The 69,931-nt window shown below is 55.6% G+C and overlaps 1 protein-coding gene across 3 annotated transcripts; it reads left to right on the top strand.

Annotated features, from left to right (window-relative positions):
* The first annotated feature begins 16,067 nt into the window (after window positions 1–16,067).
* On the top strand, window positions 16,068–53,275 carry ATOH8 (atonal bHLH transcription factor 8). Of its 3 annotated transcripts, none has more exons than XR_009447906.1 (4): window positions 16,068–17,352; window positions 26,472–26,663; window positions 42,597–43,103; window positions 49,172–53,275. XR_009447906.1 is itself a non-coding variant. In XM_059659272.1 (3 exons), the coding sequence occupies exons 1-3, from the start codon at window positions 16,603–16,605 to the stop codon at window positions 49,175–49,177; spliced, it is 948 nt and encodes a 315-aa protein (XP_059515255.1). In that variant the 5' UTR covers window positions 16,070–16,602; the 3' UTR covers window positions 49,178–53,275. The 3 variants fall into 3 exon arrangements, 1 of the variants encoding a protein (XP_059515255.1); XR_009447907.1 differs by lacking the exon at window positions 42,597–43,103 and adding an exon at window positions 30,438–30,521; XM_059659272.1 differs by lacking the exon at window positions 42,597–43,103 and having other exon boundaries at window positions 16,070–17,352.
* The last annotated feature ends 16,656 nt before the right edge of the window (window positions 53,276–69,931 follow it).

The following is a 69,931-nucleotide window of genomic DNA, read 5'->3' as shown; positions in this document are numbered from 1 at the left end:
CCTCCCTTGACTCACCCTACTCCCAACCCTGTGTCTAGCAGGACATAAGCCTCCATCCCCTTTCCATTTCCCAGCTTGCATGTGGGGGACCTTGGGGATCTGAAGAAGCTGGTTCCATCTCTGGTTCCAAAGTGGGTGGGGTGGGGCATGTGACAAAGCCCATCAGTACATTCCAGTGCCCTTAGGTCACAGTGATGGGATCCCTGTGGCCTGTGACTCAGCCTTGTCCCATCAGAGTAGATGTCAAGCCTTTTGCTAGAGATGCTGGGACAGGCATGATTTCACTCTTGCGGTGGAACAAGGTAAGTGTAACTCTGAGGAGGGGTGCCAGCCTTTTTGGGGCCTGTGAGGGGAAGCCGTTTGGGGATACAGCTGCTAGCAGGATACAAGGAAACTGGGTCCTTGGAGATATTATGGAGCTGCTAGACTAATGCCCACTTGAAGCCAGTCTCGTCTCCGGACTTTTCAGCCGCGTGAGCTAAGAATTTCCCTTTCAGCAATTTAAACCAGTTTCAGTCTGGTTTTCTGTTACAGGCGAAGGAAAGCACAACTGTGATGTTAAGCACACAGAGGAGACCCCGCATCGCTCACTCACACAGACGCTGCCAGGGGTCCAGCTGCTCCGCACTGCGCAGAGTATCCAGATGTTTCCATTAGGGTGTGCTTGTTTCAGCCAGATGTTGAGTATCTTGTAGATGGAAGGTTAACACGATTTAATGCTTAAAAGCAAACATCCTTCCCTCCTTCTCCCTTCACCCCGTCGGGTGCCTGCCCATTCATAGTCCCTTCCAGGTAGCCATGTCCCACCCAAATCCTCAGGCAGGTGCCATGTTTCATATCCTGGTGTCATGTAACCCCCCTTCACCAATCCCCACTTGTCCCCTTCCTCCACTTTTTGGGACAAAGATTGGTCCTAGAGAGCCAGTGAGGAGGCTGGGCAACAACCCATCTGTGGCCTGGCACAAAGAGATGATCTGGGGCAAGCAGAGCCTGTCTTGGTCTCTCTGAACTAAGACATCCTGAAGGAAGCAGTTACAGGCAGAGCCACGAAGCAGAGATGGGGCCATGGGAATATGTGAAGCAAGCGAAAGTCATGCAGGAGCAGAAATGAAGGGCAGGAGGCTACAAGGAAAGGCCTGTCTCAGCGTCCAGGGGGGGACTGAGCTCGCTGACAGTGAGAAGGGATGGAGCTGACTCACCGAGAGAACGGGCTTCCTGAGAGAGGGCGTGCACCCTGAGGAGATGGAGATCAATCAGTCAGGACAGGCCAGGTTCTGCTCTGGAAACAACCCCCTTAGTGGTTTAACCCAATAAGAGTTTACTCTTGGCCACACATGGTCTGTCCATCACCGGCCATCAAGGAAGACTGTACACCTGGTGTCATGAGCACTCAGGCCAATGGAGGTGCCACCTGGACACATGCGTCCACCATTGCGGAGACAGGGGAAGGAAACTCTGCCCGTTGCTCCTCAGCTACTAAGGCTTCTATCCAGAGGTGACACGTGTCCCTTCTGCTTGCAATTGATGGGCAAAAGCAAGTGTCATGGCCATGCCTAAGTTAAAGGTAGAAGAACCACGCAATGCTAGTGTGCACAGAAGGGGAGAAACGGGAATATTTGTGACCAGCCTTGCTGATGTCCACAGAGAGGGGAGCTAGTCCCTAGAGCTGCCTCAGATGCCACGGGTCCTGTTTGATACTCACACAGAATCTTCACTATTCTCATTGCCCCACCCATGCCTTGCAATAACCACCACGTTCTATTCACACATTTGCTTATTTCTTGCAACTTAAGACGTCCCTCCATGACTTCTTTAAAAACAATGTTTTTATTTATATTAGAAAGAGAGGAAGGGAGAGGAAGAAAGAGAGGAGAGAGAGAGAGAGAGAGAGAGAGAGAGAGAGAGAGACTCTGATGTGAGAGAAATATCAATTAATTGCCTCCCACAGACTGGGGATTGAACCTGCGAATGAAGAAGCTATGACATAGAGAGAGGTAAGCAACCTGGGGAGGCACCCTGACTGGGAATCGAACTGGCAACCTTTCAGTGCACAGGATGACATTCAACCAACACAACCAAATGAGCCACACCAGCCAGGGCCATCCATGACATCTTATTTCCTTTGAATGCTCCTTTCTCAGCTGGGAACTTCCTCCGTCAAAAGCGTAAAGCCAGCACAGATCATCTTTGGGTCTCTTTTTCATAACAGGTGGGTATCTACAGGCCCTCCTGCCTCGGGAACGTCAGAGAAGACTGCTGGAAACCCTATTTGCACACACCAAGACTAACCTGGCAGGTAAGAGAACAAATCCATAAAGTTTTGTGGTGCTTTCGTATTTTAGGGGTTTTTTTTGTTTTGTTAATTTTTGCTTTGTTTTTTGGTTTCTGTTTTTTTAGCCAAGCACTGTGCTAAGACCTTTGTCTGGACTCTGCCATTTAAAATACTTTCACCACCCAGGCTGGTGTGGCTCAGTGGTTGAGCATCAACTTATGAACCAGGAGGTTATGGTTTGATTCCCTGTCAGGGCACATGCCCGGGTTGTGGGCTCCATCCCCAAAAGGGGTCGTGCAGGAGGCAGCCGATTGATGATTCTCTGTCATCATTGATGCTTCTATCTCTCCCTCGTCCTTCCTCTCTGAAATCAATAAAAGTATATAAAAAATAAAATAAAATACTTTCACCCTGGTCGGGTGGCTCGGTTGATTGGAGCGCCATCCAGTACACCAGAAGGTGGAGGGTTCGATCCCCAGTCAGGGCAAGTACGGGAGGCAACAACCGATTGGCGTTTCTCTCTCATGTGGATGTTTTGCTCTCTCTCTCCCCCCTTTCCTCTCTTTCCAAAATCAATTTAAAACGACAACACATACCCCCAGGTGAAGATTTAAAACAATCAAAATACTTTCAACCTCACTTTGTGAATGAAGAAGCTATGGCACGACTGAGGTTAATCTTTGGGGAGGAGAGAGGACGGGTGGAGCAGACAGCTTACCTCTAAGGAGGAAACAGCCTGGGGTCCAGGAGAAACACACTTATTGGGGCAGGACATCATACCTTTCAGCTGCTCTTGGGCCCCAGACTCAAGTCCTTGTTGGCGAAGATTGAGAAACTGAAAGAAAGTAAGTTGTGTTTGATTGAGCACATATAGTGACCAAACTGTGGTCTCTCTGCACCTTTTCTCACTAAAAGGAACCAAGGCTTCTTGGAGAATTGGCTGTTTCCAGGTCCGGAGCACAAACGTACAAGAGGAGCCCAGAGCATCTGGTACCATAGGCAAGAAAGCTACCCGGCCCCACTGGGGTCACGTCAAAAGGACTCAGGTGCCAACTTGAAGGAGCTCATACCTGGTAGAAGGGGATCATTTGTGCATCAAAACCAAAACTAAACAAACAAATAAAAACCCTACAATGAGCCCAGCCGGCATGGCTCAGTGGTTGAGCGTCAATCTAGGAACCTGGAGGTCAGAGTTCGATTCCTGGTCAGGGCACATGCCTGGGCTATGGGCTCGATTCCCAGTGTGGGGTGTGCTGGAGGCAGCCCATCAATGATTCTCTGTCATCATTGATGTTTCTATCTCTCTCTCCCTCTCCCTTCCTCTCTGAAATCAATAAAAATATATGAAAAACAATTTCACAAACACTGCAATGAATTGAAACACATCAAATATCTTAAAAACACATAGGTTCAAATGACAATCTAAAAAACAGACATTTGGAAGGGTGCTTAGAGAAAACGAACTATTCAGAGAACTAAAAGATAAAGGGCAGAATGTTTTTTAAAAGCTAACTTTGGGGCCTCCCAATGATTCAGGGAGTTTGGGGGCTGGTTGGAAGGCTTCCCATGTACTCCCCCACTTCCCTTCTGGTTCTCTTCAGGCCTGAATTCCACCATTAGCGATTCATTCTTTGGGTTAAGATTGTCCTGAATCAAAGTGAAAGTAGCCTTGGGAGAGACTTGTTAACTACTTTTCTCACAGATTGTGATAGAGGAAAAATGGAAAGTCCTATGGCTCCGGGGGTCTGGATGGCTAGGGTTATAGCTAGAGAGGATGGGCGGGGAGGGGCGAAGAGCTTGTCAACATCCGGGGGGCGGGCGGGAGAACCCCCATGGGCTGGCCATCCAAAGTTCAGCTCCTCAGTAGCCCAAGCAGATGGAGTCTGATCCAGCAGGTGGAAAGAAGGACAGAAACATGCATTTTATTGCACAGCCCAGGTGCCTCAGACACATGTTGTTTCTGGGGGCCCCTGGATCTCCCCAATTTCCCTGTGTGACTTTCTGCCCCAGCTGTGCTGGACTGTCACAGCTGAGCCCTTCCAGCCTCTGCAAACTTCACCAGGCTCCTCGCCTTGGGACCTCTTTCCTACGCCAGGTCCCTTTAAGATGCCAGGCCCTTCCCTGCGAGGGGAAGCTGGCACCACGGAGTAGGGACCCTGTGTGAGCTCTGAGCCGCCTGCCCTCAGCCTCTCTCACGGCGTCCCCCACCCCGTCCTGACATGCCCAGCTTTTTGGGTGACGGCCCACTCACTCCTGGCTCCTGATGCTTGACTACAGTTCTTGGGTTCTGCTAAGCCTGGGACCCTCCACCTCAGCCAGGCCCTGAGGTGTCCTCTCTCCTCGCTGGGCCCTCCTCCCTGGGCAGGAGGTTCTCTGCAGCCCTGCTGAGCAGCGCTGTGCTCAGCCAGCTGTGTGGCTGCTCTGCCTGCACTCCAGAGTCTGCTCACGGCCCCCACGGTCCTCCTCCCCACCCTACCACCTCCCCTGGCCCCTGCTGACCCTTGGGCTTCTAACTGTCCCTCCCTCCCTGGGGTCTGGCCCCTGTGGAGAAGAGCACCCGCATCCCAAGCCTGAGCCCCTCCTTCCCCAGCCATGCTCCCCAGCCCACCTCCTCCCTGGGGACTGAGCGCCCAGTTCGGGGCTGACCTTCGGAGCCTGGTCCCTGCACGCCCAGCCCATGACTAATGGGCCCTGGCTGAGCTCCCCTGTTCTGAAACCTGGCCTTTGCCTGACCCCATGGGCAGGCCTGGGCACCAGCCTCGGCCCTCCCTGGCTGGCCTGTCCCCCCTGCCGCCTGAGCCTGGGTTATGGCATCTTTCCACCCAGCGACTCTTATTTTGAGAAGGCAAACACAGTGGTGCCCCCAGGCATCCGCACACGCTAACACGCACACACACACACATGCACGCCTACAACACACACACACTCACACACACACGCAGGGCGTGAAAATCCGGCTGGTCATGTTTATTTTCCTTTCCCCTTTAGAACAAACACCCGTCCTGTACCGCCGACCACCCTCTGCCCCGTCCTCCCAGCAGCTGTGAATGGGAACAGAGCGCGGCTTTTAGCAGGAGGCAGCAGCCTGAATGAATCCATCGGAGCCTCAAAGCCGGCTGAGCATGTGTTTGCTTCTTAGCAACTCAGTGCCTCTCCCCAGGCGAGTTTTCCCTGGGCCTCGGCGCAAATGCCTCCCCATCTCGCCCCCTCCTTTCCGATTTTATTTTAGCTCATTTTTGGTCCCAAGCATTTCGTTTTCTGTTTTCTACAAGGGAGCCTGAATCTGGGCCTCAGAAAAACAAGGCCGCGCTGCCAACTGGAAATGTTTGCTCTGGGGGCGAGTTCGGAGGCTGGCGTCAGGCGGGGCAAGATCCGTGCCAGTGGAATGTGATTTGGGGGGGAAGCTGCAGGTCACTCAATTGCTGGCAGCCTGCCCGGGAGCAACTGCATGCTTTCTGGGCTGTGTGTGCGCGCCCAGGCTTTCTTCCCCTCCTGCAAACAGAGCCCTGGGGACTGGAGACAGAAGCATTAGGAAGAAACTAGACAGGGGGCTGGAAAATCAGGGGGACCGGCGAGATTAAGTGGGCGGGGGTGCGGGAGGGTGCCAGGATCAGTGCAGCCACTTGATCCGCAGCCATTGTGTTCTCAGCCCGGGGGCGGGGGCTCTTGGGAGCAAGGAGAGATAGATGCAGACCAGCTCGGCCCCCAGAGAGCTGTTTGGAGAAACAAGGCTCCCAGTACAGGACCCAGGAGGGAAGACGTCCTGGAGGCGGTTCAGGGTCCGAGCCCTGAGGCATGAAGTGTTGGCGTTGAAAGGAGAACTATTTCAGATACTGTTAGTAGCGACCTTGTGCCAGCCCCATGTAAGCTCTTGACTTTGATGATCTCCTTTAATCCTCCCAACAACCCTACCAGGGCCAGGAATCTTCCTTTTTTTGTTTGTTTGTTAATCCTCACCCAAGGGTATTTTCTCCATTGCTTTCCAGAGAGAGTGGAAAGGAGGGAGAGAGGGGGAGAGAGACAGAGGAGAGAGACACCTTGATGTTAGAGAGACACATCAGTTGGTTGCCTCCAGCAAGAACCTGGACCTGGGCAGGGATTGAACCTGCAACCCAAGAATGTTCCCTTGACCGGGGCAGAAACCGTGACCCTTCAATGTGGGGGGGTTTGGGGGGGGAATGTGTGGGGGCAACGCTCTAACCACTGAGAACACTGGCCAGGGCTCTTTCTCTCTTTTCTGAAACTTTGAAAATGAGGAAACGGAGAAACTGAGGCCCAGAGGGATTAGGGAACTTGGCCAAGTCCCCAGCTTGTAAGTAGTAACCCTCAGTTAAATTCAGGCTGCCCGACTCCTCATCACTGAGGGTCCTTTTCCACGGAGCCAACTTCCCTGGTGAAGGGCCTGTTTTTGTTTTTATTTTTTAAAGTTTTTTTTTTTTTTTCTGTGCTTGGAAAGAGAACTGTTAAATTCAAGGTGGGGGATCTAAGATGGGAAGGTAGATTTCCCAGAGGGCAGCGTGGGAAGTGCTTGGAGATCCGAGAGGACCCTGCCCGCTTCATACCAGGCCAGGCCTCTCCTACAGCCTGGATCACCTGGCCGGGGCCCCCCGCCCCTCCGGCACTCCCCCACCGCCCCCTCCACGTGCCAAGTTCTTCCCGCCCAGGGGTTCACTCTGGGACTGCCCACTTGGAGGTCCTCAGAAGCTGTCCACGCTGCTCTGAGCCGTGGACGGGAGGTGAACCGGCCGGATGGATTTGCTCAGGGCAACCAGCACGACCTTAGATTCGGCGTCAGGAGACCCGGGCTGCCACTCCTTTCCAGTGATGCCAAGTGAGGGGTTACCCTGCTCAGGTCTGTTTCCTCCGCTCTAAAACCGGGAGGAGCCAGGATGGCCTTCGAGCTGTCACCGGCAGAAGGCAAGAACCTAAGGGGGCCGGCTTGACAGGCAGGTGTGGGGTGGGGGTGAGAGGAGCTCGTCTAAGCTGTCCAGCCCCCCGCGGAAGGATCCCTTGCTGGAAGAAGCAGGGTCCGGCACAGGCTCAGGAGCAGATGGGGGGAGGAGGGGGAGTCCTGGTGAGGCAGTGAGGCCCAAGCTTGCTGCATGGAGATCAGAGGGACAGTAATCTGTCTGCTTAGAACAGCTCCATTGGCCACTTGGGGATTTTATGGTCCTGAGGCTCAACAGTTGGCTAGTCTCACCCACTGATTCTGTTTTTACCTACTGATAACTACCACTAGTGACAGGTAGACACTGGCCTGGGGCCACCTGCCCCATCATCTGTGTTGGCTGAACTGACTCCTCAGTCCCATGAGACAACTGATTTGTAGCAATTATTTCCAGGAACCAGGCAATCTCCCGACTTCACCAAACCCACGAACTGTTTTGGCTTTTCAGAGACACACTGGATTTGACATCTTTGGTTCTCAGGAGACAGGCCACCGGCCACTTACCAGCAACGGCCAGATCCCTAAGAAGGCTGGGGAAAACCCTGCCAACAGCGGGATCTGGGACTCAGTCTACCCCCTCAATACAATGGGCAGATTGGACTAGACCAGCAGCAGCAAACACATGGCGTGAATACCGCCACCCTGACTCTTCCATCCAGGCGGACGCTGCTGATCGCTGATCAATTACCGCTCATCTCCGTGGGACCCCGGTGCAGCCTCGGAATCCTTTTCAGCCCGGGCTTCACGCAGCCCCTGCCAACCAATTCGATGTGGCCTGTGTCATCAAAAGCATCTGTCCTCTCGGCCATCCGTGATCTCCAAGCGCCCCTCCAGCTGTGCCGACTCAGAATGGCAACTGATGGGGTGTCTCGGGAGACAGACCACCAGATCGCCAGCTGTCCCCAAGGCTTCCCAGGTCCGCCGCGCTGCCCCTGAGCGGGGCCAGGGCTGAGCGGTGCCTTATTAATTTTCCTCACTGCTAATAAATGTGCATTGCGTCAGCTCCGTCCTGCCCCCTCCTGTTCTCCGGCGGCCGCCGTCAGCGGGGACTTTTTCAAGAGCCGTAAAAATAGTTTTTTTTTGAGGAGCCTGCACAGAGAGGCGGCCAAGCCTTTTCGTTCCCTTTCTTTTCTGAGGGAATGGGAGAGATGGGTAGGGAATACTTCACAGCGAAGGAATGTGCTCCTTGGGGAGCTGAAAGTTGTTTTCCTTAAAATAAAATAAAGAAGAAGTTATCACACGCTGGTTTCACATGGAGCCGCAGAGCGTCTGTGAGGCTGGGTAAGGGCTCCCGGGAGATCACCGGCTTCAGCCGGGTCTCGCTAGGCTGCTGGGTGACAGTCCTGAGGAACAAAGCCCTAATGAGCCCCTTGCTCCCCACCCGCCCCCTGGCAGGCCCGCTTCCCTGTCCAGTGGGCCTGATGGCTCCATGAGAGAGCTTGTCCTGCCTGCAGTGGAGGCGAACATGGAGGAGAGCTTTCTTTCTCAGAGGGGATGTGCCTTTCCCCACTGTGCTCTGGATTTTGAAGGGACAGGACAGATGCTAAGAGGCCAGGGATGGGAGGGCCCTGAGGTACATAGGCTACACTTCCTCCTCACTCTTCCCATTTTACAGATGAGGAAACTGAGGCTTGCAGGGGCTGGGGCTCAGGTAAGAAGGAGGGACCAGAGGGAAGGACACGTCACTGGTTCCGGGAAGAGGAGGCTTCTCTCGACTCCCAGACCAGCAAGTCCAAGCTGCAGGAACATTCGAGAGCGTTCGCCGAGCTCCTCGAGCCTGAGTGACATGTGCCCCTACCTTAACAGGCAACGCACTGTCCCAGGGCCCTAGGACATCATTGTGCTCTTATGCTTTCGGCTTTTAATTCTGACGTAACTGCAACCCAAAACAAATTAATACATTAATACACAAAACCACAATAATATAGATAATATCGTTTTGCTGAAACAGAACCCACAGGGCATGGAACAGGAGCAGAGAAGAACAGCAGAAGGCTCTGGGCTTCCGGTCAGAAGCCACTAGAAGGAAGGAATCTGGGGGCAGTTAGTGTCAGGGGGAGAAGGCAGGACCTGGCGCGGGAGCACCGGGTCTCCTCCCCCAGAGTATCAGCTCCCAGGGCAGCTTGTGCTCACTCACCGCTGCACCCCAGCCTCAGTGGGCGTTCTACACATGGGCCCTGAGCTGTCAGAGGGGGACCCAGTTGGGGATGGGAATCATCTGTCCTCAGTGCTTGAGCTCCTGACCGTAGACACCTGGTTTTCCTGTCTCAGTCCCATCGAAGGCTCAGCCTAAGATCTGTCAAATGAACGAGCGGCTATTGATTAGAACCTACTGTCTCCTCTCCATTGATCAGCCAGGGAGACCCAATGTCATAGATGAGAGAGTGAATTCAACACGACCACCAGTTCTCAGTGGTCAGAGCAGCTGTTCTTGTGACACAATTTAGCTGTCTCTGAATCTACTGGTTTCTTCTACCAAAGCAGCTGATTGAATAGCTGAGCAAGCCCTGGTCTACACCAAGCAGTGGGCCTTCCTTCACTTAGTAAGTGCTTATTGAGTGCCTACTGTGTACTAGGGACTGGGGGCTGGGGTAAAGCAGCGAGCAAGGCAGGCAAAAATCCCTGCCCTCATGGAGCTGACATTCTAGTGGGGAGACAAACAAATAAACACACTATGTGTGCATATATATATATATATATATATATATATATATATAGCCCGGTGCACGAAATTCATGCATGAGGCAGGGATACCTCAGCCTGGCCTGCACCCTCTCCAATCTGGGACAACCCTCTCACAATCCAGGACAACCCTCTCGCAATCTGGGATGACGGTCTCCTAACCACTCTCCTGCCTGCCTGCCTGATAGCCCCTAACTTCCCTCCCCTGCCAGCCTGATCACCCCTAACCGCCTCTGCCTCAGCCCCTGCCACTGTGGCTTTGTCCGGAAGGAGGACCGGACGACTGGAAGATGTCCAGTCTATCTGGTCTAATTAGCATATTACCCTTTTATTAGTATAGATATAGTTAGATGATGGTGGTTAGTGCTCGAAAAATTAAAACAGGGAAAAGGTAGAAAATACTGAAGAGGGAGGGCACAAATTTTATATGGGGTGTTCAGGGAGGGACAGCCTTACTGAGGAGGTAACACAGAAACACCAGACGTGGGTGAGGCAGTGAGCCATGAGGCTACCTGGTGTAGTGCATTCCAGGCAAAGGGAACTGCCAGTGCAAAGGCCCTGAGGAGGGAGGGATTGCTGGGTAGGTCTGAGGCGTGGAAAGGAGCGCAGTGTGGTGGGAGCAGAGTGATTGGAGGGGTGGGGGCGGGAAAGAGCAGAGGGGATGAGGTCAGAGAGGAATGGGGGACCAGAGGTCAACTTTGGTTCCCATTCCAATGTTCCTGTTTGCCTCTGCTGCATAACAAACTAGCCCACACTGCAGTGGCTGAACACGCAATGTAGTATTTGCTCCCATGATTCTGTGGGTTCACTGGGCTGCGCTGGGTGGTTCTTGCTCTGGTTCTCCCATGTGGTTGCAGCCAGATAGAGGCTGGAGCCGGAGGCATCTGAAGGCTCCACCCACAGGTCTGGCGCCACGGAGTTCTCCAGGTGGCCTCTCTTTCCAGCATAATAACCAGGGCTTCTCACGTGGTAACGAAGGGCTCCAAGTGGCGGGAACCAGCCAGGCCCCTAAGAGCACAGCAGCGCTTCCACTTCTGCCGGCTGCATTAGCCAAGCAGTTGCTAGTCAGCCCAGATCACGGGGGTGGAGGAACAGACGCCACCTCCCTGGGATGCCGGGAGAAAAGAAATGGATGGTATCTCCTAGCCGTGGTCGGCGAACTGCGGCTCGCGAGCCACATGCGGCTCTTTGGCCCCTGGAGTGTGGCTCTTCCTAAGCCTTAGGACTACTCTAATTAGATTAATAACAATGTACCTACCTAGATAGTTTAAGTTTAAAAAATTTGGCTCTCAAAAGAAATTTCAATCGTTGTACTGTTGATATTTGGCTCTGTTGACTAATGAGTTTGCCGACCACAGTGAGAAAAAGTAGCAAGTCCCTGGAAGGTGTGGAGCAGAGGAATGACATGACATGTCCTGTATTTTAACAGGATACCTGGCCAGCTGTGTGGAAACCTGGCACCTGTCTGCTCACCCCACAGGCTCCTCCCGTTGCTTACTGAGCACCGTCTTTCCCCCCTGACCCTCACCGCAGCAGCCACGCGCTCTGCAGGGAACCTGCTCCATTCACAGCAGAGCACATGCGCACTGCTGAGGAGGGGCACTGCAGGTCTCAGAGAAGGAGTGCTGAGGCCTCCCTCTCTCCCTTCCGTAGCGCCTCATCCGGCCTCTGTCCCGGCCCCAAAGACTCTCCGTTTTCCATAATTGGCAACTGGCACGGCCACACGGATAGCGGAAGGTAGAGTGAAGACCGGAGAGTAGGAGCTTCAGGCCTGGATGCCTCAGCACCACCTCTGGATCCAACATCCTGATGTTTAACGGTGCAGTGTGGGTACTCTCACTTGGGGGCCACCAGGCGGACGGTATTCTACTTTCTGCTCCCTCCCGTGGGTGGTCCTGCCCAGGGCTGCTGTGAGTACACCTCCAGGGGGCGCCAATCACATGCATTGGCAATCCTTCTGCCAATCTACTTCCTATTCTTTCTCCCTGCCTCGCATGGGTGACACACCCACTTTGGAACCATCTGAACATCAGAAATAGGGACTCCAGATTCAGGGATGTAGAGCTTCATCTCTCCTGGCCGAGGAGGCAGCGATCACCCATGCCACCCTGCAGAGCTGTCCTGTACTCACCCACAGAACGGCACCAGCCTGGATGCCAAGATCTGGGGTCCATACACCCGAGACTCTTGAATGTCCAGAGGTGGTGCCTCTGCCATCTGACCTTTTCCTGGAAGGAGCTGGAGGGGCACCCGGCTGGTCCAAGGGAGGCCAGCGGCTTCAGTGGAGAGGAGGGCAGCAGAGAGCTCACCCAGGCTGGCAGCACATGCAGGGAGAGCCAAACAGTCCAGGCCTATATGTGGCCCAGTTATCTCCCTCCTCTCCACAAGTAGCAGTGAAGCACATGGTTCAAAGCTTAGGTTTTGGAGCTATTTGGCTTGGGTTCAAATGCCACTTCCATTATTTCCTTTCTGTTGGCAAGGCTTTTCCTCTAGGCGCTCCATCTCCTACCTGCAGAATGGGTTTACCTCCTTGGGTTGTCATAAGGATTTGGTGAAATTATTCCCTGTGTGGCAGTCATTATTACTGCCTGGCTTTCTAGCATTTGCTCCCAGTGGCTTAAGCCCTAAGCCCCTGACTTCCCTTCCCTTTTTAGTTTTCTTACTGTTCCCTGGACCAGCCATTCAGGCGATGTGGAACCTCCCATCATGCTAGCCTTGAACTGTTGATTCAGTGGGGGATGTTTTTAACGTAGGGTGTATGTTTTCTTGGGGTGTCTGCATTGTCCCAAACAAAGCCGGGAGTGAGACCAGCTGGAACCGTGAGAGCCTTTTCATTCTGGCAACTCTATGACTTCGTGAAATCCATATTACTGTCCTTGCAGGCCACGAACCTGGCTCCACAGTCAGCCTGCAGATCCTTGCCGGAGACCACAATGTTGTGTGCAGGCCTGGCAGTGCCATACCACCAGGGGGTGCTGCCTGGCTGGGCTCTCTTCCCACTTCTCAAGGAGGCAGAATGGGAAGCCCTAGGTTTGAAGCTCAGACTAGGGGGCTGTGGACAGGGAGGCCCGACTTCGAAGGTCTGCCACCTGGCAAGCTGGGAATGGCAACAGGGGCTCTTCACATCACCCGGGCCCATGACAGGTTGCCTCCTGTCCCCTAAATGCCATTCCATCTTATGACTAAGAGGATAATGCCCAGATAACGAGCCGGGGCTCAGAGAGGCGAAGGGGCTGCTTGCTGAAGGCCACACAACTGGTAAGTGGCAAAGCAGATTCCTCCTAGGCTGCCTGATGCCAACCCTGGGGCTGCAACATCTGACCAGCAGGAGAGGCCGAAAGGTAAGGGGGAAGAGCGTGCCCTGGAGACTGGAGCCGGGTCTGCATCCCACTCTACCTCCACCCAGCACAGCTGACCATACCCGCCCCCCCCCCCCTGCTTCCCCTCCTGAGACCCCATGGATGGGATCTCAAGGAGCCCCTCCTCTTTTGGGTCAGTGGGTGAGGGGCTCGCGATAAGCATGAGAAGACCTCAATACTCAACCAAGACGTGTGATTTTCCTGGCACATAGCCTAGCCTCTTCAGGGGTGATTTTCAGTCTTGCCAGAGACTTCCACACACTCCCCCACCCCCCACCCAGCCATGGACACCCCAGCTTGCAATTGCACCCCAAGTCTTGGGCAGGTGCTGGGCTAGATGGAGCCTGGGCACCTGTGCTTGGGAGTGAGACCACCTGGAGCCACAAGAGTGCTGAAGGCCACCATTCATTCTACTTCGTGCCCCTTGCTACATGCAGCCTCATTTAAGCCTCATGCCTGCCCTGTGAGGCACACTATTATCATCTCCATTTTACAGAGCGGGAAACTGAGGCTCGGAGAGTACCTGAGCAGGTGGAGAGGAGGCTTGGCTTCCTCCCATCTCTGCCGCTGACTGGCTGGATGCACGAGGAGTGGGCAGGCTGGGGTCCTGGCCTCTGCTTGGGATCTGGAGAACATAAAGGGCATGCGGGCTGGTTGTCTTTCAGCAAAGGTATCCTGGGCACCGACCCCGGGGGCCGACAGGAAGGAAACAGCAGGCCTTTCAGGAGCTACAAGCCCAGGAGCTCAGACAGGTCCCCACCTGATAAGTGGCAGCAATACCTGTGAGTGAGCATGTGCAGAGGCCAGCAGGGGCGACAGGGGGCTCTGGTGATCAGCCAAGGCTTACAGGAGGCGGGGCTGGGGGTGGGTGGGGGGGTGAGGGGAGGGGGAAATGGAACTGTCACCAAACAGTGAGGAACAGTGTGCCCCGAAGAGGGGAGTGTGGGAGATCTTTGAGCAAAGGCCCTGAATGAGGGTCTCCGGCTGGGTAGGGAAGCAGCAGCAGAACGAGGGCTCCTCTCTGAGGCACACCCTTGGCCTTCAGGACGTAAAGTGCAGGAAGACACTGCGTGTCCAGGGAAGGAGGGGCCTCGAGGAGCAAATGCACTATGATGTTGGAACCCATCTCAGTGGAAAAAATGAGGTTTTGCATTTACTATCATCAGAAAGCTGCCTGCCCCCTCCGCATGTGTCCCCGTGGGGATGGACGTGTGAGTGTATGTTTGAAGCCTTGTGTCGGAGTCCTTTTACATTCATGATCTCTTTTCACTTGCCCAACTACTCTGAGAGGTTGGCTGCACAGAAATATTCTCCAGGACAGACGAGAAAACAGAACCCCAGTGGATGAAACGTCTTGCCCGGGGTCATGGGGCTCAATGGTTAAAAGCCAAGACCCACCTTGGGTTCCCAGTCCCAGCTCTATGCTCCTGGCCCCCGAACCCTCTGCCCAGACCCCATCCTACCTCCCAGGATTCTGTATGCCACAGGCAGGCTTGGGGCCCCCTGGAGCAGTGACCTTTGCCACTGCATTGGTAGGTATCATAGTTTGCAAAGTAGGGATGAAGATCCCCCTAAGGCATGCTCTGGTTCTCTCCTGGACTCTGGATGGTGTGTGAGCCCTGCATTTTCACAGGAAAACTGCCACCCAGTCTGGGGGTGGGAGGGCAGGGCTGAAACCACAAAGATGAAGATCCAAGTGGCTGCAGAGGCCAGAGCCCAAGGCCAGGTCAAGGGTCCACCTTCTCTCCCCAAACTGCTTTGAACCACCACCACTGTGTTCAGGAGGAGCCGCCACAGAAGGGTCCCTGGAGGAGGGAAGCCCTCCCTAGGGCAGCCTTGGGACGCGGGTCTTGGAGGGGAGCCTGCTGGTTTGACCTCGTCTTTCCAGGCTGTCCAGCGGAATGGCGTGGAGCCCTGAGGGCCTGGGGAGCTGTCTGGCCCAGTAACAGCGGGCACTGCTCCGAGCGGTGTGCACATCCGCGTTCAATGGCGCCTCACGAGCACCGGGAGGAAGGTCGCCTTGGAGGCACAGGGAGGCTCAGTAACCTGCCCAAGGCCACTCAGTTTGTGAGGAGCAGAGCCGGGTGTTGAACCCAGAAAACTTGCCTCTCAGAGCTAGTGTGCCTCTTACGAATAAGATTAACCAAAGCTACCATGTGACTACGATCTATCTCCTGAGTTCCTCGCAGCCAGGCAGTGACTTGGGCATGGACGTTCTCCACATTTCGTAGATGAGCAGATCCCGGCTTGGCGGGCCGCTGGGGGCGAGGTAGCTGCAGATTCTCACAGATGCTAGGTCTGGTTAAATCCGAAGCTTGCACCCCATTCAGCTTAGGAGGGCCTGCTTGACTTGCTGTGTGACTACAGGAAAGCACACTCCTTTTCAGAGCCTCAGTTTCCCTACCCCCTAAGCCTTCTTGCTCCGGTAAGTGGCAGGCAGAGGTCGCGCTGCTGTGGGAGTGCGGGTCTCAGGACACTCCAGAGCCCCCCCCCAACCCCCCTCCTCGCCCCCACCCACTCCTGGAGAAGCTGCTGTTCCGTTTTTTCCTCTACGGGTTAGAGTTAGGGTGGAGGGGTGGACGGTGAGGTGCTAGGTGCGCAAGTTCCGTGCTGCATCCCGAGAAGTCGAAGGGCAGGGTGGAGAAGGCCCAGCTCTGATTTGGGGAAGGGCCGAAGGGCCCCGAAACCACGTGCTCGGGCAGTTCTACCGAGCGCTGACCATCCTCTGGAACAGAGCAGCGCTCCCAAGTGGAGGAGGCAGTGGGCAGGGGGAGCCCGAGGAGGCCGATTCTGGGCAGAAGGGGTGGGGGTGGGGGGAGGCAGAGAGGACGCGGACAAAGGAGGCGGCCGGCAGCCCAGCTGTTTTGAAAAATGCTTCCTGTTTCTTTAAAGGCGCTCGCGGCTCGGGCGGCCGGGCTGGGAGGCGGTGGCGGCGGGAGCTGCCTGCTCTCCGGGCGGCGGCGCTGACTGATCTCGCGAACCGGGCTTCTGTGTAAACTGAGGCTAAACAAACACAGATGGGGCGCAGCGGGCGTGCTCCAGAAATGCTGGCACGGCGGCCGCGACTTCAGAGGACACTCTGAGCGCTCCGGGGACGGACTGCCCGGCAGCTTCGCGGAGCCGGCGGCGCAGCTGCCCCGCGCGCGGGGGAGAGAGGAGAGAGGAGAGAGGAGAGAGGGCGGGCGGGCGGGAGGGAGGGGGTGAGCGCAGGGGAGAGCGCGAGCCTCCGAGGCGCCGAGAGCGACGGCCACCGGGCAGAGCCGGGCGCCGCGTGCAGAGCGAGCGCGGCGGGCGCGCGTCCCGGGCAGCCCCACGCCTCCGCCTCGCGCGCGGCCCGCGCCATGAAGCACATCCCGGTTCTCGAGGACGGGCCGTGGAAGACCGTGTGCGTGAAGGAGCTGAACGGCCTCAAGAAGCTCAAGCGGAAAGGCAAGGAGCCGGCGCGGCGCGCGAATGGCTATAAAACTTTCCGACTGGACTTGGACGTGCCCGAGCTAGGCGCCGCGGCCACCAACGGGCTGCGGGACAGGACCCAGCGGCTGCAGCCGGTCCCGACCCCGGTGCCAGCCGCAGTGGCGCCGGCCGTCCCCTCAGGTGGAGGCCCGGACACTGCTGGGGAGCGCGGGGGCGCCCGGGCGCCAGAGGTCTTGGACGCGCGGAAACGCGGCTTCTCCCTGGGCGCTGTGGGTCCGGGACTCCCCACGCCGCCGCCGCCGCCTCCAGCACCCCAGGGCCAGGTACCTGGGGGTCCGGAGGTACAGCCTTTCCGGGAACCCGGCCTGCGTCCCCGCATCTTGCTGTGCGCACCGCCTGCCCGCCCAATGCCTTCCGCGCCCCCTGCGCCCCCGGAGACCTCCGTGCGCCCTGCGCCCCCCACGCGCCCCGGGGAAAGTTCCTACTCGTCAATTTCACACGTAATTTACAATAACCATCCGGATTCCTCCGCGTCGCCTAGGAAACGGCCCGGCGAAGCCACGGCCGCCTCCTCGGAGATCAAAGCCCTGCAGCAGACCCGGAGGCTCCTGGCGAACGCCCGGGAGCGGACGCGGGTGCACACCATCAGCGCAGCCTTCGAGGCGCTGCGGAAGCAGGTACCGGCTCCCAGCCGCACGTTCTCCCTGCGCCCGGGGAAGAGCTCGGCGCCCGAGCGGGTGGGCGAGTGCCCGGGGGACTTAGGGAGGGTTCGGGGTGTTTGTGAGGGGCAAGTCGTCCCCGCCCGGTGGGCCCCAGGACCCAGGCAGGTTTGGGTCCTCCTGGAGTAGTGACCTTTGCTACAGGCTTGGTACGTTTCTTAGTTTGCAGAGTGGGGGTGAAGGTCCCCCTGAGGCGTGCTCTGGCCGTCCGCGCCCCGCCCCTCCCCTCCCCGCGGGGTGACCCAGCCTGCGCGTCAGACTTCGGCACTCGTAGTTAACTTTTATGACCGCGAGTATCTGTCTCCCGAGTTCCTTGGGAGCGGTGGGGAGTGGAAAGGGGGGATGTGGGAATGTGTCTCGGCCGGGGAAGGGGAGAAGACCGCTTTGGGCTTTTGAGATGGTCAGGGAAGATTGCCCGAGTGGGTGCGTGAGTGCCCGGGAGGCCCAGAACGCCGAGAAGGGAGGTCCTGGGGTTGCGGGAACAGCAGGGTCCCGCAGCCCCTCCTCAGCCCCCATCTCCCAGGAGGGCTGCCCCTGCACTCAGGTTGCTTTCGGGCTCTGCACCCCTTGCCCTGGCGTCCTGAATGCCGCGGGCTACAAGCCTGCTCCCTCTCCCCAGGGGCGGCCTCAGGAGCGGCTGGTGAGAGCCTTCCCCGGGATCCCCTCCACCACTGCCCTCCATTCTCCGGTGAAGCAGGCAGTTCTGGGGTAGGTCAGGGGCTTCTCCGTTTGGGGCTGGTAGGGGTAGCTCTCACCCCACAGTGTCTTTTGCGGCGGATGGGTGGGGAGGGGCACTTTTACAATTCCACTTTCTAGACAAGGTTACCCTCTGGTTCTAGGCTTCTCATCTTAGAGAGAGGGGAGATCTGAGAAGAGGTGGTTAGGGCCCCCTGCTCCCACCTGCACAGGGAATGGAGAAGGGCAGGGGTGGGTGTTACTGGTTTGAGTAGTCAGGTTCTTTTCTTGCTCAGCAGCTGACTTCCTGTGTGACTCCAGGGAAGTTACTCAACCTCTCTGGGCTTTCGCCAGCAACAAAACAGTTCAGAAAGCATGATCTTCTTCTTTTTTAAAAAAAATATATTTTATTGATTTTTTACAGAGAGGAAGGGAGAGAGACAGAGAGTTAGAAACATCGATGAGAGAGAAACATCGATCAGCTGCCTCCTGCACATCTCCCCACTGGGGATGTGCCCGCAACCCAGGTACATGCCCCTGACCGGAATCGAACCTGGGACCCTTAAGTCCGCAGGCCGACGCTCCATCCACTGAGCCAAACCGGTTTCGGCATGATCTTCTTTTTGGATCACACTCTGCTCTTCCTTCTGTGGGTGGGGCGGGCAGTGGTGCCTGTGTCCATCCATGGGAAGGGAATTGAACTGCTGGGGGGAAAGCCCCTTGACTGTTCAGCCAAAGTGCCACCCACAGATTTGGGTTAAGATGTTTGTTTGCTCAGTGAATTGGGGTGGGGGTGGGGGTCAAGTAGCTGACAGACGAGGCTGAGCCACATGCCAGTTGGGACCCTGGGCAGTGGGCCCAGTGGAGCATTCAGTCCTGCCCTCCACCAGTAGCCAGCATCTGAATGCCTCAGGAGGGCGGCAGCCTATAGAGTCCTGCAACCCACCCCTCAGGACGGAATGATGACAGAAGGCTGTCCACCTGCTCACCTTGCTTCCCAGATTGGGGAGGACACATGCCCAGAGCAGCACAGCTGGTGGGTAGCAGGGCAGGGCTGGCACTTAGGTCCTTTGACAGTCAGTTCAGGGCCCTTTCTCTCCCTCTGGCCTCCTCTTTCAGTGCGAAGAAACTATATTAGAGGTGGAGGGACTGAGGTTCAGGGAGCTTATGCCAGGTGAGGGAAGCCTTGCAGGTTCTGCACTGCACGCCTCCTTGGCATGCCATTCACTAGACTCCAGTGTGCTGGTGCCTCCTTGGCATGGTGCAGCCGCAGCCTGCATAGCTTGTACCACCGTCATTGCAGAGCCTGCCTCGAATCGGTGTCAGTGAGTCACTCCCGTGCCCAGGCTCTTGACAGCTCTGCTCCTCAGTCTGTGGAATGCCCGAGAGCTGTCCACCCTCAGCACATGGAAGCCATCCTGTTTTGTGCACCAGGAAGGGAGCATGCGGGAACGGCTGCTGAGCCATAGCCCTGCAGGTGGGGGCCAGGCCCTCTGGTCTGGGGGGTGCGTGACAGCGAGGCCAAGATGGTGGGTGTGCGGGGCAGATGGTCATGCCTCAGCACATGCCACCAGCCCAGCTGCACTGGGCCCTCCCTGCGCCTCATGTGAAGGCCATGTGTGCGCAGCTGGGCCTGGCCCATGTGCAGGGCTGCTCCAGGACCAGGTGGGAGGGGCTCGCAGGGGAAGCATGGCCTTGCGGGGTGGGTGAGAGGAGGGGCGGAACCTTCTGGTTCACAGACTGTGCTTACCCTTGGGGCATCTGGCATGTGTGCAGATTGCCGGTGCCCCCTGGAAGCAGGAAGCCCTCAGCCTTGGCGCGGAATGGCAGGCGGAGGCCTGAGGCATCCGTGACGAGCCCTCAGGACTTGCTGAGGTGCCTTTTCATGGAGGAGGTGCCATATAAGTGGGGCCTGGGTCCCCTCCTCTGCTGCCCCTAGAGCAGGGGTGGGCAACCTTTTTGTGAGTGTGTGCCAAAACCAGCAAAATCTCTGACTCAAAATTCTTCTGCGTGCCAACCCTAATTTTTTGAGAACATGTTACGCCTACTTGATATCTCTTAAGGTGTACGTACGTGAAGAACCTCGAAGAAATAATAAAATTCATTCGAGCGACAGAAACACAGTATATGATGATGAAAAATACATTTATTTTTTTAATGTATACATGTACACTGATAGTCCAACAGAAAACTTTATGACTCCATTTGATATTATCAGTGGGACTTTTGCTGCTGCATCACTGATGACAGCGATTTTACATCAGGTTTATATTTCGTGACCTTCAGAGATATGCACGAGCTACTACTTTCATCCGTCAGGCTACTCCTATTACGAGACTTAACAAAATTCATCACTGAGAACAAAGATTCACAAGCGTATGTGGATGAAACCAAAACACTGGTCAGATCTAGGAAGGCAGGGAGAGTTAAGGCAGAGGCATAGAAATTGCTCTTCCCCTCTCTGGTCAATCCATGTCTATGGTCTTTAAGATAACTTATTATGTAAAATTATTTATTTATCTAAGATGCACCTACACTGCATTTACCTGAAAAAATAAAAAAGTCGGTATTAAGAAAAAAATTGTAAATGGGAGATTGTAAGAGAGGGTTTCGAGTGCCAGCAAAAGTTACTGGCGTGCCATATTTGGCACGCGTGCCAGGGGTTGCCCACCCCTGCCCTAGAGTCTCCCCATGGATCCTCACCAAGGGGGTTCACGGTGGCTTAGGATGGGCTGTGGGGATGGTGCCCTCACCCCTGCACCTCTCAGCGGCAGGCCCCTCCAGCCATGTTCACAGTCAGCAGGGCGGCAGCTTCGAGTCTCACTGCATTGGGCCTGTGGTTGGGCATTGCGGTGCTCCCTCCCCATGCTGCACACTTACAGGGAGGTTAAGCAATGATGGGGATTTGTACCTGGGCCTATCTGGCCCTGGGGCCATGACTTAATTACTAAGACTCAAATTCTCAGGCTAGCCTCATTGCTGTGTAGAAAGCTGGGATTTTCAAGAACCCATTTCAATAGAATTTGATAGGGACCTAGCTCTGTATAGAGGGGCTTTGTCTCAGGAAGTCTGCACTCAACTGACACAGTAATTTCAAATGAAATCGGGTGCTAAGCCGTGTCCTGTGTGCGATGTGGGAGCTCTGTGGGGCCAGGAGTCTTGGTGGGCTTCCAGGAGGGCGTCTTGGGCTGGGGGAAGGGTGGGCGGGAGCTGGCACAGAGGCCAGAGGGTTTACGGCCCCTCCTGAACTGGGTAGGTTCTCGGCTTGACTTCTCTGTGGCACTTTCCCGCCTTTGCCCACAGCGATTCCATTCTGAGGTCGCGGGTATTCTGTGCCCCTTTTATTGGTGAGGAAACGGAGGTCCCCTAAGGTTATGGACCCGCAGAGGTCACGTGGTTGGCCAGGGGTGGAGCCAGGCCCTCAGGCGCCCAGGCCAGTGCCCTCTTCACTTCCTTCTGCTTCCTGGAGCCTGGAGAGGGTCCAGCTTGGGGTGGATGGGTGGAATGTTCTGAGGGCATATGGGACCTCATGAAAACCCCCACATTTGCTCCTCGGAAGCTGAAAAATCATTGTGGAGTGAGCACAAGGCAGTCCCTTTACTTTCCCGGAAGTTGGGCAGGCTTGGGAGTTGGAGACAAGCGACCCTGCTGCCTCCTTTGTCCTATGTCCTCTGGCCAGAATGGGCAGACCCCTGCAGGCGGTCTCTCTGCAGGCGGTGGGGTAGCTGGGCTCTGGACTCACTGTGGATGCTCAAAGGCTGGAGTCCCAGGGGATCAGTCCAGAACTCTCCGCCTGCCCACCTCCCCACCTAATGCTGTAGACGCCCATCCAAATCTCCAAGCAAGTCCTTCTGGTCCACTGGAAAAAGCCCAGCTAAGGTGGGAGTTCAAAACCCAAAAAACCTCCCACCAGCTAAGAGTCCTCCACTGTCCAATGCTCCTGTAAAGTAGAAGCGATGCTTTCTTTCTCTTGGGGCTGTTTTAAGATGAACGTAGGCCTTGTATTCAAGATCCTCAGCTCTCTGCCTGCCTTGGTAGAACACAGTAAACAGCCAGGGCTGGCCTGGCCCGAGGGGCCATGGAGGGCAGGCAGAGGTCGCTAGCCCCACTCTACAGATGAGGAAACTGAGGCTCAGAAGTGAGAGGCACTTGCTCTGACTCACACTGCTGGGAAGTGCCCGGATTCAGACCAGCTCTTCCTCCCGACCTTGGCCTCCCAGAACCAGACCCTGCCATTGGATTCTCACTCTGCAGTCGCTGCCCAGGCTGGGGTGCCTCCGAGCTGGGCTCTCAGGGCCCAGATGCTTCATCCTGCAGATCAGGCAGCAGGAGGATCTGGAATCAGCCAGGGCAGCTGAGGGGCACTCCCCTCCATGGAGGGGAGGAGGTGGAGGAGGACTGATGTGGCCAGAAGTTGCCTTTGGTGTTTCATATTTGGCCACCTCTGGTGGTGGGAGCTGGGAGAGCCCAGTGGCCATGTGCCTTCCTGGGGCATCAGACAACGTGTGGTTCCAGCCAGGCCTTAGCCGTGTGACCTGGGGCCCAATATGTCACCTCTGTGCTTCCTTAAATGCAGATGGGTTAATAGCCGGGGTTTTTTTTGGGGGGGCGGGGGGGCGGAATGGCAGTTTTATTTATTTATTTATTTTTAAAGTTTTGTTTTTTGTTAATCCTCACCTGAGGATATTTTTCCATTAATTTTTAGAGAGAGTAGAAGGACACACACACAGAGAGAGAAACATTGACACATTGATTGGTTGTCTCCTGCATGCACGGGGGATGGAGCCTGCAACTGAGGTATGTGCCCTCCTTGTCTGGAATCGAACCTGCAACCCTTCAGTCGACGGGCCAACGCTCTATCCACTGAGCCAGACCAGCTCGGGCTGGGAGGAAGGTTTTAAATGGGATAAAATTCCTTATCAATAGCGACCTCAGTGCCAGCTATGCAACCAGAGCTCAGTAGGTAGTTTTCTTGTTGGACCTGGACTTTGACAGAAGCAGCAGGACAGAGTGGCAAATCCGAGACAAAACTGGCCCAGAACCTGGCACCGGGGCCCCTCGGTCGGCCTTGACCTTATGTGCTGCTCTGTATTCCACAGTCACCTGGATCCCATGTGCAGGGCCCTCCTGAGATCCCTGCTCCCAACTGGCAGGGCAGCCAGCTGTTCAGGGGCCAAGGGCTCAGCGAGCTGAATCACTCCCAGCATGGCCTCTGGTGGAAACGGCGCTAGGGCCTGTGTCACAGACCTGTCCGGGGCCGCTGGGGCGGGCACGCCCTCCCGGGGTGCCTGCCCTGCCTCGGGACTCTCAGGCACCTTTCTGTCCCACAGACCTGTTTATTTGTTCGTGTTGATAAAGCAGGATTCTCTGGCCTCTGGTTGGGAACAGGCAAAGTGCATTGTTCTGCCGGCTTTTCTTGGATGGGTTTGGAGCTGCGGCCAGGCTGGGAGTGGGAGGTAGGAAGGGGAAATGCATGGGAGTTGGCGCGCTCTGTCACCTCCCTGCCCCTCCCCGGGTTTCCTCGTCTGGTGAGGGGCGACTCCTTGGCTGCCGGAGCATTTTATTTTTTATTTTATTTTATTAAATATATTGTTGCCCTAACCGGTTTGGCTCAGTGGATAGAGCGTCGGCCTGTGGACTGAAGGGTCCCGGGTTCGATTCTGGTCAAGGGCATGTACCTTGGTTGCGGGCACATCCCCAGTAGGAGGTGTGCAGGAGGCAGCTGATCGATGTTTCTCTCTCATCGATGTTTCTAACTCTCTATCCCTCTCCTTCCTCTCTGTAAAAAATCAATAACAATATATATTTAAAAAATATATATTGTTACTGATTTCAGAGAGGAAGGGAGAGGGAGAGAGAGATAGAAACATCAGTGATGAGAGAGAATCATTGATTGGCTGCCTCCTGCACGCCCCCTACTGGGGATTGAGCCCACAACCCGGGCATGTGCCCTTGATCAGATTCGAACCTGGGACCTTTCAGTCCGCAGGCTGATGCTCTATCCATTGAGCCAAACTGGCCAGGGCCTGCTGGAGCATTTTAAAAGGTGACAGCAAACCTTGCTTCTGGTGTGGGTGCGTCTCAGGACCCCCAGGGGGGAGGGGACAAGCAGGTGCTGTGCCCTGGCTGCAGGTGTCCTGCCTCTCGCCTTCTCCGGAGCCTCTCTTCGGACTGTGCTGCTTTGCTGAGTTGTAACAGGCCTTCCTTTGGGCGGTGCAGATGGCCTCTCATTGACTCGCGACCACGCCGTGAGGTCAGTCCTGCCAGCAATGTGACGAGGACGCTAAAGCTCAGAGATTCTGCCACTCGACCAGGGCTTCAGAGCAAGGAAGGGCTAGAGCCAGGAGTTGAACCAGGTGACCCAAAGGTCTGTGTGCTTAAGCTCTCGGCCTAACTCCTCATCGTCAGCATGAGGAAAGGCTTTGGAGCCCAGTTTTATACATTCTGGAGTCACCGGTGAATGTGGAGGGAGCTCATTCTTTTTCTCATTCAACAAACCCTTTCAGGTGCCTGTTACAGGCAGGACCTGCGCTGGGCTCTGCAGGCAGGGAGGGGCTTCCCCCACCACTTACAGGGAGACTGATCATTAAATGAGGAGGAGTGGAGGACAGATGGGGTGCTATTAGAGCACTAGCAAGGGCAGGCGCACCCCCTCCCCACCTTACCTTCAGCCTCATGGTTTGGGGCGGGGGTGGGGTGGGTTTGGGGGGCAGTCAGAGAAAGCTCCTGGACAAGCCCTGACTGGTTTGGCTCAGTGGATAGAGCGTCAGCCTGCGGACTGAGGGGTCCCGGGTTCGATTCCGGTCGGGGGCATGTGCCTTGGTTGTGGGCACATCCCCGGTGGGAGGTGTGCAGAAGGTGGCTGATCGATGTTTCTCTCTCAACGATGTTTCTCTCTCATCGATGTTTCTGGCTCTCTATCTCTCTCCCTTCCTATCTGTGGAAAATCAATAAAATATATTTAGAAGAAAAAAAAAAGAAAGCTCCTGGACAAGGTGAGGTTTAGAGTGAGATCAAAGTGGATGTTACATTGAGGGTACCTCTCTGAGGGGCCTGTCTTGTTCATGCTTTATCCCCGGGGCCTAGAACAAGGTCTCTCACTTCAGCACTGCTGACATTTGGGCTGGATATTTCCTTGCTGTGGGGGCATCGTAGGATCCCGTGCATGGTAGGATGATTAGCTTCTACCCATGACAGGCCAGTAGCAACCCCCCATGCTCCCCAGTAGTGACAATCAAGAGTGTCTGCAGGCATTGCTCACTGTCCCCCAAGGGACACAGTTGTCCCCGGCAGAGATCCACTGACCTAGAGCAGTAGCTGGCATGGGTGTCTGTGCTCACTAAATACTTGTTGAATGCACGTGCCATGGGGGTCCCTCTCTGTGGGATGAGGGTATCGGGACCAGATACCAGGGGCAGATAGATCTGTTGCGTGTAGATCCTGGAGCCCAGAGAGGGGAGGAGACCCGGAGCCTTGGTGGCCGGGCGAGCACGCTGGGCCATCCAGGCGAAGGACGCCTCCTGGCAGCGGTGGCTCTGAGGATGCGCCCTGTCCGGCAACTTGTGGTGACCTTCCCACATTACAACACAGGCCTTGCTGCAGGCCGCAGAGGTGTCTGCTCACGCAGCCCACACGCTGGTGACAGCGTCAAAGAGTTAGAGGCTCCATCTCTTCACCTGGTACACATCCCTGTGCCATTAGTGAGTGTCTAGTTGGTGGTGAGTCACTGACAAATGTGTCCAGTCTGGTTGGGGCTGTAAGTATTTATTATGCACGTGCTGTATGCCCAGCAGCGTCTCAGGTTCAGAGGGCACAGAGAAAAGCAGAAAAGAAACAGAAAGCCCACCATGTGTGCCCTCTCCGCTGAGCCCTGTCCGTTTCCTTCTCGTATATTCGCAGAGTCCCGGACTCTGTTTTGAAGGCAGGAATCGCATTATTCGTTGTCAGAACCTCAAGTGCTCAGCAAAACCAGCCTCACAGAATGAATGAATGAATGAATGAATGAATGGAAGGAATATCAGAGCTGATAAGAAATGTCTGTTCTCTCGGAGAGATCCCTCTCAGGGAGGTTGGGACAGAGCTCTCTCATGGTGGGAGCACACTGCTTCATTCAGACCGGCTCTCGGGCAGGAGCTGAGCCTGTGTCTTGCCCTACAAAACGGAAATGTGCACACTCCCCGAGGTTGTGAGCGGGTGAGCTGCGATGTGTGTGCGGCTGCTTAGAACAGAGACTCAAACCCGGGTCGACGGCTTCGACAGGCCGCCCCCGCTGTCCAGCCATCCCTCTCAGGTGGCGCAGATGTGACTGTGAGCAGCCCCATGCCCGCCTGGCCGGGGTGCCCCGCGGGGTCGTGCTCTGCAGAGGCCCCGGCAGCTCCTCCTGACGCCTTCTCACCCACCAGGTGCCGTGTTACTCATACGGGCAGAAGCTCTCCAAACTGGCCATCCTGAGGATCGCCTGCAACTACATCCTGTCCCTGGCCCGGCTGGCTGACCTCGACTACAGCGCCGACCGCAGCAACCTCAGCTTCTCCGAGTGTGTGCAGCGCTGCACCCGCACCCTGCAGGCTGAGGGGCGTGCCAAGAAGCGCAAGGTACACGTGCCACCCCTCGGGCAGCAGCCTCTGGGAGAGGCCAGGGGCGGCGGGGACAGGAGCTTGGGGTGCCCAAGGGCCAGTGAGATCCCCCTCTTGGAGCTTTGCTGGGGTTGCCCCAGCTGCAGAGCCCCTCACAGCCCTGGGATTGATTAGCACGGGACCCTGCTCCTGGTAATGGGCTGCTGGGCACCTTACGCAGCCAGCCCGGGCCTCCGGGCCTGCATCTGCTCATCACTGAAATGAGGACGGTTTGTCTCTGAAGCTCTTTTCAGCCTCTGTGCTCTGGTGCTGATTCCTCAGGGGGGCCCTGATGGAAGTTGTATCAGGATGGGATCCCCTGCGCAGAGGAGAGCCCCGAGAACCCTTGGGCATGTTTTGGGGAACGGACTTGGCCTGAGGGTTATCTGAGGCTGTGCGTTACGGTAGATGATATTCATTCACTCACTCACTCATTCATTCTGAGGGATTTGCTGAGCCCCAGTCTGAGTATGCTGGGCAGGGCCATAAAGATGATAAAACATATGGTCCCAGTCCCCACGCACCTCACAGGATGGTTAGGCCCTCCGGCCAGTAGAGAAGGGCGGGGCAGTGTGGTGAGGGTGTCCCAGGGGCCTGTGCTAGGGGCTGTGGAAGGCCAGGCGGAGGAGGGACAGGTACCGCTCCTGCCCAAGGGAGTTTGAAAGGGCATCTTAGTGTAAGTGGTGTTTGAGCTGAGACCAGCAGGACAACCAAGAGGCACCAGGCAGATGAGGCAGAGGGAACAGTCTGCACAAAGCCTGGTGTTTGGAGACATTTGTGCTGGAGGAAAGGTGTTGGGCATGACTGTGGTTCCCAGATGGCCTGTGCGTCCAGCATTTCCAGTTGGGGGCCAGGGCCAGGCAGTGCTAAGCACGGTTTATGGAAACCTTCCGGAAGTCTGTTCCCACGAAGCTAAAGGGAGAGTCTATATCTGTGAGGAGGGTGGTTGGCTCCCCTGGGCCTTCAGACATGGGGCGGGTGGGGAGCTGTAACTGGCACCCTCCATGGTTCCTTCCTTCCTGGCCTGCCCTCCTCCTTCCCAGCAGGTCCTCCCTGGAGGTTCTCCAGGTTTCCCAGAGGGCCCTGGGCCCCATAGCTAGGGGCCCTCCATGGACTCTCCTGCCTACACGCGGAGGGTCACGGCATGTCCTCGCAGCCGGCCGTGCTGCTGTGATAATTGCACACTGCATTCCTGGGAGTGATTAACATGGACCAATTAGATGAAATCTTCATGGAGTGGGTGAGAGAGGAAGTGCCAGTGGCTGCTCACAGGGCGGCTTTCCACTGCAAAGTGACACGGGTAAATTAAGGGCGTGATTGATGGCTCCATGCACCGCCCTGTGACAAAGGAGGTTTGTAAACTGTCTGTGAACTTCCCCTGGCACTCGCCAGTCTGGAGGGCTGGATGGGCAAAGTGGGCAGGCATCTTTTCTCCATCTCTGCTCCTGTTCCCCACCCCCAATGCCTCCCCTCACAGCCCCTCCCTTCCCTGTTCCTAGATTGGAGCAGTGTCCTGGGCTGGGGAGGAGGCCTACGCTGGAAGGTGAGGAAAGAAGGGAGAGTGGGGTGAAGATGCCCAGGGGAGAAGAGCTTTTGGTTTCCCCTGAAATCACCTCAAATCTAAGCGACATTAAAGATCATCAGGTCCAACCTCCCCATTGTCCAGATTGGGAGACTGAGGTGGAAGATTGTGGTTAAGAGCATCCAACAGCTCTGACTTCAAAGTCCTGGCTTGCCACCTGCCAGCTGTGTCGTCTTAGACCCGTTTCTTCACCACTTTGAGCCCCAGTTTTCTTGTCACCAAACAGGGACAGTGATGATAAATGGTCAGTGACTTCTAAGGCCCTTTCCGGTCTGACTCTCCAAGAGGAGGTCGTGCCTCACCTCTGACGGGCACTGAGCAGCTTGCATTCTGCATCACCCTCCCACCAGGCAGGCTGTCCTGGGGCTGCCGTCTCCCAAGTGCTGGGCCTGGGCAGGCACCTCTGCCAAGAAGACTTAGATCAGCGGTTCTCAACCTGTGGGTCTCGACCCCTTTGGTGGTCGAATGACCCTTTCACAGGGGTCGCCTAAGACCATCCTGCATATCATATATTTACATTACGATTCATAACAGTAGCAACATTACAGTTATGAAGTAGCAACGAAAATAATTTTATGGTTGGGTCACAACATGAGGAACTGTATTTAAAGGGCCAGAAGATTGAGAACTACTGACTTAGATGGAAGGACGGGACAGGGTCCCGGAGCTGTGGGACCTCCTAGGGCTTCTCAGGCCCAGCATTCTGTCCCAGCAGGTGGGGGGCTCACAGGACTACCCCACTCCTGCTGCTGTGCCTTCCTGCATCTCCGTCACCATGCAGGTGTGTGAGTTCCGAGGTGTCCTCAGGGGCGGTCTCCAGTGACCTGCCCAGTGGACCTGAGTGGCTGGAGTAGGCCTCTGTTTTGTTAGCCAAACCAAGGGGTATGGTGTCTCTAGAGATTCATTCATTCATTCATTCATTCATTCATTCAGTGTTTATTGAGCACCTACAACAAGTTGCACACTGGGGAATTCTATGCTGAGCCCATGGGTACTGTGTCAGGCAGAGCGGGCTTTACCCTCCATAGTCCCTGTAGACAGAGGGTATGGATTTGGGGCTCAGATCAAGCCCCTATTACCGGCTCCCCTGCAGCCACGGAGGGTTTGGACACGGGAAGGAGCCTGGCTTACATCCTCACGAGGGAGATAGAAAGCAAAGATAGGAAGAAACTGGAAGACGTGTCAGTGTAAGTGACGGGCTCACACGAAGTCCTGGATAAATGGCAGCTGGATGTTGACGGTCACTGAGGCGGTTGGTGGAGACTTGAGGACGCTCCCTCACTGCTAACGTGCCCCGAATGGCTGGGCGATCCTTTCCGGGCGGCCTCCGGGAGAGGTGGCGCTCGGGTCCTCTGCGGTCCCTTGCAGTTCTGACCGTTGCCGTCCCTCCAGTCGTGTGTTAAGAATGGGATTTACAGTGAACCCGGCTCGCCTCCAAGGCCCAGGCGCATCCTTTTACCTTTCCTACGGGGTGGGGGACCGCATCCCTTGGCCGGTGAGCCTTTCATCTTTGGTCCTCGCGGGATGTGCTTTTGGGGGTTCGGAGCCCGGTTGGGAAGCCCCAGTAGTGCAGAGGCCCATGTCAGAGGCCGCCCAGTAGAGAGACAGGCGGGAGGAGTTGAAGGGCCCTGGAGAGCTCAGTTCTGACTCCGACTGCAGCCAGAGATAATGCACTTTAAGCACCTGGCTCTGGGCCATGTTTCTGCAGCTCCTGTTTTTAAAGCAGCAACTCCTGGAAGCTGAGGAGGAGGAGAAGGAGGAGGGGGAAGAGGAGGGGGAGGAGGAGTAAGAGGAGGAAAAAGAAGGAGGAGAAGAAAGAAGAGAAGGAGGAGGAAGAGGAGGAAGAGTAGCAGGGGGAGGAGGTAAAAGGAGAAGAAAGAGGACAAGGAGGAGGAGGAGGAGGAAGAGTAGGAGGGGGAGGGGAGAGGTGGTGAGGGGAAGGAGGAGGAGGAGACAGAGAGGAGGAGGGGTCCTGGCCTGTGTGATTTAGCTGGCGGGAGCATTCTCCCATGCACCTGAAGGTGGCGGGTTCCATTCCTGGTCAGAGCACATGCCCAGGTTTTGGGTTTGATCCCGGGTCCAGGAGCCTGGGGGGGGCAACCTATTGATGCTTCTTCCTCACACTGATGTTTCTCTTTCTCTGTCTCCCTCCATCTCTCCCAACAATCCAGGGCACCCCCTTCCAGTGATGTTAAGCCACTGAGTATTAACAACAACAAGGACAGCTACTAGCACGGAGGGCATAGTTTAGGCCAGTCAGTTCCTGCACTCAAGTTGCTCTCAGGCCCAGGGTTGGAGATGGGGAGAGAGGAGAGGAATCCGGATGCCTTGAGTGCAGGGCTTGGGCAGAGGCCTGGACAGTGATTAGGGCCCCCGGGCCATGTGACTGGAGCCGGCACCGCCGGGAAGGCTGGCTCTGCGGGGCCCGAGGGTGCTCCTCACACGGTGGGCGACCCGGAGCCAGAGGAGGCCCGATGCCAGGCAGCTCCCGCCGCCACCCCTGCCTTCCTCTTCCTGCGACCTCTGGGCGGGGGGGCCTTTCGTGCTGGTGGCGAGTCTGAGAGTGGCCTGGCTTCTCTTGGGAAGAATGTCTCGGGTGCCAATGTCTGTAGCTTCAGGCCTGGGAACTGGCTGAGGTGGCACGTTGGGTGGGGCTGGGTGTCCGTGGGATCCGGGTGTTCCGAAGGGCTGCTTACTGTCTGGGGGGCTGAGCCCAGGCCTCCAGAGGGCCGTTCCGAGCCCCTGAGTGTGCGAGCGGAGTCTCCAGAGCACCCGCCCCTCCGTGTGCAGGGCCTCTTGTGCCCCCAGAGCGCCCCCTGTCCTGGTCCGACCCCACCTGCGTGTACATAGTCACCCTCAGCAGGGCCTCCTCGGTCTCCCCTTCTGTCAGGTGAGTTGTTGCTGGAAGTGATTTCTAAGGCCCTTTCCAGGTAGACTTCTGAGCCGAGGTCTCCCCAGCCCCTTTTGCTGTCTCTTCATGACGAAATGTGTTACCCACTTGCCCCTCTGCCCGTCACAGGATAGCAGAGTCCCCCACAGACACTGTGGGGACCCCAGTGCCACGCGCCCCAGAACACTGAGCACGCCCGATGCTCTCAGAGCCTGGGTTCCGGGCCAGGCGTGGTGCTTACTGCTTCCGACACTCACCTCACTGACCCCTCCTGCCAGCCCTGCAGCCTAGGTGCTGGCGTGCCCACCGCACAGAGAATGAAGGCCAGGCGCCGGCCCAGGAACTGGCCCAGGGTCACCAGCCAGTGAGAGAGGTGTGTCCGGGCTCTCGCCGCTTCCTGGCCTGCCCCCCCCACCCCCCCGCCGCCCCCCAGTGGAAGTGCGCTGGGTGAGAGGAGGTTGTGTTTCCCAGCCCGCCGGCCAAGGTATTGAGTTAAATACCATTTGCTTTCAAAGCCCACAGAGTCCATCGATGCTGGGAAAAAGAGGGGTGGGTGGGAAATCACCATCAAATTTCCTTCTTGTCATAAAAATGGATGCAGTTTATTTTTTCTGGCATTCCAATTACATAGACGTTTGTCGCCAGCTGTTTGTTCTAACACGGAGTGTTCTCTCAGCTGCTGTTTCTCCTCTCAGTTTGACACGGTTAGCCCACAAGTCTGGCAGGGACTGGCTGGAGGGATCACTGCTGGGGAGCCTCCCAGGTGAGCTCAGAGCCGCTTCCCGCTGCCCTCAGATGTTCCCTGGGTGGTCCCGAGGTGGGGGTGGGGGCTGGGGGGCGCTGCTGTCCTTTCCCCTTTCACGTTGTGTTCACCCGCCTCCTCTCTCCTTTTTCAAATCGCTCCCCTCCTGACATGGACTCACAGATCCCACTCTTCTCCCCAACATGCTGTGTATGAATGAAAACTTGGGGTCTCGGGTATCTATAATAATAAAAGAGTAATATGCTAATTAGCCTGAACGTCCTTCTGGACATCCTTCCGGACGTCCTTCCGGACGAAGCTGGGGCTGCAAGGGCTGAGGCGGCCGCCATGGCAGGTGGGGACGGAGGCAGAGGCAGCCGGGGGGCCAAGCCCCTTGCACAAATTTCGTGCATCGGGCCTCTAGTAGTGAACAAGAATTAACCATCAGGGGACATGGGAGGCCCCCTTTAAGGCTCTAACTGATCAGCCTTTGGAATGCAGACTCATCAGAGAGCCACTCGCCTTAGAGCCAGGGCACCCCCCTGGAAACCCCTGCAGAGGCTCCTGCCCCCACTCCTGGAACCTGGAGGAAGATGTGTAGATGGAGGTCAGGTCGAGAGAACACTGCAGTTCTTTCCAGTTCCCTGTGGTGCTGCCATTTAACGTTAAGGCACACAACAGGGAGACCCTTGCTAAGACCATGAAGTAGGTGAAGTGTAGAGTTTTGGGGCTGGAGACCTGCATTTGAGTCCTGACCTTGGCCTTTCCTTGCTGTGTGTCCTTGGGCATGTTACCTAACCTCTCTGATCCCCATTCTCTCACCCCTAAAGTGAGAGCCTACGTACTTTCTTTGCCACCTAGCTGGAAGGATTAAACAAGATCCCTCCCTTATGAGAAAGTGCTGGCATTTTCTGTGAGTGCCAGAAAGGAAATCCCGTGAATTTACAGCTACAAGATAACTTTATGTGGAGCCCCAGGGAGGAACAGCTCAGAAAAGGGCAGTCCCCAGGGCTGGATGAATGACTGACCAGCCAAAATGCAGGTGAGGTGAGGGCAAGCAGTTCTGAGTGGGGGTTCTTCCCTCTTTAGCACTTTAGGCTAAACGCCTGCTCCTGCACCTCGAAGCGGGGCACGCGTGCAGCCAAACCAGAAATCCCTTGGCTTCTGAAGTTCACGGCCTCACAGCAAAAGAACATGCATGGCGTTGGTTTCGCACAGAAATAACGCTAATAGACAGATTACCGCCACCGAGCACACTGACTGCGGTAAGGACCCCCGGGGCCAGGCACCTGGCACACATTCTCTCTACCCCATAGCACAGGGCGGAAACTGAGGCCGGGAGAAAGGCTCTTGCCCAAGGCCATGTGGCTAGAAGTGCTGGAGCTGTTACACGTCTGTCTCTTGGTTCCAAAGCCCGAGCTCTTCAACCCCTGAGGCCGGTGCGGCCCTGAAGCTGACACAGCCCCGCAGGGTGGCCTGCGCCCAGGCGGCGCCCAGCAGAGGCCGGTGCGGGGCCTTGCCAGAGCAGCAGCCTTATGTAAGCAGCCCGGCTGCAGCACGTGGAGGCTTCATTAAGCTGTGGGGAGCCGACAGCCCACTGGCGGTGGCGCTGGGGGTGGTATGGGGTGGGGTGGGCGCGGGGGTGTCCCTGGCCCTGCGCTGTGCCGCCAGCGAGGCCTGACACCGGGTTAAGCCGCCTGGCGGCCCGGGGCTGCAGCTGGGAGCGCGCCTGGTTCCCATTCGGGCGCTGTGGTTTTGATTAGCTGTTCTGCGAGGCGGGCCTGGTGGTGAGTCCATGGGAGCTCCGCTGGAACAGAGGGTCCCCCCGCCCGCCGCCGCTGCGGCCCCCCCTCCTGGCAGCCCCAGACTCCAGATGTTCCGAGCTCTCGCTGGGAAGGCCTGCTGGCGCCACGGAGGGCAGAGGGCAGGGAAAGCACGCGAGCTGGAAGCCCAAGCACTCAGTCACCGCAGGCCTTGGCAGCCCGCCCAGCCCTCTGCTGGCACATTCCCCAGCTCTCCCCTGGCCATCTGTTCCCAAAACACCCTTTCAGAGCCTCATCATCACTCAGGATACAACCGCGCGAGCAGCTGGTTGGGAGGCAGCGGGGGAACCGTGCAAAAGGTCCTTTGTGAGAGAGGAAACTCGCTTATGAATAACAGGGCTGGACGCCGTAAAAGTTGGCGGCTGCAACTCTTGTTTCTCAGGCGCCGCTGTTTTCTCTGGACGTTTTATCTCTGGTTTTTATTTTGTTCCCCCTTGTTTTCTTTTAACGTTGTTTCTTCCTCTTCTCGCACCACTGTGGCTTTCCCTCGCCCCCCGAGGTGCCCGAAGGCCAACTAATTAGTTACCCTGGGTGCTGCTGAACTTTTTTTTCTTCTTCTTCTCAAAGCTGTTAAAACCGGGGATGGTTGGAAGTGACTTTTTTTAAATAAAACCTCAGCTTGAGGGGACAGGAGAGAAAGGTGCCTGGGAGACACAGCGCGGACAGGGCTCAGGCCATCAACGTGTTCAGCAGGAAGTGAGCACAGCCGCACAGATGTGAACGGCGTCCATGTGGAGGGAGGGTGGGGGCAGAGACAGCAGGGAGACCCCCATCAGCTCATCAGAGAGAACAGCGGTATTAATACACACCCCGGGTCCTGGGTCGCCCCGCTGAGTGCAGAAGGACATGGGACCTTTTTAAAGAACTGGCTGCCACCACCGCCAAAACTTCTGGGAGATGTTTGCCTGGGATCTGGGCACCTCCTGGGAGCGATCGCTGGTGGCCTGTTGGGGGCCCATGGGTGCTGCGGCCGTGCTGGCAGCTGGGAGGCCAGCGGCGGGGAGGAAAGGAGAGGCCAAGGCCTGGCCGCCTTCCTCGCCCCCTGGGTCCTGGAGGAGGAGCTGAGCGCCAGGCCTGGCTGCCAGGTGGAGGTGAGGAGGCAGCTCCCAGGTGTCAGATGGAGGTGATGTGATGGGGTGGTGGGGCGTCGGGGGGGGGGGCACATGTCAGGGCCAGGGGACTGGAGGTTTCCCCTTTACTTTCTCAAGTCCCTGTTCCCCTTTCACACTGCCTGCCTCCCCGCTACCCCCACGGTTGCATCAGACCCAGAAGCTCCGGCAGCCCCGCACCCCGGCAGTGGAAAAAGCCTGTCATCCATGCTGCTGTGGGTGGCCAGGTTTTCACAAGCAAAAGTTCTGGGCTTCGCAGGGTGTTTGTGCATTTCATTCATCTGCACTTTACTCAGGCCCCGGACGCCATTCTTCTTGCAATCCTCTCTGCTCTCCTCCGGTTTCAGTTGGAGAGATGGCAGCTCCAGCAGGACCAAATATTTATGTTTATCGCAGTTTCAGGGCCATTCATCTGAAGGGCTCAGTGCAGGACGATGAGACCCCCGCATCCCCCCTCCCCCACCACCCACTGTGGCCGCGCTGGGCAGGTGTCTGGGTCCGGACTCTGAAGCGAGCCCTCACCCTCACCCTCACCCTCACCCTCACCCTCACCCTCACCCTCACCCTCACCCCCACCCCACCCCCACCCCCACCCCACCCCCACCCCCCTGTGGGGCCTTGCTCCAGGGTGTTATCTGGGAGGTGCCCACCCAGCCTCCCAGATTGCTAGAGGGATCCATGGCACAAAAGAATGTGAAATTGTTTTGTGAACTCCACCCTCCCTCCCGTGTCTCCTGCCTGCGAAGTTGTTCTTCGTGGGCCCACGGTGAGGAACCTGGGGAAGAGGAGGGGCCGCCGGCCCAGGCCCCTGGCGTAGATGTGGCGTTGGCCCCGTGACCAGAAGTTGCTTCGAGATCAGTGGTTCCCAACGTGGGGGCATATGCCCCCCAGGGGGGCAATTTGATTTTTTAAGGGGGGGCTGTTTGAGAATGAGTTGTTATTTTTTGCATTTCTTACGGTTCTAGGGGTCTCATAGACAGTATGTAAATATATATTGTGATATACTAGTATTGATGCATTTCAGTTCTCTATTATATGTTTTGAAACTTTATTTGCTATTTTTCATATCACTTCCTATTATTATTATTTTTAGCAATTTCTTAGTGATTTCTTCCTCAGTACTTGCACTGTCCTTTTGTTCTTTTATTTTTCTCTTTCAGGGATGCCATGTTCTTTGGAAGCTTGTTTAGACCATGTTAACGGCCTTTTAGGCTTCCTCCACGTGAATAGGAGTTCACTTTTTGAATAATAACCATTATGTGCTTATATGTCACGGTGGAGGGGGGAAATATCGGGATGTTAGAGATGCTTAGGTGGGGCGTGGCCAAAGAGAGGTTGGGAACCACTGTTCAAGAGGAAAATGGGGGAGGCAGGAAGACGGGGTGATGGGGCCTGCCCTGCCCGTTGCCTGGCCTTAGCTGCTGGGCCCAGCACAGTGGGAGGCATGGGACAGGGCCGCCAGCAGGTCCTGGCTCCCGCCTGTCCTGGAGCAGGCTGTCCCCTTTCTATGCCCCGGGGAACCAGAAAGCTGGTTCTAGGGGAAGTACAAGTCCTTGCCTTCCTTGAGCCCCTGGTACAAATATTTTAGAAAACAAAGTTGGACCCATTCCCCCCATCAAGCCCTCCACCCTCTGCCCAGAATTCGCAGCCACCTGGGGCCTGGCCCAGTGCCCAGTGCTCCTTCTGCCCAGCCTGTCCCCACCTGAGCCCCTCCCAGCAGCTCTGCTGAGAGCCAGGTCTCACCGCCTCACTCGCCTGCTCAGGACCCTCAGGGTCTCCTCACAGGCCAAGGGTGGGGGCCGGACTTCCTCACAGGACACCTGACCCTCCTCTTCAAGTGACCTGGCTCCAGCCGGTCATTCCCTGTGTCCCAATTTACACCCCAGCCGCACGGAACTCCTCGCGCAAAGGGGCTATTTATGACCTCTGTGCTCATGCCATTCCTGCCGCCTGGCATGCCCTTCTCCCCTGTCTGGCTGCCTCCTGCTCATTCTGGAAGGCTCGGCTCCTGGAAGCCCTCTCTGACCCCTACCGCAGCCTCCTCTCAGGGCCCATGGCATGGCCACCTCACTGCACTCCCACAGGGGTGTGTCCGGTCTAATTCAGGAGAGCATCATATGACCCACTATGAAGTCATGACAGAAAATGTCCTATTATGAGACACTCTATTCTGCGATACGTTAGAGTTCACTTCCTGTCATTACATTAGATTATATTTGTAGGTGACCTGTTGCATGATAGGTGATGGGATAGAACCAATACACTGCGTTCGTGACACAATGTTATTTGGGGCTTGTCACACAGTAGGGCCCCCAAATAACCACACACTGTTCCATCAGCTAAAATCCACACTGTGGGGGCTGACCATGCTGCGGTGACGGCAAAGACTCTAGGGAAGGACGAGCCAGGGGCTTCCGGACGGAGCCAGAGAAGGGCCAGGGCTCGCCCAGACCTGTGTTCGGGAAGCTGGTGCCTTCCCCCTGGAGTCAGTGAGGACAGCTTTGCATTTATCACGGGAAACCCTCAGCCAGAAGCTTACACTCCCGGGGCCCCTGTTTCTCACTGCTCAGAAGGCTGAGGGAGGAGCTGCTTCCTGGGCCCAGGCTCTGGGTCCTCACCTCATGGCCGCACAGTGGCTGCCAGAGCACCACACACGTCACCCTCCCACGGCCCCCAACGGCAGGGCGCGGGTCTCACGCAGAGAACGTGTCTTCTCACCAGTTCAGCGAGTCCTGCCCGGACATCCCCTACCTCCCGTGAAGTCGGGGGCTCCTCCCGAAACTGAGAAAGACATGCAGGGCTCTCGGCTGGGAAGGGGCAGGGTGAACAGTCAGGTGGCTCATCCCTGGGGGGCTGACCCTCCCCTGTGACAGGTGGTTTCCTCCCCAGTAGGGCTAACCTGTGTCATCACCTCTATCGGATGGCAGAGCCCACTTCTGCGAGCTTGCCCACCCTCACGGCAGCCCTGCCAAGCGCGTGCCAGTGGAGAGCCCGGCAGCCCGGTGCCTGTGCACAGCACTTCACAGTGTGCCGAGCCCGTTCCTGCCCGTTCTTCCCTCGACTCCGGTGGCAGCCTCCTGGGGGCCACATCACTGACCCTGGGGCCAGATGGGCAGGCTGGGACCCAGATCACCCAGGTCGCACAGCTGGCGGGCTGGGTGGGGCCAGGCAGGCTCGTCTGGCCCCACGAAGGGAGTGCTCCTGAATCCAGGCCCTCACTGTCCTCCGATCCGGCAGGGGAAGGTGTGAGCGGCAGGGGAAGGTGTGAGCGGCAGGGGAAGGTGTGAGCGGCAGGGGAAGGTGTGAGCGGCAGGGGGTGTCTGGCAGTACAGGGCCTGGAGCTGGGACACCAGGGTCTGCATCCCAGCCCAGCCACTCGGGAGCCTTGTAACCTCAGGCACGTGCCTGCTGCAAGCTCCACTGTGTTCATAAAACACAGGAAAATGCGTCCGCGGATGAGCAGGGCCCCAGGAAACAGGCCAGGCAAGGGCTTGTCAGCTAGGAGCGCAGCACCGGCCGAGGGCTTCCTGGAAGACATGGCTGGTCCGTCAGGAAGGTGGGCAGAGGGACCCCGAATGTCCCTTCCCCACCCAGAGACTTGGAGAGTGATTACCAGACTGGTTGCTGACCGAGAGCTTAATTCCTTTGCCAGGCAGAGGACACTGGATCTGCCCCTCTGCCGTCTGCCATGAGAGAGGGAGAGAGAGAGAGAGAGAGAGAGAGAGAGAGAGAGAGAGAGAGAGAGAGAGAGAGAGAGGTACACACCTGCACAGGTGTGCTGGCGCGTCTATAGGCACCATCTGTCAGGAGCAGATGGAGGGCCTCCCCTTCAGGTGGGAAGGGGGTGCACTCTGGGTGATGGCTGAAGGTCTCCGAGGGGTTCAGAACGTGTCCCTCTCCCCTGGGGGTCAGGAGCACTTAGAGATGGGCCCGTGGGGGCAGCCCGTGAGCCCACCCAGATGGACAACAGCTACACCGCGTTGCTGAGAGTCACCCACCCCCTCCATGACCGTGATATGCTGCTGCCACCCCGCCCCCCCCCCCACACAGGACGAGGGTGGGCAGCCTGCAGGGCTATATTTGCAAACCCATCCCCTCTACACATCCTCCTCACTGCCCACCCACGTCACCTGTTCAGTCTCTTTAGTTACACGAGCAGAGGGAGATGGAGAGAGCAGGAAGGCCCCGCACATTTACTTAAGAATAAGTAGCTTTGAGTGTTTGCTACGTGCCAGGCAGCGTTCTGGGTGCTGGGTCCCTCGGAGATCCAAACAAAGGCCCCGCCCTTTGGAACACAGCGGGAAACGCGAGGCCAGGCATGGACGCGCACCGGAGAGGAGAGCGGGTGGGTCGGGAGCTACTGCTTGCAGTCTGTGCTTATAAGCTTGACTCCCTGGCGTCTCAAATCAGAGCAGCTGAACAGAAACGGCCTTTTGACGTGGGAGGCCAGCTCCTGGAGCAGGTGCAGTGACAGCCCCCAGCATCGCAGCCAGGGGCCTGGTCGTCTGGGAAGCAGCAGCAAAGCACACGGAGCAACGCCAGAGGCTGAGAAGAGCCGAGAGACCTGGGCCATTGCGCGTCGGGGCAAAGGGCCCCACACGTGTCAGGGGCCTGGAGAGCCTTCTGTAGACGGACACTTCTGGGCTTGACCTTGAGTTGTCAAGAGGAAGCTAAAGTACATGCAGTAACGTCTGGCTGAGGGTGCGGGGAAGTGCATCCGTTGTTGGGAAAGGACCTGCCCACGCTCTTTGGCACGGAAAGCAAGAGGCTTCCTTTCCGTAGGGAAACGTGCTCCTCCTGGGACGTCGGCGTGGGGAGGGCAGGGCTCCTTGTGGTTTGCTGGCCGCAGGATCCCCAGTGCTTTGAATGGAGCCTGGCGTGGTCTAAACACTCAGAAGATTTTTGCCAAATGCACGAAATGATGGAAGCGCAAGGAAATAATGTGTCCCAGTCGTCCTCCGCAATAGCTAATGGGCAGCTCCTCTGTGCCCTGTACTGAGTGGGGCCTGGCACTCTGAAGCGGGGACACAGTGCCTGCCTTGAGGAGCACGTGTAAACACAGACACACACACGTGTGTGTGCTCTGGCATGTGGCTGCCTGATGCTGAGTGCTGGGTTTTGTAGCCACTGTGTTCTTTAATCTCGCTTACTATCTCATGCAGCAGATTATTATTATTACCACTTATAGATAAAGGAACTGAGGCACAGAGAGGTTAAGCAACTTGCTCAGAGTCACACAGCTGGTAGAATGGGGAAGTCAGGATTCAAACAGAGGCTGCCTGATGCCATAGCTGCTCCATGTAACCACGGTGCTGAGTTGCGTATGCTCACACCTGTGGGCATGGAGAGTGTGTGTGTGTGCATGAGTGTGGGTGAAAGAGCTGTTTCTCTTTCCAGTTGTGGCCTCTCCCGTATGCATCTGGAAGCTACTGTTGTGTTGTCACTAACGGTCCGGGTGGTAGTGAGTCAAGAGCCCCCAAGCCGAGATATCCCATTCCTGCTGAACCCCATGCTGGCTCCAGAGTCTGTCTGTGCAGGGCTTAGGGGTGATGGGAAGGGCTCGGGGGGTGTTTTTCTCATCTTAAAGCTGCATTTTCACACTGTTTGCAGAAATCATTAGGTTATTTGGGCTGTCCAGGGATCCTGTGGTCTCTCCCAGCCACCCTATTGTTGCCGCCACTGATCTTGAAATACCCAGAGCTAGACTCCTCCTTGGGGAGACACACTGTGGTCTGTCCACAGACCAGGCGGCCAGCGCTTTGGCATGAATGGCTTGTCTGGTTGGCGCCCCATCACTCCTGCTGTCACTCTGTGGTCAGGATTGGGGAGGGGAGGACTGGGAGAGGCAGGAGAGTGACGGGCAGCAGCCCCCGCCCCGAGGAGGCAGGCCTGATGGGGATCCCGGGTTGGGAGTGTGTGTCTGTGTGGAGTGGAGGCCGGGAGGGAGCAAGCCTTCCTCACCTGGCTGCCCCCCTGTCTGCACAGCTGTCTGCTCCCCTCCAGCCTGGGTGCCTCCTCTGGCTCTGGGCAAGCTCATGGGTCCTTGAGCTTCTGGGTCTGGAGGAGCAGCGGGTAGCCAAGTGGGATTGGCTGACAGCATCACAGGATGGGAAGCAGATGGGAAGCTGCAGCAGCTGGGCCGCAGGCGTCACCGGGCCAGCTCGACCCTCGCGGTGCCCTGCACTGTGGGTGGATTGGGGGCCAAGAAAGACAGATAGGCTGATGGACGTGGAGAGATAAACACAGGAGAGGCCAAGAGGGGGTTGGCACAGAGACATACAGGCAGAGCATGGAGACAGAAACAGAGATTGGCAGCCAGAGAGAGTGGCTTGCAGCCCAGGAAGGAGTCAGCATGGCGGGGGCCTCGGTCTCCCTGGGCCCTTGCAGCCTAGCGGGCTCCGTGTGAGCTCTGGCCCAGCCCTGCCAGCGCCAGGACTCCCAGGGCCAGCCACCTTCCCTTAGGCTCCAAGGCACAACGGCTGAGATTTTCTTAGAACCCAGGGAGGTGGCGGCTGGGTGGATGGTTTGGGGACTTGCCAGTCCCGTTTGCCGGCGAGGAAGCTGAACTCGGCAGGGGTCGGGGTTTGCCTGGCTCTGCTGCATCCCTGCAGGGGGGCCTGGGCGAGGGAGGCAGCTGCTCAGGGCCCATTTCCTAGTCTGCAAAACGAAAGCAGCAGTGGTCGTCCCCGGGGACCGTGTGCGACCACAAGTGCGAAGGGGTGCAGCGTGGTGCTGGGCCGAGGCTGCCCGAGTGATGGTGGCTCTGAGCTCCGAGCCAGAGCCACTCGCTGCTGTTCCCAGGCCTGGGGGCGGACAGGGGTGTGGCAGAGCCCTCAGGAGCGCTGGTTGGAGATACGTGGGGTGAGCGAGGGAATGATGGCAGTGGCACCACAATGAGTCGTGGCACGGAGGGATGTAGGGGGAGTTTCTCCACCTGCAGTGGAGGTGGGAGCCAGGGGTTAAGAGGCTGGGCTGGAGCCTGCCCTCACTGCCCTGGACGGGGAGACAGTGGGGGCACAGCCACCAGAACCTCTCCCCTGCTGGAGCTCTCCTTTCAGTGGGCGGCAGGAACCCCAAGCAAGGCTGCAGGACAGTGTGGGGTGCGCGCTGTGCACGGACAGGAAACCCGAGACCCAGCTCCCTCCGAGCACCTTGTCACAGAGGGGCCCCGGGGTCGCCTGCTCTCAGCCTCAGCGACCGGTTGTTCTGGTCGTTCTGCCGTAACGGTCGAGTAGGCTTTTATTATATAGATTGTATAGATAAAGAAACTGAGGCACAGAGAGGTTAAGCAACTTGCTTAAAGTCACACAGCTGGGAGACTTTGTCGGATGCGGTGGTTGTTTCTCACTGGAAGGAAAGTTCTTCTGCATGACATCGACAGACCCTGAGGTCTGGGCATACCCACTGGCCTCAGTAAATGAGTGGTTTGGCCTGCCAGACCCACCCATGCCCAACCTGGGAAGCTGGGGCGTGTGGGGCAGCGAGGCCTCTGAGCAGCTCGGGCAGCTGTTCCACACCGCGGCTGGGATCCCCACCAGCTCAGCCACCGCTGGTCAGCGGCCCGAGGAACAGAACAGATCGGGGAATGGGCGGACCGGCAGCATTTACCGGCAGCACTGGTTTGCAGCTTTGCCCTGGAGCCGGGCTGAACGCGGCCCGGGAGAGGGACCGGAGCCCCAGTGCCTGTCACAGAGCTGGCTTCCAGGAGGAGCTCAATCAATCTTTGTTGAGTAAATGAATTTTTTCTCCCGACTCATGGTCCCCAGGCAGACTCTCCTGGCTCACCAGGGGCTCTGGCCGTAACTTCGCAGCTCGCAGACGCCTGAGACCTCCACGGGCCCTCCCAGCCTGGACACAGTGTGATCCTTGATTCACGCCATGTTCCTGCCCTCCGCACACAGCAGCCAACTCCAGCTGCTCATAAATTTTCTGCCTGTCACCCATGGCGCCCAGGCCAGGCGGGGCGGGAGGCGCTGGGGGTGGCCCGGCCGTACCTGCTTCCAGCTCCCTGGGAAGTGTGGAGGCTGGAAGCCCCGAGCCTGCGCTGGTGCCCAGAATAACCTCAGCGAAGCCGGGCCCTCCGAGAAGATGTGGAAGCAGATCTGCCAAATGCAAAGATGCATGGGCTGCTGGGGAACACATAAACACCAGCTCACGGCGCGGTTTGCACGGCATAATTCTACTTCCATCAAATGCCGCATCGGTGATGTCGCAGAGGGAAAGGGGCACCCACCCAGTGCTGTCAGGGGTTTTCTCTTGGTGGGGAGATCGAGGTGATTTCGTTTTTTTTTTCTGTTCACTCCTCTGTGGTTTCTAATTTTTCTGTAATTAACAGGTGCTACTTATGCAGATTTTAAAAATTTTAACAGCTTTTATCAAGATTAGTTCACCCATTTAAAGTATACAATTCAGTGGTTTTTCGTATTTTCACAACTATTGCCGCAGTCCATTTTCAGAGCATTTTCATCCGTCTAAAAAGAAACCCTATGCTTTAGCTATGATTTCACTCCTCCCCCCTTCCATCCCCAGCCCCAACCCCAGACAACCACTAATCTATAGAGTTCCCTGTTCTAGACATTTTATGTGAATGGGATCAAATATAGGTGGTTTCTTGTGTCCGGCTCCTTTCACTTAGCGTGCTGTTTTCAAGGTTTATCTTGTTCTATCATGTATGTTGGCACTTCATTCCTTTTTTACGCCCAAGTAATATTCCATTGTATGGGTATACCACACTTTGGTTATCCATTCATTGGATGATGGACATGACAATACAATTTTTAAAATTGTGTTTATTTTTTTAAAGAATACATTGAAATCAAATCACTCAAGGTGGCAGTTGGCTCAAAGTGACTGTTTCTGGTTCCTTGTTTTGAGACTTTTCAGCCTGTTTATTCTATGTTTTCAAATACCAGTTAGTCAAACTGAGGAGCCAGCTCTTTGCGGGAAAGTAAGCCGGCGCGTTCCAGCGCTTCCCCTGCACGCCAGGCCTGACAGGGCACAGCTCCATTGTCTCAGTGATTCTTTGTAAATGAAGAAGTGGGTACGACTAGTGTGCTCCTTTAAGAAGGAGGAAACCGAGCCCTAGCCGATTTGGCTCAGTGGATAGAACATCGGCCTGCAGACTGAGGGGTCCCAGGTTAGGTTCTGGTCAAGGGCACATGCCCGGGTTGCAGGCTCGATCCCCAGTGGGGGGCGTGCAAGAGGCAGCCGATCAATGATTCTCTCTCATCATTGATGTTTCCATCTCTCTCTCCCTCTCCCTTCCTCTCTGAAATGAATGAACATATATTTTTTTAAAAATAAAATAAGCCAAAGCCGGTTTGGCTCAGCGGATGGAGCGTCGGCCTGCGGACTGAGGGGTCCCAGGTTCGATTCCGGTCAAGGGCATGTGCCTGGGTTGCGGGCACTTCCCCAGTGGGGGATGTGCGGGAGGCGGCTGATCGATGTTCCTCTCTCATCGATGTTTCTGGCTCTCTATCTCTCTCCCTCTCTGTGAAAAATCAATAAAATATATTTAAAAAAAAATAAAATAAAAAATAAAAATAAAATAAAGTAAAAATGAGGAAACCGAGGCCTGGAAAGACTAACCAGCTGCCCAGGGCCCCACAGCCCACTGACGCTGTGGCCAAGATGAACAAACCCCAGTGTTCAGCATTCAGAATGGGACACGCCCCTCCCTCACCCCCCACCCCCCCGGCTTCTAGCCCACATACTGGTGTACTTAAAAGTGAAAGGTGAAATAATGCTTAATAGTGTGGGTCTCCAGAAATACTTCTCCCATGTCCTCCTTGCTTGTCTATCATATTTAAGTTTTAAAATAACACTTGAAACCTGACTTCTGTTTTTAGGACAAACCAATTTAAAAAAACCTTTCAGAATTCCAATCCCATTGGATAACTTTTTAAAAAATATATATTTTATTGATTTTTTACAGAGAGGAAGGGAGAGGGATAGAGTTAGAAACATCGATCATCTGCCTCCTGCACACTCCCCATTGGGGATGTGCCCGCAACCAAGGTACTTGCCCTTGACCGGAATTGAACCTGGGACCCTCCAGTCTGCAGGCCGATGCTCTATCCACTGAGCCAAACTGGTTGGGGCTGGATAACTTTTTCTGCAGGTAAAGGCTGTGTCCGAATGGCTTAAACATAGGAAAATGAAATGTCTAATTTGAAAATAGTGGAAAATGGTTAAGCAGATAAAGTGGACACCAGTGACTGAAAATGAATTTAAAAGGTAAAGTAATTTAGGAAGCGGATATAATTGTGTTTATTCAGTGCCCCGATGTGGCGAAATTACCCTGCAGCACACAGAAGTGATCAAGAGAGGAAACCAACCCACTTACAGCCAGGGGCAAGCTTAGGAAGCAGAGGAGCTGTGATCAGGATGAAACACTGGACGTGAACAAGAGCAAAACAGAGGCAAAATTATTTCAGGATTCACAGTAACTACCAAAAGCTCCCCTAAAGCACAGACACATTGACAAAAAGGCTCAAATGCTATATTGGAAATAGGAAACACACCCTGCGGTATATAAAAGCTACAGTGGCCATGGCCAGTTGCTCAGTGGTTAGAGCATCGGCCGCAGACGGGAGGGTCCGGGTTCGATTGCCGGTCAAGGGCATGTACCTGGGTTGCAAGCCCGATCCTGGCCTGGGTCGAGGTGTGTGCAGAAGGCAACCGATCCATGTGTCTCTCTCACATTGATCTTTCTCTCGTCCCCTTCCCTCCCTTCCACTCTCTCTAAAAATCAATGCGGGGAGGGAGTGCTATAGTAAATAAAATCCCCGCAACTAGAAATATTTATTCGCTTGTTCAGCAAATACTGATTGAGATGCTGCTGTGTGTCGGGCACTGTTCCTGGCACTGGGACTACAGCGGCGAACACGACAGACTGTATCCCCGTTCTCGGGGAGCTGATGCTCTGCCGCCAACGAGCGAGCAAGTGAAACGGTGGCTCCTGAGTGTGATAAACTCAACCCCTTCGCCTCACTGACCAAATCGCCTGGGTCCGACCCAGCACGGCAGACCAGCTGAAAGGGACCGGAGAGGCGGTCTCGTTTTCAGCGTTTGTGTTAGTGGCAGAGCCTGTGTTTGAAGGGCACCTTACATGGTGAGGGGTGGTGGTGCAGGGGGTTCTGTAGGACAAGAGCCTTGCCCAGCCGCACCCAGAGCCTTGGCCACAGCAGAAGCAGCGCCACGAAAGCTTAAGGGGGTAGGGGCGGGCGGGGGGATGCCAGAGGCCCTCCCAGGATGTGCTCCTCACACGGGGGTCGGGTGGGGTGACGCTGCCAGGTGCCTGTGCATAGTTGTCACACAGTGGGGAGTGTTTGTCAGCCTACTCCCCTGTGTTTTCACTCATGGGCACACACTCACCCTCCCTGCCCACCCCTACCCAGCTCCTTCTGCAGAGATGGCCTGGGCAGGTTTGTCTCCCGTTCCTCAGCCAGAGCTGATGGGTCCAGGGGGAGAACCCGGACTGAGGCTGGACCAGTCAAGGTCTCCACTAGGCATTGGGGGTTGGGATGCTGAGAGCCTGGGCCAGTGGGCAGGCAGGCAGGAAAGAAGCAGATTCCTGCAAGTGGCCTCGTGCTGGGTTTGGCTGGCACCGGAGGGAAGGCCCGCAGATCGCCCCAACGGAGGTTTCCAAGCCCTTGGCCGCCGTTCCTGGGGCTCCCCCCGACCCCCACCCCGGCCCTTTTGTAGCCTTAAGGAGGCTTTATGTTACCAGAAGGTTGAATAAGTTTCTACTCGTGATGCACTTGGAATCGCATCATCCATCGAATGAGTTCGGAAAACACTGGGTAAATAAAGCCACGGGAATTTCTCTGCTGCAGGACTTGACAGAGCCTTTAATATGCTAGGAGGCACAGTAACTTTCCAGGATGGGCCAAGGCCTGTGAGGTTTCCGAAACTCATGAGCTCCATCTCACTCCGCCCGCGTCCCGCAGAGCACCCTTTGGGGAGTGCAGACCCACATACAACCCCCTTGCTGCACAAGCGAAGGACTGCAAGCACAGAGAGGGAGGGCGTGCCCCACGGTCACACAGCTGGGTAACCACGGAGAAGGTCCGGGCACCTCAGGCCTCCCAGGGTGCTTCCCACCACGCCCCAACTGACCTAAGGCTTCTTGGGACGGATGATGCATGTGCTGGGGTTCCGGGACCCAGCTGGGTGGTGGGAACACAGGTCCTGTGTAGGCTGCGGGAACGGGGGGTGGGGGGAGGTGGAAGGGTGGGGTCAAGAATTGCAGGTCAGGCCCTAGCTGGTTTGGTTCAATGGATAGAGCGTCGGCCTGTGGACAGAAGGGTCCCAGCTTCGATTCTAGTCAAGGGCACATGCCCGGGTTGCAGGCTCGGTCCCCAGTGTGGGGTGTGCAGGAGGCAGCCGATCAATGGTTCTCTCTCATCATTGATGTTCCTATCTCTCTCCCCCTCTCCTTTCCTCTCTGAATTCAATAAAAATATTAAATAAATAAAAAAAGAATTGCAGGTCAGGTCTTGGCCAGAGACACCTCATCTCCCTTGCTCTTGGGAGATAGCCCTGGCTTCAGGAGGGCCTGAGAGCTGACGTACAGGCAAGCGGAACAAGAAAGGAACTCCGCTGTCCTCTGAGGGGCCCGCCCAGGCATCCAGCGCCAGGATGACGTGGGCTGTAAATCACCCCGTGGACCACAGACCCCGGGCCATCCCCACGGGTTTCCTTTCCTGCTTCTTAATCCTCCTCCTCAGACGGGGTAACAGAAAGCAGATTCCTGCTGGGGCCGGCCGCGCACCGCAGGGGCCGGGGGATGTGAGCCAGGACTCACCACATCAAGATGCTCCCCGCTCTCACTCTCCCCGCTCCTCCTCAGCCTCTGTTTGCCAGAGGACACACCCTCCCGCTGGCCCGGCTCCCTCGCCGCCTTGGACCCCACTTTCTGCCTTGCCCCAGCCTCGCCCCCTGGCTGCCTGCTGAGCGGGGCGCCCCAGGACTGTGGTTCGCAGGCCCTCCAGCCTGGTGGTTTGGCTCCTTCCCGGCTCCCCGAGCCTCCGTTTCAGCAGGAGCAGCCCCTGTGTGGCAGGATTAACGCTGCCGATCTGGATTCAAATCCTGCTGCTGCCAACTTCTCGCGCTTCTTTCCCTGAGCCGGAGCCTGGGGCTGCCTGAGCCGGGGTTGCTCAGCAGGCGCTTAGGGGGATGTGAGGAAGTGCCCTGGCATGTTGGTGGTGCCTGACAGATGTTTGGCTTCAAAAATAAGTGCTTAGCTGTTTGGTCAGGGTTGTTGCAAATCGGGAGGGAAGTATTTGGAACTGCTTTACTCGGGGTGTGCTGGGCCGGGTTAAGGGACTGCCGTTACCCATTCGCATGTTTGAGGTGGACTTGGGGCCCTCACAGAGCCTTCCCCACCAGCTCTGACCCCCCAGAACTAAAACCCCAGCAGCCCATGACCTTCCCCATCTCCTGGCCCTGCCTAGGAGCAGGTCACACCCTCCGGCCGGTTTTCTCACAAGCAACACCACGTTCAGCTCCCAGGGTGAAGTTTCCCAGGGTTAGGACTGAGGAACTTAAAGGTGGACTAACCTAGGATTCTCCAGTCATGCTCCTCAGCGCCCCAGGCTCTCGAGATGCCCAGGGATGCAGCGTGGGAGGGAATGCAATAGGACTGGGCCCCCCTCGATGTGTCCCCCTCGCCCCGATGCTCCAGGTAGCCCAGAACCGTGTTGATCGTGTTCTGTGTTAGGGGCCACGGCTCAGACTTATTTCTAACGCTTACGAGGAAGCTTGAACATTCTCCACCTGCTCCAGTCGTGTCATTCTACAGACGAGGACACTGAGGCACAGAAGCTACGTCACTTGTCTCGGGTCATCCAGCTGCAGTTGTGGTGCTCTTGTCGACCAGGGCAGGGGAAAGGGCCGAGCACACCGTCTCCTAGGGGCAGGCTGACGGGCATCCCTCAGAGGTGTGATTGGGCATTGTGGTCTCAGGACCAGGAGTCCCTGAGCTGCCTGTACCCCCTGCAGCCTTGCCCATTGCCCCAAACCAGCACAATCAGCAGTGGCTCTGAAATGCTGGGGTGATGGTGGTGACGGTGGTGGCTGTGGTGTTTGTGGTGACTGGGGTGGTGGTGGTGGTGACACCGTGGTAGAGGACGGGTAAGGGGACAATGTAGTCCCTGGAGGCAGCCAGTCCTGGGTCCACATGCTGGCTCACCCACTTTCTGCAGCCCCTGCCTGGGCCCATCCAGGGCAGCTGTGATGACTGAGCGAGAGCAGGGGCTGGGGGGCTGGTGCTGGTCGGCCTCTGGGAACGAGTCAGAATGAGCAGGGGCAGCTCCTGACGGTTGGCTGTGTTTTCCAGGAGTGACTGGCCCTGCGCTGGACCAAGGACATGCTGTGGGCCCTCTTTCCAGTCGAGCCCGAGGAGAAGGGAGCTCGCCAAGTCCAGCCTCGTCTTCTTCAAGGTGCCGCCCGATGCTCAGACCACTGCCTCTCAGGGTCAGACAGGAACACGCTGCCTCCCTCTCGCCCTCCCGCCCTCCGGGCCACTCCACGGTGACTGCACTTTGCCCTCTGCCTGGCGGGGAGGGGAGAGCTCAGCCTCCCTCTTGCCTGGGGCCCGAGGCCCACCTTCCGGCTGCAGCAATTCATTGCCAAAGACACCACAGAGACACTGAGCAAGACGTGGTGAGGAAACCCCACGGAGAAAAGCCTCACTGGTGCCCTGTGTCCTGTGCCCTCCTGGTGCCCGCTTCCATCTCAAGCCAAAGACGAGTCAGCAGTTCCACCAGAACTCATGGAAAGGAGGGAAGTTTGGTGACCACTGGGTGCACCTGACCTTCTGACCTGGACCCTTCTTTCTACACTGAGCCCTGAGCTAGTGGGGTTCAAGATAAGCCCCCGGGGGGCGTGAGAGGCAGGCTGGGGTGCCTGTCCGGAGTGGGATCTGAGATCCCGGCCCCCTTCTCTCCCTCTAACCGGCTGCCCAGGCCTCTGGCCCTGGTTCTCAATGTTTCCTGGGTCCAGGCTTCTCTTCTTGGGCTCTGAGCACCATGGGAAGGGGGGACACGGGGAAAAGAAGCGACATTGACCACCCTATACCCCACCCCAGGGACCTGCTCAAGGAGACCTGCCTAGGGGGTCTTTGCTCCCCAGCCAACACTCCCTGCCCATGGCCGGCCCTCCTGGCCGGGCAAAGGAGATGGCGCCTGCTTGGAGGCCAGTGTTCTCTTACTAGTTTCGCAGGGGGCCGAGGGAGGAAGGGACCAGCGGAATGGGCCAGTATGTGGGGGAGTGGGCATGTGTAACGCCAAGGCCTTCTCCTTTCTTTGCTCAAATGGCCAAAGCTGTTCATATCTGTGCTCAACCGTCTGCTTCAAATTGAAGTAAAAGCCCCAACGTGTAAAGAAAACGCTTGTGTCGAGTGGACTCTGTGGGTGAGCAGGGCTTTGACTGGTGAGTTGGGGGTGGGGTGGGTGCTGGAGGAGGGGAGAGGTGGATCTCTGCCTAGAGATTGGGGGCCCTTCAGGAAGTGGGCAGTGTGTAAGAGTGTGTGTGTGTATGTGTAAGAGTGTGTGTGTGTAAGTGTGTGTGTGTGTGTGTGTGTGTGTGGACGTGCACACACAAGCAAGGGGCAGAGGGACACTCACCATGGCCTCCGCCTGCACTAATGACCAGGGGGCCTGGCAGGAACATGTGGAGAGCTCGCTCCACTTCGTGCCTCACTCAATCCATAGCACAAGTGCATGAGGTGAGGGCTGTACTTTCAATCCCATTTTATAGATGAGGAAACTGAGGCCCCATGGAGACATGGCTAGTCAGTGACAGCTGGTTCTCAAACCAGGGTGGCCTCACTCCAACTCCTGTGCTCTTAACCCCTCTCCAGCCCCCAGGCGGTCCCAGCTCTAAGTCCTTGGGTGGCCTTGTCACGTCACCTCATCCCAGTACGCCGTGCCTGAGACGGGGCAATAAGGGCCCATTGCAGACGGGAGGGCACTAAGAACAGGAAAGGACTGTGTGGAAGGGCTGTGTGGGTGGCAGGGCTGCCCCAGGGGAGGGAGGCGAAGAGGGAAGAAAGCTGTGCTCATGCGGGATGCACCTCTGTCCCTTGTCCCTCCCATGTCATCCTCTCCTGTCTGCTCCGGGGGCTTCTGGGCTGGGGCTGGGGTGTCTGCGGGTGAAACACTGTAAGAAGCCGCCTCTTGCACGCGTGGCCCCTTGCAAGGACCAATATCTGGGCAGAACCCAGGGACCAAGATTGCTCAGAGTCCCCGGAACACACACACACACACACACACACACACACACTCACACACACACACACTCACACACACACACACACACTCACACACACACACTCACACACACACACTCACACACACACACTCACACACACACTCACACACACACTCTCACACACACACTCATACACACACACACACTCACACACACACTCACACACACACACTCACACACACACCTTCTTGTGTGTACATGCACTCCAGACACACACTTATGTACATTCCCAGGTAAGGGAATTTCATTTCAGATAGATTCAAATTTCATCAGCTCCTGGGAGCCAGCCAGCCAGAGTGGGCTGGAATGGGGGCTGAGAGGGGACAGTTAGGAAGGTCAGTCCCCCTGGGACTCCAGACACAGGGCACAGCCCCACCCAGTTGCCCCTCTGGCCTCTGAGTAATGCCTGTGGCACTTCCTAGGGAAGCAGGAAATGGGACCCATCAGCACCAAACTTGGCACCAGGGGACTCTCTCTGTTACTAACGGGTGGGGGAAGTACCCCCATCCCACTGCCAGGGGACCAGACCCAGAAACCACCCATGGCCTCCCCTGCCCACCCCTTTCCCGCTCATGGCCTTCATTGCCCACTTCCCTTTCACAACAAAGCTTCTTCTGACCACCAGCGGCATGCCGCCACGAGGCTGAGTGCTGGTGATAACGAGATGGGTCCCATGGGTGCCTGTCTTCTCAGAACTCATGGTTCTGTATAGACAGACAGACAATGATATTTCATCAGCAGTCTCTAGACAGTTTTCCGTAAGCAGCCCTCCAAGAAGACCCTCACCAGAATAAACATGTTGATGAGCACCCTTCTGGGCCCCAGGAGGGCATTCCCACACCGGCCGAGGGTTCCTGGTCCCAGAGCCACCTGCAGATTTGTTTTCTGCTCACCCTCCTTGCTCTGTCGTTTGCTCTGGGTCCTGGCCCCAAATGCAGTGATGGCTCATCAGTCACCAGCCACAGAGGGGCACGGGGACCCGCTCCAGGGACCTGGGGACCTGCGTGAGAGGCTGTGTGTGCACATCTGCGTGCGTGCCTGGTTCCTGCAGCACCCATGCCGCCTCCACTCGGCAGGAGGAAACCACAGAGCACGGCCCAAGTCGGAGGGCTCCCCAGCTCACAGGCCGAGCCTCACAGGCTCTTCAAAACCCCTGTGCACGTAGCTGCCCTGCCTCCTGGTCCTGGCCTCAGACCGTCCCAGAAGAGAGGCCTACGTTCTGGGGAGGGGGTTCCACAAGTCCTTGGGTCCCTTTTGGGGATCACAGCTGGGCCTGAGCCCCGGGTGGATTCCATCTCCCCACACTGTACTTCTTCCTGTCCCCATGGCCCACCACTCTGCCCTGGGACCTTCTCCTTCCCTCCTCCACCTCACCGTGTCCTCCAAGGCCCTGATTACCACCCCCCCCCCACCACCTCCCCTTTCTCACAAGCCAGGAGTGGGCAGGTCCCAGGGGCTGAGAACTGGAGAACACAGCCATGGGCAGGGACTGTGCTCGGAGCTGGGGGAACCGACAGAGCCCCTCTGTGCCCACGATAGGACAGAGCCGTGGGCACAGCGGACTGGGCTGAGACAGGTGCCGTGCAGTCAGCATGGGAAGCAGGCGATGGGGCTGGAGCATGGACTGCGCTTGCCCTGCTCCTTCCATGCTGCTTCCTGGGCTACAAAGTGGGCGGTGCCAGCAGCCGGAATGACAAAGAGCCTGGCCTTTGGAGAGCAAGACTCGGACGTCGCCAAGTGTTTCCTTTCAGTGTGTGGCCATTCTCACTCTGACCTCTTGCCACCACCCCACCTGCACAGCTGTGCTCTGTTTCGAGGCTCCAGGGGTACAGGGAGGCATGGAGGGGGCCCTGCCTGGGCTGGGGCTGGCATGGGTGTGGGAGGGGCAGCTGGCCTCACCCTTTGCCCATGGGTGGTCAGGTCACCTCGTGCACATTCCCACTGGTCCCCTGGGCCCCAGACCAGAGTGTCTGCCTCCCTGAAGCCAGGTGCCCCGAGGAGTTTGGATGTATAAACTAGGACGGTTTTACAGGTGTCTGGGCACGTGTTTAATCTTCAGATGGTGCCTCCCAGAGGGCAGATTGGGCATAATTCATCTCCTTTGGAAAGGGCTTGCAAAATGTATATGTTAATTACTTTGTTAAAGAAATGAATAAAAGTGGAAAATATGGTAATTTATGCATGTATGTTCTTCCACAAATAACTACCAGCAGCTAATTTGTTCGAGGCTCTGGAAGAATGGGACACAGGCCTTTCCCCAGGCCTCGGAGGAGCCCGGAGGGAGAAGGTGCAGAGCGAAGCGGAGCCTGGGGTTGGGGGGTGGGGGGAGAAGGGGGTGGGCAGGGGGCCTTTTGCTCTTTCTGTGGCGGAGCCCTAGGGAACTGAGCCCTGCAAAGAGGATGGCATCACAGCACTGTGCCTGGCCGGTAGCAGGTGCTGAGTTAACAGTTACTGGGTGTGTGTGGTGAGTATGAATGAGCGTCACCTCACTCCCGCACCTCCCACCCCAGACAGCACCCATCAGGGGCGGTTCTTCATCTCAGGGGTCCTGAAGCTGCCAAGTCCACGGCGGGGCTCCAGGCAGCCGCTCTTCAGGCATGGAAGAGACGCGCTCTCTCGGCCATCCTGGTCTCAGGGCTGCCCTGCCTGGAGTAATGCGGTGGGGACATCGCAGACGGACCTCCTGGGCACCACGGGTGGCGTGACAGAGGCTGTGTCAGGACGGCCCTTCATTATTGCTCACGGGGCTGGGTGGCCACCTCCTAGCTGCCCTCCCCCCCATCTCCGATGAGTCCCTGGCCGACCCTTCCTCCACTGTGGCTGACAGAGAGGTTTATTTCTGAAGTCCCTTCCCTGGTCCACACCTCCGGGTCCAAGTCCAGGCTCCTTAGCTGCCCATCGGACCTGTCGCCGATGGTCCCTCCTCTTCTCAGTGTCCTCAACACCTTCCGGTCTCCGCGGCCTCCAGTCTGGCCATCTGGGGCACTGGCTGAACCTCAACCTAACATCCTAGCAGCCCCCCTTTCTCAGTCATGTCGGTTTCCATTTCTCTGGCTGCCCACGAAGTAAGATTCTTTCTGATCCCTACTGGTGGCTGCAATGAAAGAGTCCCTTCTCCCCCCACCCCCAACACCCCCACCTCCCGCCCCGTCTGTTCTTATTGATTTGTTACTCTTAGGAAAGCTCACTTTTGACTGGACTCAGACTTAGAGGGAGAAGCTCTCAGAAAGGACAGCCTCCGTCTCTTGGTCTGTTCCTGGAATTTTCTTTGGCCTCTTCATTTTCTTATCCCGAAGCTCAGCATATTTTGCAGCCTTTTCCTTTTTTCCCCTTACTATGCTGTTACTAGGCAGGCAGGCCAGCAGTTAGGAACCAGTGGTCCCGGATTGCGAGAGGGATGTCCAACTGCCAGTTTAGGCCCCATCCCGCAGGGATCCCTGCAGGATCGGGCCTAAACCGGCAGCCTGACATCCCCTGAGGGGTCCTGGATTGCGAAAGGGTACAGGCTGGGCTGAGGGACCTCCCCCCCGTCCCCCCTCCCCTCCGTGTGCACAACTTTTGTGCACTGAGCCTCTAGTATAGAAATAAAATCATCCCCCCTCCACCCATCTTCAGTGGGAAGCCCAGCATTGCCGCGGGTCTCTGAGGACTCTCAGGAGCTGGTGTCCCTGTGGTTATCTCTGCCTTTGATCTCTTGGGTCCCCTGAACTCATAATCTCTCTCCCCACGGCCTCCTACGGCTGATGCTTCAGCTCAAGGGAACACGGCCATTAAACAATGTTTACACTCACAAAAAACAAACAAATAAGACCTTGCCATTTTCTTCCCAATTAATTTAGTGGATTTCATGTATTTTTGACAGGTTCCTCATGTTTCCGGCAGTTAAAAATACCCTCCCCTCTGGCTCCACTCCCTGACCCTGCATTTCTGGGCTGTGACTCACGAAGTCGTCCCACAGCTGGGGTTGAGTCCAGTCTCTTTTTTTTTTTACTCTAACACCCCCTACCCACCTCCAGGGCACCCTCAGACCCAGGCCTGCCAACAGGAGACTGTGGCATATGGTCCCAGTGGAAAGGTCATGGGCAAACACGGCAGCTGCCTGGGCACTCACTCCCCTCAGCAGAGGGAGGAGAGATGCAAGCCCTGGACCAGCCCCATCGCCCAGCCCCGGAGACCCCCGATTTAGCCCCTTCCAAGCCCATGCCCCAAGCTACCTTCCAAGCTATCTGGCCCACAGACAGCATGCCTTCACCCTCTGGGTTTCTTTCCCAACTCCACACTGGAAGTTTTGAGGGAATTTCCCTTTGCGCATACGCACATGCATGTAACACGCACAGTTTTAAAACAACAACAACACCAGTTCTCTGTTTTATTTTTTTTTTTTTTAAGATATTTTTATTGATTTCAGAGAGGAAGGGAGAGAGAGATAGAAACATCAGCGATGAGAGAGAATCATCGTCAGCTGCCTCCATCAAGTCCCCATGCCCTGACCGGGGATTGAACTGCGACCTCCTGGTTCATAGGTCGATGCTCAACCACAGAACCATACTGGTTGGTTTTTGTTTTGTTTTTTTTTTTAATAAGGAACTCAAAATGTTTCCAATACCAGGAAAGAAATCTCCATTTTTTAGAGAGGAAAATAGAACAAAAGAGCAAGTTTTGGGGTACACTTTGGGATAGCTATGCTGACCTTTATTTTCTAAATAAAAATCAGGGCAAGGGGTTTGACAAAGTTTTCATACCTCTCCCAGGTGTGAGAGGCAGCCTCGGAAGGCAAATATTGCAATTTGATAAAGAGCTCTAAGATGAATAGGAGTCGGCCCTCTAAGAACAAAGGGCTCAATGATCCTCTCCACCAGGGATCACAGCATAATATATCCCTTTTGCAAAGGCTCCGACAAGTCCTACAGCAAGAAGGCCCACACAAGTGTGAGAACTGATTGTCTCCCAAACTTATTTCAGCACTTATTCTTAAAAAACAAATTGTTATCCTGGTAAAGTATACTAATATAGCATTTAAACTTTTAACCATTTTTAAGTATGCAATTCAGGGGCATCAAACGCATTTGCAATGTTGTGTAACCAACACCACGACCTATATCCCGAACTATTCATCATCCCCAATAAAAACTGTAGCCATTAAAAAATAATCCCCCCTTCCCACCTCCATCCAGCCCCTGGTAGCCCCTATTCCCCTTTCTGTCTCTAGGAATGTGCCTGTTCTACAGGATATTTTCCCTTCTCTGTCGGGTTTATTTCACTAAGCAGAATGTTTTCAAGGTCTAGCCACAGTGTAGCATGCCTCAGAGCTTTGCTCTCATTTTGATGCAGAACAATGTTCCATTGTGCGGGTAAACATTTGGTTTGCCCATTCATCCTTGATGGAGGGTGCTTATTCTTTATTTCATGTCCCGATCTCTCATGGGCCACCGAGGGGGTTCCCTGGAGCACGTCTGGGGACCGCTGGAGTATGGAGCCGCTAGAATGTTTGGATTTGGGATAGGCCAGGGTTTTCTTACCCGGGCAGTGGTCCCAGGCACTGCCAGAAGGGCTCTGGTCTGCTTGGTCTCCAAGCAGAAGCCTGAGGGGGGAAGCCACCTGGAAGGCGCCCAGGAGGGGTGCTCAGGGGTCTGCCCCAGGGGCAAGCAAGGGCGAGCCTCTAGCCCTCACAGGACACATGACCCTGCTGTGCCGTGGGCCCCGCGGGGATGACTGACAGCTCGGTGTTGGTGACATCTGTCGGGGATGCCTTCCCTGGCTTTGATGACAGCACTGGACAGCAGCCAAGCTTGAGGGGAGCAGTTGCCCGAGAGGCCCTGGCCCCCTCCTGGCAGCCCCACAGGTGCGCCCTGTCCTCCTCCAGGGAGCTGGACGGGCTGTTCCCAACCAGTGCCGCCCGCCCCCCCAACCCCGCCCTTCCCGTCAGCACTTCCCACAGAAACCCCTTTCTAGCAGACCTGCTGGGGACAGTGGGGGGAGGTGCGTGCCCCGGGGCCCACCCGCCTTTCGGAGGGCCTGGCTGCAGCCCTCCTCTCCCAGGAGGGACCTGGGACAGGCAAGTGAGGAGATGCCCAGAGCCCTGTGACGGGCGAGCATGGGCCCCTCTGGGAACCTGGAGGCCTGGGCCAGCTTGGCCTGACCTTCAACTCTGCGTGTGACCCCTCTTGACAGTGGCTCTGTGACCTCCAAGACCCCTCGCGGCGATTTGCAACCTGGGCCCCAGGCTGCCTTGCCCCGGCTGCTTGCTGGGCTGGGGGCTCAGGTTACAGCTCCCCACAGCAGCTCTTGCTGGATCGCCTTATTCTCCTCTCAGCGGATTATCTTTTGAGCCAGATAATTATTCGAAGGTGCAAAAACCTTCTGGAGTTGTCCAACAAAACAAAATCAGCACAGCATCTCTGGAGAAACTAGACAAATGAGTGTTCATCCTGCTAATCTGGGGATAGGCCACCTCCCCAGACCCAGGCCTGCCTTTCAACTAAAGGTCCTTTAACCTTTGTCCAAACTCCGTATACCATGGGCCTCCCAGGACACCCCTTTCTCCTCATGGCGGTGGTACCTGCCTCTCCCCACCTTCCCGGCTCAGTGTACCCTCCAGAGGGGGGTGTGCACCTCTGGCTGTGGCCCCGGTGCAGGGACAGCACCCCCCCCCCCCCCCCCACCTGAGGCACCATGCTCAGCGCTACTGGCCTGACCAGGACGGCGCCTGGGACTCTGCCCTGGGGGAGGGGCTGCAGGGCGAGGGGCTGCCCGCCCCACTCCAGCCCGAGAGGGGGTCCTGCAGAGCCCGGTGGAGACTCGGGTGAGGGAGAAGAGCATTAAGTAGATGAGTGTCTGCAGTTTGTAAAATGAGTAAGAAGTGGGAGTTGGAGGGAACCTGTGAGCACTGAGCTTCTCCACCCGAAGCTGTGCTCAGGGTGGAGGTGGAGTTGCCTCCCCACCTGTCCGCTCTCCCCGTGCTGAGCCCCATGAGACCTGCCTTCACAGAGCTCCCTCTCCCGCTCCCTCTCCCGCCTGGCCAGCCGGTTCTCAGGACCTCTCTCCTGCCACAGAGCCCCCCTCCCTCCCCACCCCCCTCACAGCCAGGCCTCCCTGCCCCTCCCTCTGTTGAGCCCACCTTGCCCCTCCTGGGTCCTGCTTCCCAGCTTCCCCGGGCATGCAGGCTGCACCCCGGGTGCCCGTGGCCTGCACGCTGCTTCTCAGCCCGACACTCACTGGCTGTGTGACTCCGGTGAATCACTCCCTCCCTGAGCCTCAGTCTCTCCATTTGTAAAATATGCAGCTGGAGGACATGATGGCTGAAGCCTGGTCCAGCTACACAGCCCTAGCTCTCCAGAAAATGTCACTCACACCAGGCTGAGCGCAAGCGCTGCTTAACGTGGACTCTTCGTTCACCATTTTAAGGCTGCCCTGCCCTTCCCCACTAGGCATCACCCACAGGGAGGGAGGGGCATCTCCTGCCATCTGCTTTTCTCACTCAGGACTGGCCTCAGCTGGCCTGTCCTCTCTCCCCAGGCCCTCGGGCTCCTCCCAGGGCCGTGCCTTCCTCTGGCCAGGCCCGCGGTTGGGACTCATTTCCTCCTCCACGCCCGCCGCCCAGTGCCTTCCCCAGGAGCCAGCACTGTCCCTGCTGCCCGGACGCTTCCTCAGAGGCCGGGCCAGCCTCAGCTTGGCAAGCGCCTGCTTGCTGTTGATGAGACTTAATTACCGTAGGGACTTGCTTTCCTCCTGGCCCTGGTGACAGGCGCCTCCCGGGGAGCTCAAGGACACAGGGTACCCCATTGTTCTCCCGGGAAGCCCAGCTGCCCGCTGCAACTGCTCATCGGGACTGTCAGCTGCTGCCCGCGGGCTCCTCCTCTGCTCTCCGTGGTCGTCCCACTTCCTGTCCCAAAGGGGCTTGTCCAGGTGCCCACCCTCAGAGACCGGAGTCCTTCCCTTCCCAGGGCTGCCGCTTCCAGCCATTCTCCTTCCGGATGGCCATGCTGCTAAGTCCAGTCATCCTCGTCCTCACGACTCGACCTGTGGGCACATCTGGCACAGCCCATCCCGCTCCCTGAACCAGAGTGCAGTCTCCCTGGGTTGCCTCCCCCTACGGCTGCTCCTGCTCAGCCCCCCACTGCCTGTTGGCATGGCCAGGGGCTCAGTCCTTGGGTCTCTGTTCTTCTCTCTCCTTCCTCACTCAGGGTGACCTGCCCTCTGTAGGCTGTTGATGTCCAAATGCATATCTGCATCCGAGAGATGGCTGGGTCCCACCCAGAGTAAAGCCACATCCGTGTAAAGACCTCCAAGGCCTGCACCCCTTGCCCCGTCATCTCCCTGACCTCACTGCCTACCACTGTCCTCTATGTGGTTCCTTGACACCCCAGACCCAGCCTGCCTCTGGGCCTTTGCATTGGCTATTCCTCCACCGGGAATGCTCTAGCCCCATGCGCTGTCCTCACCTTCTTCAGTTCTTTGATCAAACCCCACCTTTTCAGGGAGGCCTTCCCTGAGGACTCTCCTTTAAATTGCAACCCCCACCCCCTCCACCTCCCTCGGCATTCTCTCTCTCTCTCTTCCTCGCTTTATCTTTCCCCATAGCACTCAGCACCCACTGACCTGCTGTGTCTTCTAAATGCATCCATTGTTCATTGAGTATCTCCTTCCTCTGGATCAGCGGGGTCAGTGGGGTTTGGTTGTTTTGTCCACTGTCTCCCTGGTGTCTGGAACAGTGCCTGGGTACATAGCAGTCGATCAACAAATATTTGTTGAGCCAAAGAGTAGATTCTTCCATCGAGGTCCCTGTACGGACATTTGCATGGTCTGGTGTTTTTATTTTTGTAGAGTAGATCCTGGAAGTCAGGCTGTTCTGTCAAACGTTCACACAAAGTATTTTTAACTTTAACAAACAGCTCTAGATTATTTCTCAAGATTATTTTTCCAAGAGGTTGTAGCAATTATGCCCATTTCCCCACTTGTGCTGGATGTCACCACACTTGAATCCTGGCCAGTGAGCTGCGGGAGGGGAAGGCATCTCATTGTTTCAAGGTTCATTTTCCTGACTAATTAAAGAAGAACATGTTTCTTGTTTATGGGCCACTTGCATTTCTATTTCTGTGAATTTGTTTATGTTGGTCTTTATTTGGACACAGCTGATCTTCCCTTACGAGTGTGTAGAGGGCATCTTCATTTCTTAGAAGCAAACCCCAGGTAATTCTATCTATGGACGCCCCGAAGCCGTCCCTCCAGAGCGAGCACACTCGTTTGCACGGCCTGGCACGCCCTGGGGTCCCCATGTGTTTGGGAACTAAAGATGTTTTTATGTTATTTCCCCCTGTTGGTTCTCTGTGTTTTCTACAACAAACGGGTGTTACTTAAAAAAGAAAAGGTATTTAAGAACAATCATCAGAAAATCTTGGCGCTGTCGTGCCAAGTGGAAAAGGCACTCACAATTAGGGGACACTTTTTGATGACAGCTACATAAAAAGGCTCTCTGGAAATAGAAACGCCAGCAGCAAATCAACACAAGAGAAAAGGGGGATGGTGGGTAGTTTTTTCTGACGATGGGAGACAGGCAGGGAAGGTGAGAGTGAGGCCTGTGGGAAAGGATGAGCTGTTGGAACGATGGCACTCGGGTTACAACGCTGGCCTCCGTGCGGTGCCATGGCAGGCGTCACTAAGCCACCACTCCGTGCTTCCTCCTCAGCCCAGACTCGGCCTTTCTCGAGACTGGATCAGAGCTGGCAGGCAAGATGCCCCATCGCCCGGCAGGAGGCAGTGCAGTCAGCCCCGGCCTCACCCGGCCCGGCCCGCAGCAGCCTCTCGTGCTGGGCAGTGACGTGCTTCCCAGCAGCATCACGGCTGCACTGGGGCTGCAGCCAGGTTGCCCTCCTGCCCAGCAGTGTGCCTGGTGGGGCACCTGGGTCTTTTCAACCAGCACTGGCCTCCATCACTTCCTGGAATCTCTCCTCCTCCTCGAGCTTGGGGCTTGTTGGAACCAGGAGCGCTGTCCTCAGCCCAGATGTGACTTTGTCCAGACCCTGGCACATCCCTCCGGGCACCACACCTTGCCGCTCTTGGCCCGACTCTCCAGCCTCTGACTTCGGTTCTCATGATTCCTGGCATGACCCGCGGCGCCCCCCCCCCCCCCCCCCCGCCACGGTCCCAGCTGTGACTTTGTGCCATGAGGTGGTGGCACATCCCAACTGTCTGACCAGGCCCCTGGCCCTGCCCCTCCTACCTGCCCTGCACTTGGCTTGCCTCAGAGCTGACAGACTCACCAGCAAGACTCACTGTAGGAGGCTCAGAGAGTGCTCACCAACCCTTCTTCTCTAGCCCAGCTTGGGGAAGTGGGTTGATTGGAAAGGAGAGGAAGAAATGTTTTTAAAGCCTTTTCTGTTTGGGGGAAAACAGTATATGATATGGAAAAAGCGACATAGAAATGTATGGAACATTGCCGGTAATTCAGCCACCTGGAGATAACCAGTTATTGTGCTGGTGAACACCCGTCCAGTCACCTCTGCCTCCACACCCACTGAGATGTGTGTGCATACATTGTCTTAAGGGGGATCATGCTGTTATTCAGCTGTGTTTTTCACTCACCCATTTGTCATGAGTATCTGAAAGGATGCCAGTGATGGAAAACATGGTCTTCCTCTCCTAGAATGTAAATTATATCCCCAGGATTATTTTCCCTCCCAGCGTATCTTCATTTTTGCTTCTTCTGAGGCAGAAAATTTATTCATTCCCGATTCCTCTCCCCTACTAAGAGATCACGGATTTTTAGCTGGGTGTACAGCCACTACAATGAAGACAACATATCCCAGTCCTCTGTGGACTATGTGGTCATGTGACTGGGTTCTAGCCACTGGGGTTCAAGCAGAAGAGGGATGTGTACAACCTCCTGGTATGCACTGTGGTGGTTTTACATAGGCCCACAAATTCTTGGACACCCTTCCTTTCATTAAAGGTGAAGCCTAACTCCCCTCCCTTAAGTTTACGCCGCACTTATGATGTCATTGTGTGTGACATCTGAGATTAGGACAGAAGAAGCAGTTGGCTTCTCTCTCTCTCTCTCTCTCTCTCTCTCTCTCATTATCCACTCTGGGGAAGCCAGCTGCCATGGCATGAGGACAGTCAAGAGGCCCTATGGAGAGGCCCATGTGCCAAGGAAATGAGGCTTCAGGTGAGTGTGCCATTTTGGAAGCAAATCCTTAGGCCCAGTCTAGCCTTCAGATGACTGTGGTCCCCACTGACATCTTTTTTTAAAAAAAAATATATATTTTATTAATTTTTTACAGAGAGGAAGGGAGAGAGATAGAGAGCTAGAAACATCGATGAGAGATAAACATCGATCAGCTGCCTCCTGCACACCTCCTACTGGGGATGTGCCTGCAACCAAGGTACATGCCCTTGACCGGAATCGAACCTAGGACCTTTCAGTTCGCAGGCCGACGCTCTATCCACTGAGCCAAACCGATTATGGCCCCACTGACATCTTGACAGCAACCTCTGACTTCCTGACTCACAGAAACTGGGATAATAAATGTTTAAGCCACTAAGTTTTGGGGTGATTTGTTATGCAGCAATAGGCAACTTAACAGGATGAAGCGGACTTCCCTTGCCCTTTACCCTCTCTGGATTGAAGGTGGATGTGTGGTACGTCATCTTGGATCTCGCAGGTGAGGACAAAATGCTAGAGATGGAGGAGCAACCACATGGATGGGGTCTGGGCCCTTGATGGCTTCATGGAGCAGAGTCAACTAACAACTCATCACTCTTCCATATGAGAGGAAAAGAAACATCTATATTCATTAAGCCAGAACTTCCCAGCCAATGTGGGGCCTCCCAGATGTGTGTAAAAGGGTTACAGGTGCGTGAAGCTACTGATTGCCTCCAATCCTGGGCCAGTGGCCTTTGCACACACGCAGCCTATGCTTTCACCTCACTGAGCTACATATTGTTACCATTTTCTCTGTGTGCCATGAGGAGAATGAAACGTGGAATGCTTTGGATCTCCGTCACAACAGCCAGATTTTATCCTAACAAATATACCTGCAAAATGAGATGTCGCTTCGTACATTTAACATGTGCTACCCTCCTTAGTCAGGTCCCTGGGTAGTTACATTCCCCGAAGGAGTTTGTCAGAGTGAGGCTAATGGGTGCTGCTGGAGGTCGGGATTTCCCCACATCCAAGAGGCCCCACCGTGCTGGTCACCATTCACCCTGCCTGCACATACAGTGACTCTGCAAACCACAGGGATGAGCTCTTGACTCCTATTGGGGTCCAGCCCCAGCAGGTCCAGGGGTTCCCAAAGGTGTGGATGGAGTCAGCGAAGAAGGAATGACACGGAGACAGTGTTCAGATAATCAGCATAGCCAGCTTCTCCAGCCAGGTTCCTCAGGCAGGTTCCTTCTTTATTGTCCTGTTACATCTGTATTTATACCATTTGATTTTAATCCTATCCATTCTATTCCAAAGGTTAGGGCTTTTGTTATCTCCATTCCAAGGTCACTACTCTACTGTTCTGTTAAGATACAAGGAAGTAACTGAAGGAGATTATCCTAAGTAAAGATTATATAGCTTAAGCGTGATTGTTCGTAGTTAAGGTGATTAACTACCCACCTGGCACTTAGTTAAGGGGTTTCACTGATTTATCCCCTTCCTTAGTCCTGTTAATCCCTTAGTCCTGTTAATCCCTAACTCCAGGGAAAAATCCCCACCTGGGGAAACAACCTTTCTCGGAGAGGTGACCCTGGTTAGAACACATAGTGCTAAGAAGGAGAGCAAACATATTAAGAACAGTATGCCATATACACCAGGTCCCTTGAAACATATGCTGTGCAGATGTTTCTTCCCTGCAGCGACTGTGTCAAGCAGCAAGGATGGACCGGCTTCTGGCAGACTCCAGCCTCAGAACCAGAACTGCCTTCATCTGCCTTTGACCCCTGCTCTCCTCCCCTTGAACTGCGTCCATTCCCCACCGTCCCTTCCTTCTTGGGATCTGCCCACCTCAGGAAAAGAGGTGGACGCACCCCTCTTCTCATAGGCTGTTCAGTCCTGTCACTTCTCCCTGGTGACAGACATGGGTCACACATCCAGACAGAACCAAGCCTCACTTGGACAGAAGTCTCTTGAGAGGGATGGGCCTAGGGCGTTCCTGATAGCACCCTCTCCGAGCAGCAGAATGCCAGTCTTGGCAGCTTGGTAAGGTTCACCTGACCCAGGTCATCAGCTGGAGGGGTCCTCCCTCCTGTTCAAACTCAGGACTCAACAAAAGAATCTGTTTTAGTGTGATGACCTCACATTGGGACATGACAGCCACACACAAATATAGACTCAAATCTATGTGACCATCAGCATTCTGGTGTCACTGCTCACCAATAACTGGGGGGGGGGGGGGGGCGGGCGGGGGACGGGGCGGTGCTGAGCAGCGGGGCCAGGAGATGGTGTCTGCTGGGACCTGGTGGTTCCTCTGCTGCCAAGCCCTGCTGCTCCCTGTGCCCTCCACACTGTGCTGTCTCTACGCTGCTGGTCTTGGAGTTGGTGTCTTCTTGGTTCAGGGCTCTTGTTTTCAAATTAGTTAGTATCTGCCAAGGTGATTGCACAAAGTTTGCTTTGAGCATTAAAATTCCCTGCCGCCCCCCCCCCCACCCCCTTGTTTTTTGGCAGAGATTTTTTTATTGTGGTAAAATATACATAACATAAAAATTGACCATTTGCCCATTTTTCAGTGTACAACTCAGTGGCACTAAGTCCATTCACAGTGTTGTACAACCGTCACTGCTATCCATCTCCAGTACTTTATCACCCCAAAATGAAACTCGGACCCATTAAACGGATAACTCTCACGTCCCCCTTCCTCAGCCCTGTTAACCTCTGTTCTATCTTTTGTCTCTGTTTCTACTTTCTAGGTACCTCATACAAGTGGCATCATACAATATTCGTTCTCTTTCGTCTGGGCTATTTCACTTAGCATTCTGTCTTCAACGTTCACACATGTTGTAGCCCATCTTTTGGCTGAAGATTAAGTTTTTAATCAATGGATTTTCACCAGGGTTGACTTTTCCAATACATTCTGCAAAATTCCCACAGACACGTAAGAAACCTGGGATCGACTCCTCTCCTGTATCTTCGTTCACTTTATCTTCCACATGGCGTCTGACATCTGGTCGTGCCGGGCAAGGTGTTTGATTTGGTTCTCTTGGGGAAGAGGTGCTGCAGGTTGGAGGGCCATGCTGGGAACAGATGCCCGTGGTGTGGCAGCAACGGTGCACGCGGAAAGCCTTCTCCTTGGTGATGGGGAGGAGCACTCACTGTCACACTCCTCTCCATGTTCCGCAAGCCTGGTTGGCATCATGCTTTTTTTTTTTTTTTTTAAATGTGGTTTTCTGTTTATTTTTACTTTTCAATTACAGTTGGCATTCAATATTATATTTAGTTCAGGTGCATAGCCTAATGGTTAGACAATTATATCACTTCTTCAGCGATCCTGTGATAAGTCTAGTACCCACCTAACGCCATACAGTTATTACACTATTATTGACTATACTAGAGGCCTGATGCATGAAATTGTGCAAGGGGCTTGACCGTCACAACCCTGGCTGCCTCAGCCCTCACAGCCCCGGCTTCGTCCGGAAGGTCGTCCGGACGGTCATTCTGCTGTTCAGTCTAATTAGCATATTAAGCTTGTATTATATAGGTTATATATTCCTTATGCTGTCCTTTATATCCCCATGACTATTTGGTAATTACCCATTTGTGCTTCTTAATCCCTTCACCTTTTCACCAGCCCCCCAAACCTCTCCCCTTTGGCAACCATCAGTTTGTTCTCTGTGCCTATGAGCCTGCTTCTGTTTTGTTTGTTTGTTTGTTTGTTTTATTCTTTAGAGTCCACATATAAGTGAAATCATATGGTATGTTGTCTTGCTCTGCCTGACTTATTTCACTTAGCATAACACCCTCTAGGTCCACTCATGACAGGTGAGGTGATATCTCCTTGTGATTTTAATTTGCATTTCTTTGATGATTAGTGACCTAGAGCATCTTCCATGTCCACTGGCCATCTGTATGTCTTCATTGGAGAAATGTCTGTTCAAGTCCTCTGCCCAATTTTAAATTGGATTGTTTGTCTTTGGTGTTAAGTTGTAAAAGTTCTTTATATATTTTGGATATATCGGATGCACCATTGGCAAATATCTTCTTCCATTTGATAGGTTGTCTTTTTATTTTGTTGATGGTTTCCTTTGCTGCGCAAAAACTTTTTAGCTTGTTGTGGTCCCATTTTTTTATTTTGTTTATTTTTCCCCCCTTGTCCAAAGAGACATATCCAAAAAAAATATAATTAAGAGCAATGTCAGAGAGTTTACTGCCTGTTTTTTCCTAGGAGTTTTATGGTTTGGGGTCTTCTTACATTTAAGCTTTTGATCATTTTGACTTTATTCTTGCATATGGTATAAGAAAGTGGTCTAGTTTCACTTTTTTGCACTTCTCTGTCTAGTTTTCTCAACACCATTCATTGAAGAGACTGTCTTTATACTCACTGTATTTGTCACAATTTAATTGACCATATAGACATGGATTTATTTCTGGGCTCTCTATTCTATTCAATTGATCTGTGTGCCTGTTTTTATGCCAGCACCATGCTGTTTTGATTAATACAGCTTGTAGTATAGTTTGATATCAGGTAGCGTAATACCTTCTACTTTGTTCTTCTTTCTCAATATTGCTGTAGCTATTCAGGATCTTTTATGGTGCCATACAAATTTTAGAATTATTTGTCCTAGTTTTCGGGAAAATGCCACTGGTATTTTTATAGGGATTGCATGGAATCTACAGATTGCTTTGGACAGTATGGACATTTTAAGAATGTTAATCTTCCTATCCATGAGCATGGTATATGCTTCTATTTATTTGTATCTTCTTCATTTTCTTTTTTTTAAAATTTTCTGAGTACAGGTCTTTCACTTCCTTGGTTACATTTATTCCTAGGTATTTTCTTATGCAATTGTAAATGCAATTATTTTCTTAATTTCTCTTTCTTTAAAAAATATATTTTCTTATTGATTTCAGAGACAAAGAAAGAGGGAGAGAGCTAGAAACATCAATGATGAGAGAGAATCATTGATCGGCTGCCTCCTGCAAAACCCCTACTGGGGACTGAGCCCGCAACCCGGGCATGTGCCCTTGACTGGAATTGAACCAGGACCCTTCAGTTTGCAGGCTGACTCTCTCTCCACTGAGTCAAACCAGCTAGGGCTAATTTTCTTTCCTGCTAGTAGGTGATTGATGTATGAAGATTCAACTGGTTTCTGAATATTAATTTTACGTCCTGTTACTTTCCTTGAATTCACCTATCAGTTCCAATAGCTTTTTGTGTGGAATCTTTAGGGTTCTCTCTACATGGTATCATGTCATCTGCAAATAATGACAGTTTTACTTCTTCCTTTCCAATTTGCATGCCTTTTATTTCTTCTTCTTGTCTGATTGCTGTGGCTTGGACTTTCTAAGCATCTGTATATTTAAATACCAAAGTCACTCTGACATCTAGAAGCTGTTCCCAATATGACCGCCTGCAGGATGGGCGTGTCGCTGTTAGGAATGCGTACAAACCACCCCAATCACTGCCACGGACATTTCTGTCTCTGTCTTTTTGGTTTGTGGTTTTCACTGATCCATCGCTTTTTATCTGAAACCCTTGGGGCCAGGAAGCTTTTAAGTTTGTTTTTTTAAAGGGTGATTAGAAAAGTACTACAGTGCTATGGTGTTTATTATGTAACTCCCCACCAGTGGGGTGGGTGGTGGGCAGTCGCCTGTAATCAAACACATGGAGATAAATATTCATTCATGGGATGTACGAATAGTCCCAGTCAATGGGATAAACGCAGCTTAAGATTGTCAGTTCAAGTCACCAAGTGAGTTCTGTTCAGGCCAGGCTTAGCCAAAACGACACACGTGCGTGGACACACACGATTGGTCGTGGGAGCTTTTGCAGAGCAGTGATTGTGAAGTGCAGGCTGACTTCACCGTGTGAGGCCCAGGCCCTGAGTAATGTGAGCTGTGTCCACAGAGGGTTCTGTGCTCAGAGTGGGGGTGACCCCTGGAGGACCCTGACCAGTCTCTTGAGTGTGGGGTTCCCTGGAGTTTTTCTTCCGGGCCCTGAAGCAGGTCACAGCCCTTGGAGAGCCTGCCTCCGCCCTGGGGAGGACCTTGCCTGCAGCCCAGGCTGCTCAGCCTCCTGCGCTCCGACTTGCTGGGCAGGCGCTGACGCTGGAGCCGGGGCCTGGACGGAGTCCACCAGCCCCTTTACACCCATGAGGGGACGGAGGCCCAGAGCGGGGAGCTGCAGACTCACACAGCCAGTGAGGGAGCCAGACTGGGTGACTGCAGACAGGGCCGGTGCTGGGGGCCGGTGTATCAGAAACCCTCCCAGTGCCCCACCGGCCCAAGGAAGTGTTAGCGGGTTCCAGCCCCCACTCTCTTCCTGGGGCGCAGCGGGAGGACCGGGTCACGAAATCCACTGCCCCCCCCCACCCGCCCCGCTCCCCCGGTCCCACTCCCCTCGGCCCTGGGTGGGGGTGCCCCACTCCCACCCCCTCCCCGCGCCCCCGCGGGCGTCCGGCCGTGTGGGGGGACCGTCCCCCGCCCCCTCCCCGCGCCCCCGCGGGCGGTGGGCCCCGTGTGGGCTGCTCTGACTGCGCTGGAGCCGAGCGCAGGCAAACCACGCCGCACTGGACGCCATTCAAGCTTTTACAGGCCCTCAAATTGGGGCTGGAGCCGGAGAGGAAACACTAAAATCCTGTGTACACAACTTCTGTCTGTGCGCGGGCGCCGCCGGGAGTCGGAGCGGCGAGGGGCGTTTGTGCTGCTCCGGGCTCCGCGCCTTGCGCCTGGCTCCGCTTTCAACAGGCGGCATTGATGTGGTGCCGAAACCCAGTCGCCGGGAGCGGGGCGGGGGACAGAGGCGGGTCAGGGTCCCCCTGCTCCCCAAGCCACGCGCTCTGCAGGCCTAGCTCCCCGCACCCCAAACACCCCCGCAGAAAGATGCAGCCCCGCTCACCCTCTGCAGCTCTGTGACTATGGGCGGCTGCGAGTGGGGAGCCCCCCCGCCCCCCGGGGGGTTTCTGTGAACGCTGAGGAGGCGCTGGAGGTAGGGACGAGGCTCAGAGTCTGGCGCGTCCTCGCTGCTCAGAGGCAGCTGTTCTTCTATGAAGGCGCAGGAATCGCGCCACTATGGCCCGGCACATGCTAAGTGCCATATACCGTTTAATCTAATGCTCACGGTAGCCTCGTGAGACAACACTTTAACCGAATTTTATGGGTGAGACACGAAAGCGCCAGGAATGGGCCAGCTTATTCAAGGTGACACAGCTCGCGATGGGCTGAGGCAGGGCTGGCGCCCAGGCAGGCCGTGTCAGGGTCTAGGCGCATCGCTGACACTCGGGACGGCTGGTCACCTGCCTGTGCCCCATGGCATCCTCAGCCTGTCACCCAGCTCCCCACACCTGGGCCCCAGCCCACCTTCCCGGTTTCATTCCTGCCAATGCCTTAGGTGCCTCCTACTGCAGCTCCCCCCCCAACCTGCAACCCCTCTCCCTTTGCATCTCCCTGGCTTCTGAACCTCTGTCCCCCCTCCCACCTCTTGGCCTGGGCTCAGCGCCTTCCCTTGGGCTGTGTGTCTCCTGGCTACCTGTGCCTTAGGCCCTTCTCCCCACCCCCTCCAGAGAGGCTCTTTTTTTTTTCTCTGAGCGGTGCCTCCTCCCAGCTACCAGGTCTCCTAACGGCCTGACCCTGGGCCGTCCTGGTCTGCGGATGTGTTTGTCCCTGAAGGTCTGGCCCAGTCTCTTG

Source organism: Myotis daubentonii, chromosome 12, assembly GCF_963259705.1.
Source record: "Myotis daubentonii chromosome 12, mMyoDau2.1, whole genome shotgun sequence".
NCBI lineage: Eukaryota > Metazoa > Chordata > Mammalia > Chiroptera > Vespertilionidae > Myotis > Myotis daubentonii.
The sequence above is the reverse complement of the archived record's forward strand: the minus strand, read 5'-3'. Positions and strand labels throughout refer to the sequence as shown.

What these genes read in the sequence shown, in the direction of transcription:
- ATOH8 (XM_059659272.1), top strand. Translation starts at nt 16,603, where the DNA reads ATGAAGCACATCCCGGTTCTCGAGGACGGGCCGTGGAAGACCGTGTGC. An exon ending in TCGAGGCGCTGCGGAAGCAG is followed by an intron (nt 17,353 to 26,471) that starts GTACCGGCTCCC and finishes CTCACCCACCAG; the next exon opens with GTGCCGTGTTACTCATACGG.